Raw genomic sequence first — 70,169 nt, forward strand, 5'->3', positions numbered from 1 at the left:
AGACTGGAGGATGAAGAAGTAGGAGCCACCATACCAACCAACCAAAGGATCATAAATAAAAGTGAGATCAAGTATTGAACACAATTTTTCAAAAAATAAATTAATAAAACCTACAGCTACACCCAGAGGACCACTTATGGAGTGACAAAGTAATACCAGCCCCTTCAGGGCAGCAGACACCTGCATCTAGAATTCCTTAGACAGCCATTTACTCTAATTACTTTCCAGTTAAGCAATTAAAGACAGATGGACACTTCAATTGACATTACTGTTACTCTGCTAAAAATGTAATTTAATGTGTTAATGTGCAAACAATGCAATTACCACCAGAAAAAATACAGTAGTACCTTGGAACTCGAACGCCTCTTAACTCGACCATCTAGGACACTGAATGGGTCTGTTGAATTTTCTTCAATTTGTATCTCAACCGAAATCTTGGAACTCGACTGTTCCTGCTAAAACTTTTATGGGTCGAGACACATTCAAGTCGGTCGAGAAAAATCTACTCGCAACTCGACCAAAACTCCGAACGTGACAGAACAAAACTTGTAGAGATCAAGAGCCGTCACTGGTGGGCTGAAACAAAGGCAAACTGATCTGCTGGGATACTTATGCCTATGAATCTCTCTCAGTCTCGTGGTATCTCTCGACCGAGTTCGCCCTGTGTTCCTGTGCCCAGTGTGAATTTCTTTGTGCTTTATCTACACTTCATTTAATGATACACCAATCATGGCCACTAAGAACGTGAGCAGTGATACCAGCAAACCAAAGAGTAAAGTAATGAGAGTAACTGTACAACTTAAAAATGAAATTATAGTGAGACTTGAAGATGGTGCATGTGTTTCCGCTCTCACTTCGGAGGGTGGGATTGTCATTTATTTCATGTCTATTGCTTTTGCATGTGTGCTTTTTCATGTGTGTATTAGTTTTATATTGATCATTAATGCTTTTCATCATTAGGTAGGTAGTTAAGTTTAAATAGGCAATCATTTTGGTGTCTGGAATAGATTAAATTCGTTTACATTATTTCTTATGGTGAAATATGACCTGAACCTTGACCAAACTGCAACTCGACCAACCCTCTGGAATGAATTAATTTGTGTTCCAAGGTACCACTGTATAACGAAAGCTACAGCAACTAAATTATGTTTGGTAGGGTTAGTGTGTGTGTGTGTTTCTTTGTCTGTCTCTCTTTATGACTCTATATCTATGAACATCTCATCTTCAGATGAAGAGACTCTGATGAAGACTCCACACAGCACACTACCTGACCTTTCACAGTTAGTCTCTGAGGTGGGGGACACACACACTAACCTTTCAGACCAAATGGAGCAAGAGGCACCTGTCCTGGAGGTATCCTGGATCATAGGGGATGATGAGGTTGTTATTGTCGTTAACAGCAAGGAAATCTCAGTGATTCGGTGAAGAACCTGTACTGCATTGGTACAGAGGTTTCAGTCTTGCATTTTTTTTTCTTTACCAAAGTAACATTTGGAAGGCAAAACAGAGCACAAAAGGAGGCCAGATGCAGACTTGCTACTTTACTTTTTAAATAAGACATGGAAAGAATCCTGGAGCAGCATGACTGGCAAGACTGCAGGCTTCATAGCTCCCTGAGAGCTGAGCCCCCAGAGACCAGCACACCACCACTCCAACCTAAATGGATGCCTCACGTCCTCCTGACTGTGCGGAATGGCTGTAAACACCTTGGTCAGGGGGGGCTTTTTGTCATGCAGCACCTGAACTAAGGATATCCTGCAGTGGAATGTTTTTATTCTGCAGCTGAATAAGTTTTCTTTCTGGCTAGTCTAGGAAGACAATCAATAAAATCATTTCTGTACCAGCCTATATGTTTGATTGAGATTCTCTAGTGGATCCAATTTAAAAAAATGAGCAGGTATTTAATCATTTGAAAAACTGCTAAATGACAGAAGAGAAAAATAAAAGAAGCCATTCACGATGGTCAAAATAAATTCAGTGCTATAGCAACGTACAGACAATTTTGCTAAGAATCGTATGATCTCCAGTAAAATCAGTGTGTCAACAAGAAATGTATTAGTCTGGTCCGGTACCAAACTTCTCATTAGATGTGTGAAGTCATTCATTTATCTCACGAAAGATCAGAGAAAGCCGATACTTTCTACACTTTTACTAAGTTATTTTAACCAGCTTTGAGGTACCAGGGAAATTTTGAATCAGTACATGTAATATTAGTGTGATTCAAATACACATCCTCAACTTGCACTGCATCTCAAAAAAAGTACAATTCACTAAAGAGGACCGGAAGAAAGACTGGATTAAAGGAATCGAATCATGTGACCCCCCATCCTCCTTTAAAGGCTGCTGGCCACCAGCATTTCAAAGTGATGATGTATTTCCTTTACTGAAGATCAATGTAGGTTGGTTTTGAGGCTTAAATACAAAAGTTGGCTCAGCAGGTGTCATCTGGACTTCTCTTTACGAGTAGGTTTTGCAGCGATTTAGTACTTATGGCCCGAAAGTCCTTTATCTGGAATACAAATGAAGACTGTATGTAACTCTAAGAACAGAAAGGAAGCAGTCACTCAAAAATTCCAAGATGTTAGGCCCGAGCGAGCAACAGAGGAGGAAGACATGGTTCAGTGAAATCAGGGATTCAGAGAGTTTTGTGTCAGCTCCTTTTATGAAGCGCCCCACATGCAGAACATGGTGTGTGTGTGTGTGTGTATGTACACACACACATAAGTAAAATGTAAAATACCTTAAGTTCACTCAAAGAAATAATTAAAAAACTATATATATCATCAGACTTGGTGTACTTTCTTCATCTGCTTATTTCCCTGAGGAAGCAACAGACTTAAACCTGCTCCCCCCCCCACCCCAGTGGCTGGAGTAAGAAATACAACCAATAACCAACAATAACCAAACCAGGGGTTCTACATAGAACGTTTACACCCTGCAGAAGTGGCTTGTTTCTATCGATTGATGTGAGTCTACAGCTGGGTACGGAAGCAAACTGTCATCGGGGGTATAAATCGCTTCATAGCAGATGATCCATCATATTGTTTAATGGTAGGGTGCTCCTGTCACGATTATAATCCATAAAACTGTTTTGAAAAATCTATTTATAATACTGTTTGGAATCAGACACATATGCACAAAAGTTTAAGAGGAACCTGACCACCCTTAGGTGCGGTAAAGGGTTAAAACCACCCCCCTGAGAATTTAATGCTCTTGCAAACATTACTCCAGACCCACCTAGAACTTGAATTAAAACCTGATGATCAGAAGTCTTTTATCCGCTCATCTCTCTCGTGCCATTTCCCTACATACCTGCTCGGTTCATTTCCATAATCTTAATATTCTCAGATGAAACCATCCGCATGCTTGACCCGGTGTGAGGCTCTTTAAGAAGTCCCCCTTTGTGGATTTCATATACACTCACATTACCTCACTCCCAGATGTCTCTAGATATTTGTGAATACCTGGTTTTCATCTTGGGAAACACAGAATCTGTTCAACAGTCTGTTTTGTTCACCTTTCATGCCGCTATTTGGAACATCTCCTCCTATTTTAACCAGCTTTGAGGAGCCCGGGGAAATTTGAAGAGAGTTCTTGTTATCCTCTTGTCACCCACCTACGTTAAGAAGTAATAATGATGCAAGAAAAAAGATCAGGTCGCTCCTGTTCATTTCATATCTCACAACCTCTTAGGGTATAAGCTGGCAAAAGGTGTTTTTTTTTTTAATTAATAAAAAAACATCTGTTCATCTTTCCACCAATCTTCCAACTGCTTATTCAGTACAGGTTCAATGGAGAGGCCTGAAAACTATGGCACCATAGAGCACAAAGTAGGAGAACAAAAACACTAGATACAGTGGAACCTGCTTATAGTGATCATGGAAATAGTGATGAACCACTTATATGGTACAAAAAGCTTGGTACAGAATCATTCCATTCTTATAGTAATCAAGTAGCCTGCTTACAGTGTTGATTTAGTTTTTTTTTTAATACATGACAATATATGGAAAAAAACTACGGTAATTCTTTATCGATTATATAGATTATATACACTCAGTTAATTAGTCAAACATCTCACCATCTGGAATGTCTGTGGGCTGAAATATGTGATCATGTGATACATATATATATATTTGAATAAAACCAGTGTTTTCTTTTAAGTGGCAAGGTGCACAGACTTGTAAACTACTGGCATTACTGTGTATGCCTTTTGTAAAGGGACATGCCACAGATATAAAACGCAGGAACATGCTTACCTGCAAAGGTGGTACGGAACAATGTAAAGGAGGATCTTTATTTCATGATGAAATAAAAATGCCATCCATCTAGGCTATACTTCTCTCACATAACTTCCAACATATAGACCAGGCCCACGTCTGCCTGCTCTACAGAGAGCCACGCATTCTCACACTGATCCAATCAGCTGTGTTGCTTGTCAGCCAGTCACAGGATTTTTGGAAATTCTGGTTTGACTCCAGTCTTTCAGACCCTTGATATTGGATTCTCGATTGCCGCAAGCTCTTAGTGTGGCTGTAATAAGTGTCTGGGTGCTGCAGTTATAAATTCTAAGAGAATCTGATAAAGTGTTGAGAAGTGGAGGGTTTTATGTATATCTGTGTTCTATGTAAACCTCTATAAAAGGCACTCTTTGGCTAATACTAATTCAGGGGAGGATTCATGAAAATTCATTAAGGATTGATGTTGTGCTATTCAATATTAATTAAATTGTCCAGTTCAATCAACTTAAGTGATGCCGATTCATAAGAAACTCATTTAAAAAACCACATTTGACTCTTTTTGGAAGTCAAAAATTCCTTCCCTGAAAGCAGATACATTTCAGTTTTTTGCCTTCTGTCTTTTAAACGGCATGTTCCCAGCTGTTTGACAAATGATGATGGGCGTGGTGGAAGCTGCAGACTCGCACCTCTTCCTCACTGCGAGCAGATCTGTGGTCCCTGGGAGTCTCACTCGCCGCTTCTTTGGAGCCTTGAGATGAAAGGCCAGGACACACAGTCGCTCTCTACCAATGAATGATGAACAACACAGGCTAAGGATGTGGACGTGATGTGTCCATTTTTCCCCACACAGCTCGTTCAATAAATGTTGAAGCCATCAATGATCCACACAATGAGCCCGAGCAGAACAGCTCTCCATTAGTGAGTCTATCACAATAAAGCATTCAGCCCGAATTAGTGCGAAGGTAACAGGTACGAGATTACAGTCATATCCCCTATTTTTTTTTTATAATTCCAGGAAATGACAACTTTACCCTTATAACAGCATTAGCCATTTTGAGGAACATATTCAAAAATCATAAATGGCTTTCACTCTGCCCGTCCTCTGGTTCTGGTTCTGGTCTCGTACAGTTTGAATATTGGTCCTGACTTTTCTAGTGATTATGTGTATCCATTGGATAGGCTGGCCACTCTGTTCATGCACATTGTGCCCTGCACCACAAATTTCTGTATATATGCATGTATGGTTTGTAAAATTTAATTCAGACCTCAGGGTTTACTGTATGTATTTCTCTGAATCAAATCCCTCTGATTTGGAGGCATAACATGTGAAAAAGTTCTCTTTCCATTTCCATTGGAAAAAAAACCCTATTTTTTATCAATAAGCTCCAGTTTACAGAATATATTATAAAAGTAAAGAAAATCAGTTGTCAGAGCCTAGTCATTGGAATGGTCATATTGTCAGCTATTGGTTTCATTTTAGAGAGTCAGGGCAGGTCACCTTAGGTCAGGTTGGGGAGCATGAGCTGATGCAGCCGCATTGCCGCACCCACCACACAGCGAAACTCTTCGGGATTCCGGCCCGCGATCCCCCAGGCAGTCCCACCCAACAGAAATGGCCATCCATCTGCCGCAGCCAGGTGTTACGTGGGCGTCTCCTTGGCCTGGTCCAGCCACTTGGGTCCTCAACAATTCACTATTCACTATTGTGGACTTGAATAGCTGTTTTTGCATGCTAGTGTTTATTACCAAGACCATACTGCATTGTAGTTCATGCAGTGCTTTTCTCTCCAACTGGAAGTCGCGCAAATACAAATGCGATTGCATGTTGTGTTGCACTTGGGTACTGATACATCACTGCTGTTAGAGCAGATTCGTGATGAGATATCACACGAACTAGCAGGACTGCCTATATATTTTGGATATAATAAGGATTCACTATACACTTATATATCACCATTCACACTTAAAAGTGATGCATGAGAGCTATAACTAGAATGTGCCTGCCCTGCGACACCAACATTTCAAGGGAAACTGGCGAAACTGCAGTGGTGTTAATAGCTGCTGTTAAAACCAGACGAACAGAGATGTTGCAGTCTGAAGGGAGAAGGTGGTGATCGTTAATTTTCCCGGCTGCAGTTTCCGTGCCACGAACAAGAAAGTGAGGCCCTTAGGTTACGCGGCTTAGACGGGCGACTTGGAAACCGCAGAACAGTTGTCTTCAAGCCAAGTCCTGACCGTGGAACTACTAAATATTGAAGTGTGAATTTTGACAGAAAAATAAACTGACATAAAGATGTCAAAGGCCATTTGATTTTACATATGCATCAAATGTGAAGAAACTAAGAGTATATTTTACTATAAATTTCCTGGATATGTACATGCAGCCATAACTGTTGAGTAATTTAAGAAAAACATTTTCATTTTCTGCACTTGGTAGAAAAAAAGCCACTGCCCCCCCCCCCCCCCCCCATGCTCCCCCTGGAGAGCTGCCACTGCTTAGAAGTACTGAAAACATTGTAGAGAACATGCTCTGCAATTATACCCAGAAGCTCCCTCACTAGCTTTACAGATGTTGTCCAGTAAACAGCTAGATGATTCAACATTTAAATAATGTAGTGAGCTCACACGATGTCACAAGCATATTATTCAATATGATCAAAAGCAACAATACCAGGAGATGTATAGCAAACCTGGCAGAGGCTGTCAGCATAGCTTGGATTATCTGATTTTGAGCGTTGGGCTGTCAAAGAAATTCATGAAGCCATCACTTGAATATTATATGGGTGGTTGTTCATCATTTGTTGTGGGATTCCTGATTAATTCTACAAATTTATTGCATCATGAGGGACCAAGCTGTAGGAATTTTTTATTTCTTTTTTCACATGGCTGTCTTTCCAGATAGGATGAAATACCCTGATTTAGTAGAACACTGTATGAATTCAAGTTTTCCAGGGAAGCCTACTTGAATATATCACACAAAGGGTAACGACGCTGGACATTTTGTTACACAGGGTTAGAGGCCCCTGTGCTTTAACACACATCCGCAAAACAATTTAACGTTTCTGGAGTTGCACAATATCTATCGTGGACATGAAACTGGCATCAAATTTAGTCTGAAGTGCTGCCGGCTACATGTGTGTGTGTGTGTGTGTGTGTGTGTGTGTGTGTGTGTGTGTGTGTGTGTGTGTGTGTGTGTGTGTGTGTGTGTGTGTGTGTGTGTGTGTGTGTGTGTGTGTGTGGGTCCACACATGCGCCACACGCTTGGGACCCAAAGAGCCAAACCACACAAAGAAACAGGACGAAGGAAACGCCAGAACGCATGGAGCTCTTGTACTATTCGTCATAAATTGCGACACCGGAGGAGTACATTGTGGTGTATAAAAAGAAACACTTTATTACAATTAGGCTGAGAAAGAAAAAAAAAAAAAACTCCATGAAAACAACTACTTTACAAGTACAAATGTTTCATCTTACGTTCATGTTATTTACACGATCACAACTCAGGATAACTGAATGCAACTGATGAAAAACTAAACATTAAAAGATTTTTACAACATATTACATCTTTATGTTACAAACAAAAAGGACACCAGTGAACTGATTGCAGAAAAAAAGCTATTAAAAAGGAGACACAATTTGAGTACGACCACAGTGTTTTACTAGTAGTCTGCTTGCAACTGGTTTAGGTAAGGAGAGAGAACAGCCACAGAGCGTAACCACAGAGCGTAACCTCTGTGCATTTAACAGGGTAGCCGAGTAGTTTTTCAAATAAAAAGTTCCCACAAGTACCGCAAACGGCGAGGAGAGTCAAATCGAAACTGCACAGGGTGTGTGAATCTTCACATTCACATCTGCATTCCCGACAAACCGCACAAGATGCTCCTGTAATAGGTACTGCGCGTATATTAAACTGCAACTCACCGTTTACACGGTTTGTATGGGACAATGGATTTTTCCCTCCCTCTTTAAATGTACCATGATAAAGCTATTCACACTGACAGTGAAATGGAGACAGACGGAGGGAGAGAGACAAAAAGGGCAAACATCTGACAGGTTCAGGAGCAGAGGGGCCATATGGAAAGCATAGACACACTTATCTTTCAGGTTTCAGGCCTTTCCCCACAGTCTCCGCCCCTGACGCGCACCTGAAGGACTTCAGTTTGTGACCATTGTCAAATGGAGATTTATAAAATGATATCATGGAAAGGAGAATCTGTAGATTTCCTCTGTGGCAGGTAACAAATATACAGTAGGGGCTCTCAGTGGCTGCACTGCAACTTCCCAGCCACTGGGGGGTCCTGACCTCGTCCATGTTGGTTATTCTAGATACTGCTTTTATACAAACCGACTGAAAACGAGAGCTCGAGGGTGCCTACTTGAGGTGGTGGTCCGTACTGCACAGGCTAGGTGCTGCTGTTGGGTTTGGTGGGGGCCTTGACTCGCACGGTGGCCCCACCCCGAGCCTGGCTCTTGGGTTGCTGCTGAGCCGGTTGATCCGCGACGACAGAGCCGGCCGCGGGCTGAGGGGCGGGACTCTGTGGGGGCGGGGTCTGGACCTGCGGGGAGCCAGCCGCTGCGCTTGCTGCTGCCGTCACCACCTGCTGCTGCAGGAGTTTCTGCGGCACCACCTGAGACGTCGATGACAGCACCTGCACGGGGGGCTGGGGGGCGGGGGCAGGCTGGGACAGCGACACGGTCTGTGGCTGCGCCTGGATCTGCCCCGGGATGGAGCGAGGAGGAGATGTGGGTGGAGATTATGGTGAGGAGGAGGAGCAGGAGGAACGTGCCTGCTGAGGAAGGTCAGCGATTTTGGAGTCAATTCCAATTCCCCTTTTGAGGACGGCTGGAGCTCACCTGCTGTGGGGCTGGTACTATCTGCTGGATGTTGGCCACAGTGGACTGCTGCTGCACTATCTGTGGCAGTTTAGCAACCTACAAATTAAAATTCAGCTTTCACTATGTACTCGATAGCGGAAACAGAGCGGCAGTGTTGCCTGCCACTCCCGTGTGTGGAGGGGGCGCCGGCGTACCTGGATCTGCTGCGGCCCACCTGCCTTCTGCGCCTGGGTCATCGGTGCGGCGTAGAACTGCTGCTTGATGCCGGGCTGCAACTGGGCCGATGCATAGGTCACCTTCTGCTGCGCAGGCTGGGCTGGCTGCGAGGCCTGCACTGTGACCTGCTGCGTGGCCAGCTGGTCCGGGGAGGACAGCGGCGCGGCGGGCAGAGCTGAGGTTAGCATGCATGCAGCCGCGGGGGGGGGGGGGGTAAATGTGCATGAAGACGGACTACAAGGTAGACTGGTATGTGACGTGCATCTGACTGCACATACTGGTCCGCATCAGCATCTTTGTGCTCCCTTTGGGGCACCAATGGGGTCAGACGTGTCGTCGAGGGGAGGGGCGGCGCGTGGTGGCAGGCTCACCTTGGGCTGCGCAGACGCCTGTCCCGGCTGGGGCTGCACGGCCTTCTGCTGCGCCGCCTGCTGCTTCTTCATCTGCAGGAGCTGCTGTACTTGCATGGGCTGGAAGGGGTGAGTGGTGACGCCTGCAGAGGGGGACAGGGTTCAGTGGCTGGGGGGGGCAAAAAAAAACAAAAAACAGCAAGAGCTGTGGTGATGGCGAGGGAGCCACCTGGCTTCTGGGCCTGTCCGATGGCGACGCTGATGCCAGCCACCGTCACGCCGGCTGAGGACACCACGGGCACAGACACCACCGAGGGCTTCGTCAGGGTCACCTGGGCCGTCTGGGCCGCCTGGCCCGTGTTGGGCATCCGCGCCTCCAGCGAGAGCAACACACAGGTGAGACTCCTCATCTTGTGCGTTTACTTGCCCACCCGGAACGTTCGCCGCGATGAGACCAACTCACCAGCCGCGTCACCACCGTAGTGCCAGCCAGCACCGCCCCGGTCCTAGGAGCAGCCACGGTGGCCAGCTGCGTGCCGGGCTGTGCCGCCTGCGCAGATGCCTGCGTCTGCCCAGTCTGCTGGCTCTGCTGCTGCGCGGCCGCAGCTACGGCGGCTGCCGTCACCTGCTGTTGCTGCTGCTGTTGGACCATCTGAAGCTTGTGCTTCTGCGCCTTTAGCATCTCCTGGGTGGAGGCAAGGCGAAGCTTAGAGCAAGTACAGCTCCGGCCTGCTGCCATATGCCCAGACGTAAAACCCTGCATACCTACACTGATTTCCTAATGGCTGTAACACACTGAATCCTGAGGGCAGCACGGCTCACTGTCATGGTGTAACAGGCCTCATTTATTTTCCGGGGGAGGGGGTTACCTGCTGCTGTTGGGGCTTCGTCACAGACTTCATTTGGGGGGAGGTAGTGGTCTGTTGCAGCTGCTGCTGCTGCTGTTGCTGCTGCCGGAGAATCTGCAGGTGCTGCGTGGGCGTGATCTGCTTCCCCGGTGGCAGCTGCATGCCAGGACCTGCGATGGCATACACACACGCATGGGTAAGACGGTGACGGTGCCCGTCAGGGGAGGTGGTGATGGTCAGTGCCCGCGGGTCCTTACCCTGCGGCACCTGCGTGACCAGCGATCGGGTCGGCGTTGGCACCGGGCTCAGGCTGGTGGAAACGACGGCCGAGGCACTGACTGGGGTGACCGCCCGGATGGCAGAGCTGGTGGCGATGGTGACCACTTCAGCGGAGGCGGCGGGGGCCGACACTGCCCGCGGCTGGGCGTGCACCACCTGCGGTCCCGTGGTCCCGGCCGGCTGGGAAGACGCACGTGATTTGTTAGGGTTACGTTAACACACCACGGGGTGATGAAGTAAACTCTTCGGATTATACTAAATTTTTTTGTGGGGAGGAGTTAAAAAGTTGTACTTTTCAGACATGCTTTTTACAGTTTTATTGGATGGAGTTGCGTGTATGTGTATCTGGAACAGTCTGAAATAAAATAAACCGAACCGAAAGCCAAAGAACACCCCGACAGGTTGATTTATAGGGCAGTGCTTATGTGATCATCAGTTATACTCATTGCTATTAACTGCATGACTACTGGACAGCACAGTCATTAATACTGTAGTGTCACACCCCAGGGCTGATGGTTTGATTCCCAACCCCCTCCTTAGTATTTGATTCATCGTGTATGTGCATATGCCCTCATTCTAGGATTTACCCCCCACCCCCACCGAAGGTCATTATAAACAAACTCCTGGGCCATCACTGCTGTGTCCACGCTTACCACCATGGCGCCGGGGATGACGGGAGAGGCAAGCCGCTTGCCGGTCTGGTAGGAGCCAGACATGGTGTTCACAATCACATTCCCGCCTACAGTAGCTGCAGGACACAAAAACAAATACTGCGTGAGTGGTCTTCCGGAAAGCGGGCAGCATGGGCCTGCCTCGGGGGGGGGGGGGGGGGGGGGGGGGGGGGGGGGGGGGGCGGCCTACCTGTCTGTATGGTCGTCCCGGCTGTGGCAGCCTTTATGGCTCCCGCCTTAAAGAGAGAAGAGAGAAAGGAATATAAACGTCAGACGTGTTCCTGCTTTCACGGGTGTCTTCTCAAGTGCTACATTAACATGCCATTCTGGGTTAGGTGGTCCCTCTGACAAGAGAAGAGAATCTCTCCTGCCATGAGATGTCAGAAAAACAGAACTTGGTGCTTTTCATGTGGCCCTGCTGTACCTTCAGTAAAGCACAACACCCAACTGTTGTAGTATTAAAGATAATGGCGTATCACTGCAACACTGCTTGCTAAGGATTAAGTGCGCGCGCACGCACACACACACACACACACACACACACACACACACACACACACACAGAGCAAAGGCCTCACCAGGACCGCGGTGTTGGGGACGGTGGTGGTTCCAGCTGCAGCCTGGGCCTGGGCCACACCCTGGGGTGCAGGCTGACCGACGGTAGGGGTCTGGGGCTGGGCTACAGCAGCCTGGGCCTGGGGAGTTCCAGGCTGCTGCGGAGGCTGTGGAGGCTGTGACGGCTGCTGCTGTTGGGGCCAGCTGCTGGGCTCTGTGCTGCTCCGCCTGGGCCTGTGAGCCAGGCAAAGAGCAGGGCTCTCACGTCAGCCATTAGAGTCAGCAGCGGTTTCAGGGCAGCGGCGGCTTAGTGACGGGCGTGTCCGCATGCCAGCACACGGGGACTCACCTTCTTCTCTTTGGCTATTCTCTCGGCACGCTGGGAAGCCACTTGGATGGGGAGGGAGGGGCTTGTCGTAGCTGATCCCACTGTGGGGGACACAAAAGGAGAGGAGAGTTAGAACTGGGCCCATGGGTCGTTGGACGATCAATAAGGAAGGACGTGCCATATCCTCTTTGGGGGGGGCTCACCTCTCAGCCAGCACTGAGGCGTGCTTCGGGTTCTTCTGGAACGGGTTCATGCCCAACCTGCCAGATCATGCAGAGGAGAACCGGTGAAAATGGGGGTGTCCGCAGCCAACAGCAGCGGCACACTGGGCCGTGTGCAGAGCCCCCACATCAAACTAGCTTTGGAGCTGGGGAGGCCGGCCGGGGGGGGGACTTACAGGGGTTTAATGGGAGGGCTCCTCCTGCTGGCGATGAGCTTCATCAGCTCGAAGCGGCTGTTGTACAGCTGCACGTGGGGTGGCGTTGTCATCCTGCGTGTAGATCTGACACGTGCGGAGCGGGCGGCTATTCTTGGACTGAGGGGCGAGGAGACCGTTAGGTCGGCCATGTGCAAGTCAAAACAGACACAACGTCCCACAAAATGATTAGCGGAACCCACCTTGTAAATGCTCTTGGTTTTCTTCTTGGGATTCGCTTCATACACCAACTGCAAAGGTCACATATGGTTAAAAAGGTTTGTCCACCACAAAACAATACTGACCTTAAATTATCACGTGAATTAAATATCAACCAAAGAAGTGATTGTAGAACTTCAGCCTTGTGGGGCTCAGTCCCCAGTAGGACTGATACTTTCAATGAGGAAGCTGAGACATAAAAAATTGGAGGGTGCCTGTCAGCACACAGGAGACTGAAATCACATATTAAATGCAGGCTGCGGTCACCTTGCCCTCCTCCCGAGGGATTATGACATTCTCGTAGCGGATGCGGCACTGCTTGGGTGAGCGGTAGATGCGGCTGCATGAGTTGACGACGTCGCTGACCAGGTCCCAGTTGGGGGTGTGGGCAGGAGACATGATGGTGAGGTTCAGAGGAAGCTCAAGCAGCTGCTTGACAGCCTGGAGGGGGCGACAGGGTTCCATGGAATTTCAATTAACCTCAGTCTTTACTCTCCACTCTGTCCGCTGCGACATCAATATTAAGGCATCTGTATTATTAATAGTAGTAACAGCATTAAACCAGTAACACAATTTTATCATTGTGACCTCATAAAAAATAAAAAACCCAGAGGAATTTTCATGGGGAAAAAAAAAAAAATCTGTTCAAACTGCCGGCAGTTTATTACATGTAACAGGCGTAAAGTATACAGGCAGAACGCAACACATACAGCAACGTAAGAATAGGGTAAGTGACGCTTCACCATCTTCCATGTATGCCGTGTGCGCGTGGGTCTGCATGTGTGTGTGTGTGTGCGGAGCCGGGTGTGCGTGCCTGTAACAGGGCCCAGTCCTCGCTAATCAGCCACTCGGGGTTGTCCTGGCCGGCCTCCACGGCAGGTTTGCTCAGCGTGGGTAGCGGCTTGGCGAAGGGCGCCTGCTGCTTCAGCGAGAAGTTCTTCTTCTGCTCCTTGCTCTCGCGACGCACCTTCAGCATGCTGGGCTTGTCGAACAGCGAACGCGGCGGGATCACCGTCTCCCCGTGACCCTTCTTCTTCTTGCGACCCACCGCTGCACGCGCACAAGACATGAATGCATTTAGAAACAGACGTGCGTGTGACCACAAAACCTCCCTAAAGGCCTTGAATCAATAAAACCTTTCTTGCGAAAACTAAGATTTTCACTGAATCATTCACACGATTTGAAAAAAAAAAAAGTTACATTCATTTGTTGAGGATGGAATCCTGCAAATGACTATAAAACTAGAACAAAACCACAGTAAAGCCCATATGATCTTTCTATAATTCCAAGTTGCAGAAGAATTCATCTAGCTAGCTAATCTTTCAACCAGCTGTTACTCCATAATTACAGGCAATTAGATAAAATCCCAGCAGGATTTGCACTGTGCAGATTGTCCAATGAAAATCCCGATGATAGAGGTAGGTAGGACACAGGCGACCAGGAGGCAGCAGACAGACGAGGCCGCAGAGCTGTGGGCGACGTACCAGAGGGATCCATCTTCAGCCTCTTGTGCTCCTTACGGATGTAGACGGGAGGAAGCTGGGATTCCGGCATGGGCACAGTGTCGTACATCAGGCAGATCACCGAGTCAATGTAGATGTCATTATCATCCTGTGGGGGTGTAGGGGGTGTCCACAGCTGCATCATGGGAAGGGAACAAAGCGAAGGTCAGCGGGGTATTTCTGGAAGCGCGCCAGGCAAAGTGTGACGTACGAAAAGGACAGGCCGCGGGGAATGTGGAAGCTCACCGGCATGATCTCTGTCTGGCCGTCTTCACCATCGAAGACGTACTCCTGGCAAGCACAGCGTGGACAGTGCTGTTAACGTACAGCTCACGCACGGATGCCCGTGAAAACGCTAAATAAAATGTAGCCATATGGTCAACGAAATCCAAAAAGTACGTACCATGTTGTAGGCATCTTCTCTCGTGTAAGTGAAAAGATCCTCCTCTTCCTCAAGGACCATCAGCTCTTCTTCCTTATCCTTAAGCTTCTGCAAATGCTGAACCTCCCAGCCTTTCTTGACTGAACCCACTTGCTCCTGCAATTCATACACATTAAAAAAAGAAAAATAAAGTACATGGAAAAAAATGTATACAATGGCGGTCTGCCCTGCATACTGACACTCATGGAACCTTTAAACACAAGAAGTTTAAATGTTAAATATACCCAACTACTTTTGCAGACATCACCATTCCGATATAATGATGTTTGTCAAACTGAAGTGGGGGGGGGGCACTAATTCACAGAGTGGTACAATGGGTCAGCACTCAGAGCCGTTGACCTTCCTCCATTCTTACCATGGCGGCTCGCTCCTCATCCTCGCTGATGTGCAGGCACTCCAGGTACTGCAGAGCATATTTTTCAATCGGCGTCAGCTGTTGGGAGTGGAAGACAAAGGGCAGTAAACACCGAGCTCCGACTTTTCATAGCTACTGCTGAGACCAGTGATACTGCGGCCGGTTTAAGATCAGCAAAAACCACTCTGCTTATCTAGCTTTTTATTTTGTGGCCATATTTTTCTTGATGTTAATGTTATTTTCCCCCAGCTACTACTTAGCAGATCAGGGCATGCACTCTTATGGGATTGGTTAGTTAGAGCCAATTACTTGCTCCAGGACTGCCTCCAGCTCCTCAATCTGTGATGGTTCCTCCTGGATTTCGAGCTCCTCCTCCTCTCCTGGCTCATGGACCTGCTCTGTGGGCAGCTCCTCCGACACATCCTGGCCGATGCTGTTGAGGGCCTGGATGTAGGGTCGTGCCACACGGGGCGAGATGGCCTCCGAGGGAGACGGATCCTGATGAAGCACCACAAACTCCTCGACCTTTTCCCCGGTTCCTGACTCCACCTCAAACAGGTCCTGGATCGTCCGCTATAAAAGCAACAAGTAGAGTGGTTTGGCATGTTGGCACTCAACCAGAAAGACATGGCTTCCACATTCAAGCCAGGTAGTGACATTAATATAGAGCCGTGTTTCCCAATTCCGGTCCTCAGGGACCCACAGTCAGTCCATGTTTTTGCTTCCGCCATAGTCTGTGCCAGGCAGTACACAATATCGTTGCCTACCGGAAGCTGGGAAGGAGCAAAAATATGGATTGTATGTGGACCCCCGAGGACCGGATTGGGAAACACTGCTGTAGAGAAAGCCGTCAATAAATCTGCAGCTGTGGAAAGGTTTTAAATTTCTCTGTACAAAAATGTGAGAATAATAATAAAAATAATAATGCAAGCAAGAGCACAAGAACTCTCAATTCTGCTGGACCTACATTTTCCTTCTAGCGAGCCAGAGGGATTAACAGGTTACGTACAGATCTGCCCAAAGTACTTTGCTACAAGCCTTGAATGCTGTTGGCCACCCCCAAAGCCCTGCTGTCAGCTGTAGAGCTGAAGGGAGAGGAGGAGAAAGCCATTGCTGTATCCCCTGTCAATGCCAGGACACGACACTGGGCTCACGTCCTGGAGTAAGGGAGGGGAACTGGATGTGCCCTGGTAAATCCCTCTTCTCACAAGGACACTGGAGATCCTTACAAATCACAACATTAACATACCGTGTTCCGGCCCCCTCCTAAATCCACTACACATACCAGAAGCCAGACTTGTCAATTGAGCACTGTCAGTCAACTGTTCGTATGACAGCTATGAGGGCGTACCTGTGTCAGGAAGGCCAGGGTGTAGTCTGTGCCCTGCGCTGCTACCTCACGTATGAGGTCCTTAGTCCCGTTCTTCAGTAGCTTTTCCTCTATGGAGTTCCCGCTCTCTAGCCTGAGCAATGGGGGGGTAGGGGAGGGGTGTCATATCAGTGTAGCCCGAACTGTGGGATAACAAGCCTAGCAAAAGCAATCCACAGATAATCATAAGCCACTTATAACGCAGAGCTCTGTATTCCACAAAAGCGGGCCGACGTGACCCTTAGAGAGCGAAGCCACGAGGCTCAGAACCGGAATCTTATCAGCCAAATCAAAGCGACGTCATGCTGAAGTGATGCTAGTCTATGTGAATATTTCTGGATGCTCTAGCACTTCTGGACGCTGACAGACCTGTAGATGTGGATGTCCTTGGAGCGGCCGATCCGATCGCACCACTCCTGGGTGCGGGAGTCCATGCTGGGGTTGAGGTCCGTGTCGTAGAAGACGATGGTGTCTGCGTCAAAGACGTGGCCCACGGCAGAACCGCAGCGGTTGGTGAGAATGGCACAGAATACCTGCCTGGTCCTGTTGAAGCTCTTCATCTGTTCCTGGGGAGGTCAGGACAGGACAAAGTGGTGCGTCAGACACTGATGGAGAACACTGGCGTAACTGCCAGGTCTTCCGTGTTCTTTTGATAATGGACCATTAGCATCTGAAAAAGACAACTACGCAACACTGTTTTCAGTTACCATTCACTTGTGGAATAAAAATCTGGATTAAAAGCAGGGGAGGATAAAGAGCAAAAATTAAGATTAGCGATTAGGAAAGCATGCAATGCTTAGAAGATGAAAGATTGTGTTGGCTTCTCTTTAGGCCCCAGGAGGAACTAATCCAGCGGGGGGGAAGTGAGGCCACTGCTGTATCCCATCAGAAGGCCAGAAGCCCGCAGGGGTGCTGCAGGTCCTGGTGTCAGACAGGGAAGGCCTGGGCGGCACCAACACCCCAACCTCTACCTGGCGCTCCTCCGTCGGCAGGCTCTCGTCCAGCCGCACGTAGCTGAGATGGCGGTAGTTGAGGAAGACCTCTAGGATGTCCAGCATGCGCACCATCTGGGTGAAGATGAGGACGCGGCGATTCTCTGAGCGAAGCTTGTGGAGGAGGACAGCCAGGGCTTCCAGTTTGCCTGGGGTGGAGGAAGAGGTGGGCAGCAGATGGTAAGACGACGGGCTAAGGCTCGGGGGGGGGGTGCCGGTTGACCTTGGACCCCCAGAGATTTTCTCTTCTCCCTACTTTGGAGTTTTTGCTTCCTCTCCTCCATTGTCATCTGGCTTTCTCTCTCATTTCTCTGTATTTCCTACATTTTTGTATCATTCTGTCTTAATGATGTATCACAACACGCCCCTGTACAGTGCATTTGGGCAACGCTGTTGTGAAAGGCGTTATATCCATAGTTGAATTGAACTGAACAACAGCTTAAATCTACAAAACAATCAATCACTCAGCAGCTACACTCACAAAGAAAGGAGAAGGTCATTCAGGCCACTGGTTTTTGGAAATTTAATAACAGCTATGAGTTTTTGTGTAGTGTTGATTTGGATCGATTTTAAAATAATCACTACAGACCTATAAGAACTGAACCACATTGCCATAAACACACATTTTAGCACTTGGCTTTCTTCTGTATTTAATTAGAAATACCTAGAATATGGACTCTGATGGATAAACAATAATCATCAGCCATTATTACAATTATACTAAGATGTAAAGCGTTTCAATCAGCAAATACATCACTTCAGCCAGAATAGATAAAGACCCATTTTTCCTTTATTTTAGGGCAGGGACTGTAGCCCTTTTCTGTAATGCATTACTATGCAGCTTTTTCTCAACAATCACCTTCCGTCATTGATTTATATGGATCCCGTTCTGCATTTCCCCTTATTTTGGAATTCAGTGTGCCAACCTTCCACTTTATGTGGCCGTTGCAAGTTTGTAAAGCTTTCCAATGCACTTTAGAACATAGTAACTGTCATTAGTTTAACTGGTTCGGTCTCAACTCGGGCCCAACCTGAGTCCATTTGCAGGAGCTGCAGGTCGGGGAACTGGTGGAAGCGGGCGGAGGCTAGCCTGCGGATCTCCAGACAGTGAGGGGCGGCAGCCTCCTGCATTCGCCGGCGGATACGCTTCTGCTCCAGGGTGAACTGTGGCGCGGGGTTGGCCGCATACAGACATGGGGGCGGGGCCACGACCGCAGGAACCACACAGGAAAACCTGTGAATTTGACGAACAGGAAGAAAAGGACAGATTCCGTCAGGGGAAGAATGGCCTGGAGCTTCCTGAGACAATGGTATTCCCAGCTGTACAAACGTGCCGGATCAGAAACGTCCAGAAGAGGTGCTGAGCTCTGTACCTGTTGGCCAACTGCTGCCCAGCCTCCCACTGCTGCTGAGTGGAGAGCAGCGCCTCCTGCAGGTGGGTCGTGGCAGAGATGCAGGAGCGCTGAGCCCTCTGGCAGCTGTCCCGACCCGCCCACCTCCATCTGCGGGGCCCCGGAGCAGAAATGGAATAGAGGGGTGGAGCAAGCTGCTGGTCCTTCTGCGATATGCTGCAGGCCCCCAGTAGGTCGGCCCCGTACAGCACTGCCCGTGCGCACCGGCGCTCATTAGCGGTGAAGAGTCGGCTCAGGCGCTCCTTCACCTGACGGCTCCTCTCCTCGGAAGACTCCTGCAGAGAGACATGAGACCGCAGGCATCTCAGGGAGCTCCGGGCAGAACTGCCGCTACTGCAAAACCACTAGATGCTCCGTAAAAGAAAGACCAGATCACGCAGGGCACATTTTACTGAGGCTGCTCTGACTTAAGTCGATGACACACAAGCCCAGTGTTACAGTCTATTCTCCCTCCCCCTCTCCACATACCTGCAGCACAGCAGCCGCTGCGAGTGGGGGCTTGGCGCCAGCCGTCTGGTCCACGAAAAAGGCTGCTGTGACTGGGCTCTTGGCTGCAGCTGATGGAACTAGACACAGAGGAGTTTAGCATTGACAGTAGGGTAGGGAGGTGCATGGGCAGAGCTGGAGGTTCACGCTAGAAGGATGACACTGATAACTTGTATTGTTCTTTGGGCTACTTAGATGGAACGCTTCTCAGTAACAGGTTGGGTTAGCTGCAAGATACAAAGCATACTCTCATCTGGGTCTTTCAGTCAATCGCTAACCTATGGATGTTCAAGCGTATACAATTATTCATTCAAGATTCTGTAACAGTTAATGCTTCTAATGACATTGCAAACGAAAGGTTTCTAGCCGACTGCACAATTCATTCCTGAAGTGCCATGCGAAAGTGTTGAAACTTCCTTAATTGATCTGATGTGCTTGAAGTGATATAGACACATTCATGTTGCGAGTATCATTTATAAGTCAGGGTCATTTTAAGGGCCAATCGGGGCATTTTATGGAGGGTTCAGTAAACTTTGCAGATTCGCAGGAGTGAAATATTAGAAACATCTTAAATAACTAAGATCATGTAATGAAGCAGAGGCATTTCTTATGATCATTTTCACTTGCTCTTGTGTAGCCCCTAATCAAATGGCACCTTATGTCGCATATAGGGTGGGCCAGCCCTGCCGATAAAGACAGCATTGTGTGTTTCGAGCCCCCCCCAGAAGTGGCTGCAGCCCTTACCCTGGAGTGCAGCAGCGGACACCATAGTAGGGGTGGAAGCAGGCGGAGGTGTGGCAGTGGCTGGGGGGGTGGCCGCATTGGGGACTGCGAGGGGCTGGGGCGTCGCCTGCAGGCCCACGGAGCCCTGATTGCGCAATACCTGCTGCCCAGGAGCAGACACGATCTGGAGGATGTTGCCTGTGTCATAGGCCGGGGTGGGGAGGGGGACGACAAAGGGGCCAGGGTAAAGAGCTGCTAGGAACCAGCCGGCTGTTGTGTTTAGCTGAAGACCAAAATAGTCCAACAGCATCATTTTATAATGAGTTTGTCAAGACGTCTCTGCTAATCCATAAAGGTTAGAGGGTCCAAGACAGAGCCAATAGCAAGCAAAGGCCTCTGAAGGCATCAGAGAGGGAGAGAGGCAGATGACAGGCGAATACTTTACCGAGGGTACCTTGAAGCTGCAGGGGCTGCCCAGTGGTGAGTTGCCGCAGCTGGCTGGGGGACAGCGTGAACTTGTTTCCCTGGAACTGCAGGGTGACTGGGGTCTCTGGCTGCGATATGCGGCCCTGGGCCCCAGCGATGGAGGCCATCTGGGAGGTCTTTACTGCATCAGCACCTTTTAGAAGAGATGGGGGGGGGGACAAGTGCAGATCTGGTCAGTCTGTGCACCCCACAACCCATAAGGGAGACTAGACACAAAATACGGACCCAACACTGTTTCTGGTTAGTGAGAAGGATGAAAAAAGCTGGAAAATCTACTAGACATGCAGAAACGGCAGGGGGGTTAAACTGGGAGGCAGGGAAAACCCCCACAGCGGCAGAATCCGTCACCTGTCCCATTACCAGCTCTACGCCGATGTGGACTTGCAGTCTTCTGATGAATGAGAGATCCTCGAGGCTTCAGCTGAAATGTTGCGCTTTCCTTTAATTGCACGTTCAAAAGTGGTGCAGGCAGCTTGGGGATTTATCATCAAAATCAGTCATTTAATTATGATACCGGAGATTAGTACTTAGAGGGATCAGCTGGGAGTTGCAGTCATCTCGAGGCATGTCTTGCTTCCAAAAAATTCCTTTGGAGTTTATCAAAAGATTTCCCTCCGATTTTTTTTTTATTCTCTTTTTAAAAAAAGAAAAGTGATCTCAGGTCATGTATGAGGTCATAGCTTCAGGGTCAAACAAAAACATAAGACAGACAGTGTGACTTAAGGGGGCGGGGCAAAAAGGATGAGAAGACGGACCTTCTTGGTCTTGGCCTGACTTGGAACCAAGGGTTTAGAGATGCTCCCCAGAAGACAAAGTAGTGTGAGTAAATGGATAAACATAAGAATGAAGGTTAACGATAAAACCGGAGGCTGGTGATAGCCCAGAGTAGGGGGGGGGGGCAATGCCGGCATGCAGGATTGGGAAAGAGTTCAGAAAGAGACAGAGGGTGCTGGGAGAACCTGCTGAAGTGGCCTGTGGTTCTGAGCTTCCTGCTTTAGCTCCTATCATGGATTCGCTACACGCTCCCAATTTTATCATGTGTGTTTTGTAACGGCTGCTATTAAGCATGTCATGGCACCGAAACACTCAAAAAAAGTAACCATTTTGCGTAAAGACAGCACATCACTTACATTATTTAAGTTCCACAATTATTCCAACAGGTCTTTTTATATTATTCTTCATTACTGGTGAATACACATCCTCTTTTCATAAGGTTACATATAGATTGACTGAACATGGACTCGTAACTAGAGTTAGCAGTTCAGCTCCCTTCAAGAGTCCTTTGAGCATATCTGCACTAATTTAAGCAGAAGTAAATATTAAGTCGCACTGCGAGTTGTTCTGTTATTGTGCTCAATCAAATCATTCTCCCATGTTCATTGAACCTCTGCTCCCCTGCAATCAGATGCAACTCCCCTGCAGCTAGGCCATCTCAAATCTGCGAGGCACACCCAGAGGTAACATGACCACTAGTGGGTGTTCCAGTAAGCGCACTCACGTGTTAAGAACCCTTTCTTGTTAACAGAAAGCTTGACTTTGCTGGTGTGAATATGATCGATACACTTCCATAATTATTAAGCGCTGGTGGAAGCCTCAAGACTGCAGTGGCAAAACATTTAAACCATTAACAGCAGGCTAAATGTTACGGTACCACCTGACACTGCTGTTATTCGAACTATTCTAGACGCCAGTCTCCTAATTCAGAAGAGATGTCACAAGATCAGGGTGCTAGATTGTGCTCTTTCCAGAAAGTATTTATGCTTCCCTGTCTCTAGAGTAAAAACAAACTGCATCACTAAAATACTATTGCTGCTGTTGACTCTTCTCTTAAAACAACCCTTCAGCAGTACCTCCCAGACTGGCCCCCTTTAACCTGGTTGGTTTGCTTCATCGGTGGCGGGAGTGTGATGAGGAGCGGGAGGGAGGGTAGGCCACTTACTAGGCAAGCGTGCCTGGGCCTGGGAGGTGAGAATCAGCCTCTGGGCTGGCAGGCTCGGTGTGGTGGTCTGTGGCAACTTAGTCAATGGCCTGACCAAAGGGGGCTGGGCCAGCTGGGGCACGGCGCCCCCTGTTGGCAGACTCAATGCCTGTCCAGGGACACTGCGGGCCGGAACAGCCACGGAGGAGGAAGCAGTGTCGGTGGTGGCAGCAGTGGCGGCAGTCAGGCTCGTTGGCAAGGCAGTCCCGGTGACTGCAGAGGACAGTGGTTGGTGTAGGCTTGTGGTTAGGGGTGTTTCTGTCATAGCTTCTGCTCCTGTTTACTGGGAACTGTTCAGGTCTCGTTTAAAATGTCATCTAATGGTACCGGCGAGACAGACAGTCTCCCATTCAAGATGAACCAAGTACGAATCAGGCTGGATTAATTAGTTCACATTCATCCATAAGAAATCTGAAAGGAGGGCAGAGGAGCCGGACCTTCTCCTTGAATGAACATTAAAAATTACCTACATTAAAAACACAAACTAATTCAGAAGCACAACCACTCGGCAGACAAAACACGCACACACTTAAAGCCAAAAAATGTATTCAATCTATATGGAGCATGAGTAATGCGCTTAAGCTTAAAGCCATTCAGAAAAGTTTTTAAAAGATGATTTACTAAACATTTTTGAAATGCGAAAGTAGTACTGTTTAGTTTCATTGTGTAGAATTCTCCCTACTCCTTTATCTCACCTAAACATGATATACTGCCTGAAATGTAGCTGAACATCCCGCATATCAAGTGGTACACCACCATTATGCCTGCTCTGTCCAAAGCAGGATGCATGAAAACATTTTAGTTTCCATTGTATAAGACCAGAAACTTTGGTGCAGTGTCAACCTTCCCTTAAAAAATGAAAACTTTCATGGATATTGGGAGCAGAATATCTAGCAGGTTTTTTCAGCATCATAAGCCTCCAAACCAAAAATGCACCCAGCATTCTCCAGTTAATCCAGCACTAAGCTGTTACAATGGGAATAAAATACAGGCCTGTGAAAATAAGCAATATGTCCCCATGAGGCTCCCATCGCAGCCCCCCCGACTGAAATCGCATAATCTCCTTAATGCGACGCTGAAACATGAACAGATGTGCCTGAACCATGTTAAAATTCATGCCGAGTGCAGCGGATTATTGAAACGGTGTCAGTAAGCTTGAGTGATGCCCAAGCGCGCCTCTTCAGTGATATTTACTGCTTTGTGGTGGAGTGAGGTATTCATCCGGGAAATCTATCACAGTGATATCCACTAGTAAACAGAGCGCAGCCGATGCGCAGAAGGGTCACAACGATCAGGAAATCCGGCGCTGCGTCAATGTGAAGAGGCGCTCTTACCCTGAGCAGCAGTAACAGTGGCGTTAGCAGTGGTGCTTGTGTGGGTGATGGGGGTCTTGCCCTTGGCCAGGGCCGGTTGGGACGTGCTGGTTGTGGTGGGGGTGGCCACAGTGCTGGCTGGGGGCCTCTGAGCCCCATTGCCTGCCAAAGGTACAGTTCGGCCCTCCGGCTTGGTGCCATATTGGACGGGCTGGAACAACCTGCCAAAGTATAACCAGGCCATCCAATTGTGGTTCACCAAATAAACAAACACACTGTTAGTCTGGAACTAACGCAACAGCTAACCAACATGAACTGTAATTATAATATTGCCAGTCTCAGAATCACTGAATATAGAAGCTGATATCAGTTTTGTCAACGCAATGTAATGAGACCATTTTCTTGGAGACCTCTTTTTAATGGACAAAAGTAGCAATGGCTAAATGAAGCTTCATGAGCCACTTGCTGTATTTTCTGACCCCACTAGATGGAGCTCTCTGCTCATAAAAGGGCTCAGAGCACACCCACAAAGCAAACCAAGAACGCCATCTAGTGGGGTCCAAAAATACAGCACATGGTTCGTGAAGCTTCATTTAGCCATCACTAGATTAAAGGTCTAATTTTAGCTCATTCATCAGGTGCCTCTTGACAAGCCTAAAAAGACCAAGCGCTGTCTACAGACCTCATGGGTTTGATCTTGCAGGGCTTGGGCCGGGCTGGGGGGGGAGGGGCGGCATGGATCTCCTCGATGAGCTGCCTGGAGACCTTCAACCTGGGCAGCACCTCTTCGGTCTCATAGCGCGTCAGGTGGCACTCGTTACTGACCAGGTCGAAAATGGACAGATCCACGGTCTGGCAGTTTGGGAGTGGGGAGAAAATCAAAATTAAAGAGAGCTACACCTGAGACATCCCTTTTAAGATTACTCAGATTCTTACATTACAAGACCAGATTTGCAGATTTCAAATTTTGTGGCTTTCATCTGCCTCCTTAGCAGTGACACACCAATGTCACGCTAAAAAAAAATCTATGCTAAATTACCACCAAACTATGGTCACAAAATGACAGCGCGCACGTACACACACACACACACACACGCGCACACACGCGCACACACACACAGGGGGTGGATAAACGAAAACACCTCGCAATATTTCAGTATCAAACCTTTAGTCCACCTTGAAATTCTGCTAAGCTAGTCATGAACTGTGCACAGCGGGACTTTGAACCTTTCTTCAAGGAGAAAAAAAAAGTTCTTTGAGGGATAAAATCTACTTTGTACACTGAAGTCAAGAATTTCCCATAAAGGCTGATGTTTAGACCTGGCGACTGGGGAAGCCATGAAAGGCACTTGATTTCATCCTGGTGTTCAATAGCCACCTTTGAGTTAGTTTAACATTATCATTATCTGGGACATGAGAAAATCATGAGGGAACAGCGTTTGCACAGCAAGGATGCTGGTAAAAGATGACAGACCCCCCCCCCCCCTATTGTTCAGCACTCCAAGGGCCTCATTTACCAAACATTTCATTGTGAAAAAAATGCACGCACATAAAAAAAAAAAAAGAAAAAAAATTGAATTTATCAAAACTAGGAGTGTGTACATATGCATGCTAAATTAGAACTTTTGTAAATATGCATACATGCACAATACTGAGATTCTGCTGAGCTGCAACCCACCAAAAAGCATAAGTGGTCAATACTAATTAACTTCACGCTGAAAGAATATGCTATAATCGAGCCTCTCAATGCAAAGACCGATAATAGCAACCATAAAGAAGAGGAATTATCAACACTGCAACATTCCACTGGAATGGAACGACCCTAAAATAGTCATTTTTTTGTTTGTCTTTTTTGACTGTCCATGATTATGGTGGACGATTCACACGCTGACGTCACGCAACATGATAAAATGTTATATTTGGGGGCCTAACAACACTAACAACATCACAGCAGGAATGTGCAGGCATACATTTCACTACTCATTTAAAATCACACACATTACGAGTTTCACCTTTTTCCAGACTTCTCCAAAATGAGGTGTATGCCTCATAAATATGTATTCCCCCCCCCCATCAAATTGTGTTTGATAAATCTGGGATTTTGCATTTCAAAAGCTGCAAATGCACATTTCGTGTATCTTTTTGTATGCTGTGATGAACGCGGTTCCAGATTCCGTGCTCCCAGACTAAGGTTACGTGTCATAGTTCGTTGGCCTTAGGGATAAGAAGTTCCTGAACAGCAACACTCATATAATTTCAAGGTCTATGAAGCACACAAGAGGGTCTTTGGTACCAGACCACAGAGGTGCTGATTCAGCTCTGTGGTAATTTTTATCATGGTTTTTGAGACCGGTTCCCTTGACATTTTAGGTTTGCAATTTTTGTGACCAATGCTTCTGAAATTCAGGCACCACCTGGCCTCCTTGAAGCACACTGCTTTGAAAACGTATGTATCTAAGCATTAATCAGACTTCTTTATAGCTGACACATACTGCTAACTGGCATGCAATCTAATGACTCACCGTTGTAGTTAGATCTGCGATTATAATTTAGGTTAGTTGCCTTAAAATTCTTTCATGAGGTCTTTCTTTTACTTCCATCAGCCCCAGACACATGAAAATCCAAAAGATAACACTACCTTCCATGGGTCCGGTGCCAGTACTCCCAGCACCATGGAGGGAGCTCTGAACTCCAGTGCCGGGGAACCGTGGGCGGCAGCGGTCTCCCTGGGCTGCACCAGGTCAGGGTGGTTGCAGATGTGCTGCAGCTGCATCAGGACCCGCAGCACACTGACAAAGTGGCCTGTCTTCAGGGCTTCCTGAGCTCTGGAGGAGGTGGACAATGAAAGTTACATTTAAAAAAAAAACTTCCGCTGCTTTATGTAAGCCAAAAAAAGAGAGAGACATCATGATGTTTGTGAGAGAAGAGTCTGTTAAGTGACCAAGCTCAACTGCTAGAAACCCATAATCAGTGATGTACCACCTGAACGCTCCTCGCACGGTTTAAACTCAGAAAGTACGATACTCCCTAGAGAGTGTGGCCATATTGGCTAAAGAGGGGCTGGGGGGGGCTGTGAAGCACCAAATTAAGCTTGGGGAGGCCATCCTTATTCATAGGAGTTACTTCCTTGCCTTCAAAAGAGTATTGCGAGTGGGGAGTAGAGTACTGTGAGCAGGGAGTAGAGTATTGTGAGTAGAGTGGGGAAACGGCCACCTGTGATGCTCAACATATCAGGGCGGTGTATAAACTGTGATGGGGAGGTGCCCCCGCACACCCAGGGGCTGGGCACTCACCCAGGCTGCGTCATGACATCCTCGTACAGGCTCTTCTGTCGCCGTGACAACCGGCATTTCAAGATGTGCTCGTACTTCTTGGGCAGCTGCTTCTCCACGTCCCTCTTGGAGCGCCGCAGGATGAACGGCTGGATCATCTGCACAGGGGGCGACGTGGGGGAACCTTCAGCCATGTGGCTGCCTTTGGATACATGTCTATCCGAAATCGAGTTATGAGCGACTGGGGCCCAGAGCCCAAACACACTGCTAGTTACAGTGCCAACAGGTGCTCTTTTGTATCATTCAATAAGTTACACCATCAAAATCCCCAGAGAAGAAAGTCTAACTTTCTATTTAAATACATTCTTTAATTAAGCTAAATAAAGCAGCCAGACTACAAACAGATGGAAAGCTGCTGTAAATGTGTTTGACGCTGCTTGGAAGAATTAAGGTGAAAGCCTGGAGGAAGCTGGCACGGCTAATCCCACCCTGTGCAGACGGATGACCAGCTTGTGGCAGTAATCCTGGTTCTGGTCGGTGCCAGGCTTGACAGGGAAGTCCAGGTAGGAGCGTGTGATCCCTGGTAGAAGAAAGTGGATCATGGTCCACAGCTCCTTCAATGTGTTCTGCAGTGGGGTGTTGATAAGCAGGAGCCTCTGCTGGCTGGAGGAGGAAACACAGAATTGGGTAAATAAGACTCCCAGAATTCCAAGCAGCCCGGTGAAGCGCCAAAGGCTTCATCACTGCATGTAGGTTCACACATCCAACACCATCTGGTGCTCTTAGGGTCAAGGTGGCGAAGCTACGAGCACCACGGTCCCAGCGGCCAACCTCTTCAGGGAGAAGATGGTGTCCCACTGCTTCTCTGTCATGTTTTTGATGAGCTGCACTTCGTCCAACACCAGGTGGCTCCAGCGCTTCCTCAGGAAGTGTCCCTGGTCCTTCAGTAACAGTTTGTAGGACGTCACGCACACATGGAAGCTGTTGGGCTCCGACCACCACTAGGGGAAGTGACCAGGACCAGGTCAGATACACAGAGGAGGACACAGGGAGTAACAGAAGGTCAAATTACAGGAGGGCTGAAGTCTGCGGAGAATACTAACCGATCTTTTTAGCTTGCGCTCCTTCTTTCCTCCAAGGTACAGCAGGATCTTTAGACCTGGGCACCATCGCTTAAGCTCCATCTCCCAGCTCAAAAGCTTGCATGTGCGCACGACCGCTAGGTGAGGACCCCAGATTCCTGTTCGGGAGGAACACTTCACATGAATTCAAGTATCTTACTGCTGGCAAATGAAACAATTAAAATTTCACAGGGTCAACAGGACTGAGCTTCCCTTCCTATAAGGGCGATGAGACAGGAAGTACCTTGAGGCCGCAGATAACGCAACGGCAAGTGACCGGAAAAGTGCAACATGTCCCATTAACCTGAACTCCTACGGTAAACCACTCGGCAGTAAAAATGGATCCAAAATTAAAATTGCTTCAGAAAACAATCAGCTGAGCAACTGAATAATAAAATATAAAAGGAAGAGATAATGCAGCAGAGGGGAATGAAGAAAGGCTACTGACCCTCATAACAAGCAAGGTGAGCCAGGAAGGCCACTGTCTGTACAGTCTTCCCAAGGCCTGTCTCATCCGCCAGGATGCCATTCAGGTGTCGCCTGTGGAGGCTGGCCAGCCAGTCCACGCCGATTTGCTGATATTCCCGCAGAGTGCCGTGCAGCAGGAAGGGGGCAGTACCGTGCACCTGGGAAAAAAATCACTTTCATATTAAGGCGATTGTCGGGAAAAAAAAATCATCATCCCAAAAAATACTTTTCCTAGCCAAGTGACGTTTGTCAAAGAGAACAGTGACCTCCCTTTACTCAAGGGTGAGCAGGAACATGGCTGTAGAGAGGAGGGCATGACTCACCGGAGAGACAGTCCGCGCCATGCCTTTGGGAAGCAGATGCTCCGCGGCGGTCGCCACCTCCGCGATGTCCCGCTGGGGCTGCCCGTTGGCTCCTGTAGACACGGACTTCTCCGAGGGCCGGTACTGCTCCATGCTGAGTAGCGAGTCTATGAGCACAGCCTCAGGAGGGTCGCTTGGTGGAACAGCTTCCATCTCTGTAGATCACCCACAAACGCAAGGTCAAGCCAATATCGGCGCCCCACCGTGTCACGTGATTAGAACAATTCTCACACGTGTCATTCTCACACATGGTCACAAGACACACAATGGCATGTTTGTACATTGTCTCAGTTTAACCAATGTATGTACGTTTCAGTTACAAGTTTCCATCAGAATAGTAAGGGAAGAGGAGCACGCAGGAGGTTATATGCAAGTTACCAAGTTTGACATAAAAGTCATTCAAATCATATGCTCTGAAAATGTAAATGAACAAAACCGGCCTCTTACCTTCACCTTCGTCGTCCTCCTCACTATGGGGTCCTGGCTCAGCACCAGCACTGGGCAAATCCTGAGGTCCAGGCTGGGGCCAGTCAAAGTCCTCAGAATAAGCACCCGCATATTGCTTCACCAGGATGTCCAGGGGCATCTCGGCTGGTGAGGGATGAGGAGAGACACGGTACCGCGTGAATGACAGTCACTTCCGTAGCAATCATGTCAGGCGAACGTTAAACACAAGTGTAAGCATCTGCTAAGACCACATGTATCAGAATATAACGTGAGAGAAATAAAAGCACACGACCGCACAGTGATTCTGGGTGGAAGTTAGATTGAACAAAAAAACAGCTGCACATTGCTACCTGTACTCTACTGGTATGTGACATACCCTCTTTAGCAAGGTCAGCCAACTCAGCCTGGTGGTCCACAGCCACTTCTGTGGTCTCCTGCTCTTCTATGGTGCTCTCCTCATCTTCCATTATAAAACACAGGGCAGCCATATTTGTTACAGGCTAAAGGTATACACTAGGGGGCACCCCAACCCCAACAGCAGACCTACAGTACTTACACAAAAAGGACTAAACAGGATGTTTTTCCAAAACATGCAAGTTATATTTTCAAAAAAAGAAACATTTTACTCAGACGATGTCAAGTGATTATATGTATGTTTGTGTGTGTGTGTGTGTGTGTGTGTGTGTGTGTGTGTGTGTATATAAAAACCCCCAAAAACACACACACACCTTCATCAAGCCCTGATGTATCGGCCTTTCTCTTTCTACGGGAACATGACAACTCCTGGGTGGAATAAAGGAAAAAAAAAAACAGAAAAGGTAATAATGACATAATGATGCAGGATTCCACGTCGCAAGAATTCATATGCTGAAGATTTCAGAATATAAAGCAGGACAGGAGATTCTTACAGGTCCAGCTTCCTCTGCGGCTGCAGTGGTTCCTCTCATAGTCTGACCTACAAAATCCAATAAGCAGCACATTACTTTTTTTTTTCTTTAAAGCACCAATTCCTCATCTACCCAGCCCACCCATAAGAGTAACACACAGCCCAGGAAGGGCCTCCACATAGCTAAATATCTTGCACAAACTCCCATGAGAATAAAAGAGAGAAGCCCTTACTTTTACTGGACGTCCTCTGCAGGCAAAGTGCTTTGCGTCTCTTCTCGTAGATCTCACACCGCAACTTAATCTCAACGACCTGAAGGAGGTAAATTCAATGCATTTTAGCAGCTCAGCGTACCCAATACCGCCTCCTGGTGGCACCCCCACCATTACACCAAATACGCACACTGCGTGTCCTAGCAGCAGCACAAGACGGGCACAGTTGCCAAGTCAGCAATTTTGCTGCAGGATTTAGCAATTTTTCAGACACGGAAACTGTTTTCCATAAAGCAACTAGCAACAAATTTAGCTACTTTTTAAAAATTATCTTGCAACATTCGGGAACTTTCGAAAAGGTCACTTAAATGATAAAACGCACGCAAAAACAATTACTTCTAAAAATTTAAATGTCATAGTACAATCTAACAAATTCCTAATCATATTTTTTCACCAATGCGGCCAAATCAATGTGGGTAGCGTCACTGAATAATCAATGTAACAATGCAGTTTTGTGTCACTGCATAATGACCCCATCCAGCTCAGCCAGCTCAAGGGAGCCTTTGGGGGGAGGAGCTCACCTGCTCAATGTTGGACCAGAAAAATTCAATCTCTCGGGCGATGGTGCCTGCGATCTGCCGCAGGTGCATCTCCTGCTCCTTCTCGGCCTGCTCCTGGCCTTGCTTCTGTTGGTCATGGTAACGTGCACAAGTGCGCACCAGCTGGGAGGGGGGCAACAACAGCAGCTGCATGAGTGGCAAAGCCCCTGACCAACAGCCCCTTCTGCGCAGCAGTGACAGACCAGCTAAAAGTTATTGTCAATGAGAAAAAAAATGTGGGATTGGGGGCAATGGTGGGGTTTCTGAAGCTATGGCCAGAACAAGTAATTCTGAGGCAAGGAATCCCAATTGCACCTTTTTGGCAGCTGCCATCTTCCAGCGCCTCTCCTGAGCAAAGTCGGCTGCCATCCACTGCATCTCCTGCAGCAGGTAGTCCCAGTGCGCCTTGGGCCGCGGCGTCTCCAGCAGCTTGGGCAGCCGGCTGGCCGTCCACTGGCCCTCCTTACGCAGCTCTGAGATACGCTGGTGCACTTGGCTCTCCTGGCAGGAGCGAAACTGTTACCAATCTGACAAAGCACATCCTACTTTCTCGTACACACGCACACAGACTCACCAGTTTGGCCTGCTCAGCCTGCTTGTCCTGGGAGCTCTCCTGAGTTGGCTGCCCACTTGAGGATTGCCCAGGAACAGATGCCTGGAGCGCAGAAATGGGGCTCAGGCCGGCCATCTTGGATTGGGCAGCGGGGGCAGAGGGGCGGCCTGGGCCGGCAGTTAGGGGGGATGTGTGTGAAACTGGGACGGTCAGCGGGGTGGGGGCTGCGGTCGAGGACGGGAGGGCGTTGGCCACCAGCCTCTGGCAAGGCTGGGAGGCTTCAGTTCCAGGACGTACCAAAGCCACAGTCTGACATCAGGAAAAGCACAGAAGAAAAGGAGAGGAAAAAAAAAGCTTAACCAGGTTAGTTGTATTTGGATTTAGAATCTGCTTTAGAAAGAGACCAGGCCAACACAGGTAATTAAAAAATGGTTTCAGATACAACAGAACACATGCTATAAAGGTAAATCGAAACAATATCTTACTGAGATGAAAGAACCATATTGAGACGTTTTAAAGTACAATAAAAAACTAAATTTAAGGGTCATGACACTTAACTTTTTTTTGCCAACCAACCGTTTGATAAAATCTCTCTCCTAACAGAAATAATAAGTTTGGAAAATTCTGCATTTGGAACATGCATCAGATGACAAAGCTGAACATGAACATTTTCTATTTACTCAAAAACCTTAAGTGTAGCTGAAATGCAATACCAAAGTGTCACTGAACCCACCACTCCACCAACCCAACCACTCCACCAACCCAACCACTGAATCCAACCCAACCACTGAATCCAACCCAAACTGATTTCACTTCAGATAAAAGGCTTTCTGACTGGCGGGCCGGAAATCCAATGATAAATGACAAACCAACCGCTGCATCACCAGAAGAGTGACTGTTTTCAGGGCTCTTGAGGACACTATGGGAGACCGTATCAATAACTTCAGATGAATCAATAAAATGAGCCAAACAATGTTTCATATTACCCAGCGCTCCCGTGATGTTTACAATTCTAATGGCAGCAGTAACAGTGATGTATTTTTTTTCTGAACCGACCATGTGTGAGACATTGACCAATGTCTAAGTTTTTTTTTTTTAATCGATTTGAAATTTAGTCAGACATATGTGCTTGCGTAGGGCTTGGTTATATTGTGCATTGGTGGCAGTGTGTGGCTGCCACGTCTGACGAGAAGGTCGCTGGTTCAAATCCCAGAGCCGGCAGGGTCATTTCGCCGTTGGGCCTCTGAGCAACACCCTCAATTTCTCCATGGAGGGAGACCCTGCTTTCTACCAGAAACATTCCTTGCTTTGGATAAAGGAATCTAAACGGATCAAATGTAATCTGGTATAGTGAATGCTGCTAAGAAGCACAAATTTTAAAAATGGCCCATTTAGTTAAGGACTCGGCTTTAAAACCGCTAAAATGGATTTAGGTATATTGGGCATTTCTAATGAGTAAGGAATGTACGGGCATCCTGAAGAGGAATGTCTGCGTCCATGGGGCACATTTAAAACTGCTTAACGCTCATCTCAGCATGTTTAACTCGGCTGCGCAGTTTAACGCAGACTCACCGCCTGGCTGGGCTGCAGCAGAGGCTGGGCCTGGATCTGGATGTGGAGACCCGGCTGCACTTGCTGCTGGAGTTGAGTTTGCAGCTGAGTGTGTGGGTTGCCCTGGGCCAGGAGCGGGCCACTGGCGGCCGCCTTCACAGGGGGCTGGAGCCCCACGGTGGGCGGGGCCTGCGGCTCGGCCAATGGGGGCTGGGCCAATGCCAGCGGGAGGCTTGCCATAGGCAGGGTGCTGGGAGGCAGGCGGCCGGGCAGCTGTGGTGGCGGAGTGTGCAGGCTGGCTGCGTTCTGCACGGGCGGGCCCTTAGACGGGTCATACTGTTGCTGACTCTGGTTTGGCCCAGCCATCTGGACTGCCTGTGGAGTAGGGGGCATGCCACCTAGGAAAGAGGGAACCGGGAACGACAGAAAAAAATGGGGGAGAAAGAGGCAATGAAATCATACTGCACATGACTATCGTTTTGCCCATTTAGCGGAGATGCGTGGTTCCTCTTCTGGACCCGAAGTCTGTTTAAACAAAAGGTTGCAGGGTGCACACTCTGCCTCTTACCCAGTCAGTCAGACGACGAACAAACATGGGGGAGAGAGAAGCAGGAACAGCACCAGGGGGTGGAGGGTATGCTAAGGCACTGTTAGTCAATGCCATCCTCCTACTAAACACTTTCTGTGTTCTCATTGGCTCTCACTGTATGCTACCATGAGCTAAAATACAATAGCTGAATGGTTAAATAAAGTATCCGGGACAGAATTGTCGAAAAGGGAAATTTATGAATATTATGCATATACAAGCACATTATCTCAGACTAAGTGCTGTGCCTTACTATTAAAATAACACTACTGCACATAGTGAAGTTTCATGGACATTGTCTTTTAGGAAATGACTGTTATATAAGGAATGACATGAATGAACTACAATAAACTACAGTCTATGCCAACTAAATTAAAAGGATAATCATGAAAAAAAAAAACAAGAACAAAAGCAATTTTCAAAAGTTAATAGGCAGTTAAGGCTAAGTAATCATGCACAAGTAATTTAATTAGCTGGACAAAACATAAATCTTACAGAAAAAGACAAAAAGGAAAGAGGACAGTCAGCACAGGAAAAAATGTTTAGCATGCATGTAGTACTACCGTTCTGGCAGGGAAAATGCATTTCAATCTGTCGTTTTGTGGGAACACAAAAACAGATTTTGCAAAGCAAATGATGGACAAGCAGACATGGGCTCTATTGGACAGGCCTGTGCAGAGCAGTGGATAGTCAGAAGCCCCGCCCCCTCACACACTGATTGGATGCTCTGTCCGCCAATATGGAAGCTTTCCTCCAGGCCTGAACAGTACAAAGAGCATGGGAGTAATGCCGACAGACCGAACCGCCCTACCCTCCCGCCCACAACATGGCCGAGGAAGGAGAAACCAAGTCAGAACGGAAGGCGATGGGAACACGAGGATGGTGACAACCAACTGAAAGATGAACACGGCACAGGGGAACGACACGAGCCGCTAGATGACAAAGGACTCGGGCGTGCCAAGAATCCCAGACGACACGATGAGTTGGATGGGGACAAGCGGATATGGAGGGTAGCTGTGGGGTCAAGGTGCAGGCGAAACATGAGGACATACATAACAAACCCACAAAGTGGCCAAATGTGTCTCATTTCAAAGATATTTTTGCTGGCCAGTCTTTTCCACTCCACTGTGAATTTGCAGGAAGTCCATCCAAACAAGAGGAACATGAGCAACCATGTAAAATAAAAACACAAAAAGGAAGGAAGAGCCAATGGAGTGAATGGTCGGTATGACACAAACGGAGACAGAACATGACATCTTCACTGGTGAAGGGGGAGAGGGGGTGCTATCCCTTGTCTTCTGACTTGACTGTCTTCTTTTTATTTGTTTTTTGCTCTTGCCAGGACAGAGGTGGACTAGCACTGTGTCAGAGACCATGGGGTCTGAAGCTCTGCACTTCCTCCGAGTAGCAGAGGGGGCGATGTTCCGGCTGCCCCAGCATGGCGTGCTGAGATGCGCCATATCGCCATGGGTTGCATTCTGTATGCCTGATTTGTTTGGAGGGTTGAGCTACTTCCAGCTGCACCGAACTGAACACAGACCTGGCTGTTAGCAGCACTCCTACCTTGGGCTGTCGGCATTAGCTGTTGTAGCGGAACCCCGGGTGATCCTAAAGGAGCTACGCCATGGTGCTGGAATATGATCCCATGGCGACCAACGTCAATCCGGGGCCTCTTAGCCTGGTCTGGGATTTAAAACACACAATACCCTCATAACGCAAAGCAGTCGGCACGCAGCGACGACTCGGAGTCTATGCGGAGCTCCCTTCTGGCGACGCTGAGACAAAGCGCGGGAAGACATTGCTGGGCTTTTAAAAGCAGAAGCGGTTCAGAGAAACACAAAAAAGGGGGGAAACAGACAAGGAAGCCAGAAAAAGAAACATTAAAAAAAAAACAACAAAAAACATTAAAATACACCAACATTCCCGTATCGCCCTACCTGCATGGGCTAAAGCCTGCTGTCTTTTGAAAGCTTCAATGTCAACCGGGTTTGCAATGCCAGTGGCCGTCGCTCCCTGATGCACCTGAAAGCATGAGACACGCAGCGTCACCCTGAGACACCTGCACTCAGTCCTGGTACCTGCAAGCCGTTGCTATTCAGCCATGATGGCAGCAGTCTAGAGCAGTCAAATGCTGATTTACATGCACACTCTGATGGCAGAGACTGCGAGTTAAAAGTCTGTCCTATTAAAGTAGCGGCTAGGCGTGGGACGGCACTGCGTCCTCACCTGGAACTGCTGCTGCTGCTGAGCCGAGAACGCTGCCGACACGTTGGGAGGGAGCTGTGTCGCTATGGCAACCGGAGTGTTCGTCTGGCCATCTTTTCCCGTCACCACTTTCACCTGGGGGGTGGCGAGAAAGCGGCCCAATCACGCTTAACACGATCCCACTGGGAGCAAATTTGCAAGAAGGAACTCAAAGCTGCCAACGGTGAAGGCGACTTAAAACCTAGCTACCTCGTCATTGATAACCTCAGACTGCTCCTCTTCCTCCTCCTCATCCTCCAGGTCCAGGTCATTCTGCCGCAGGTAGGTGAAGAGTGGCACGCAGGGTTTCTTCTTAAAGGCCAGATAGTCCATCATGTTTCCCTGGAGGTGCTGCAGGAAGAAGAGCTCTATGAGGTACTCCTTGAAGACCTCTCGTAGGGCTTCCATCTTCTTGCTGTGGTGTTCTAGACACTGCTTCCTCAGCTGGGCCACCTCTGGGGTGGCCGGTGCGATCTCCTCCAGTTTCCGGGGTTGCTTCTTCACCGAACCTATGACCACCCCAGCAGGGGTGAGGGGTGGGTTTGGGACCCCCTCAGAAGGATTGGAGCGGGACGGGCTGGAGGGCGGCACAGTGGATGTTAGACCGAAGGTGGACGTCGCAGCTGTCCCTGCCGTGACTGGCCCCATGCCAGCCAGCATACCCTGGGTAGGCTTCTCAAACAAAACAGGGCGTGCCAACTGGCCTTGAATAATGCTGCTGATATGAGGCGGCAGACTGGAGGTGGTGATGTGACCGGGGCTGCCCAAGGTAGGCAGGGAGGCCCCACTGGCCACTGGGCTTTGAGGACCCAGATGGTGGATGGTGCCGCCAGTATGGGAGTGCGGCTGGGAGAGCCGGCGCTCACGCACCGTGCCGGTGGCAGAGGGCGAGGCCATGGTCACCTGGCTAGGCGTAGCAGGGGCCAGCTGGGCCAATCCGCTGCCATCCTGATATAGGAAGTGCCCAGCAGCACCACCAGAGGGACTGCTCAGACCGATCTGGCGCACCAGCACACCAGCCTCCACAAAACGTGTGGGGCTCTGGCCACGCACAGCCAGTCCTGTGGTGGCGGCCGCCCCGGGCCGCTGGACACCCTGCAGGGCTGCGGGGCTGTGTTGGGTAGGGCTCTGTGGCTGCACAGGCTGCGGCAAGGGCGAGGCCACTGGGATGTAGGAAGAGGATGGGGGATCAATACGTGGGAAGTGCTGGAATACTGGGGAGGCGGGACTCTGCAGGGGCAGTGGGGTGAGGGTGATCTGCTGGCCCACGTTCTGCAGCGTGATGTTCACGTTCTGGCCTGTCACGGGGCTCCGACTCATGATGATCTGGTAGTTGGGTGACTGAGGTGCTGAGGGGCTGGCGGCAGCAGCAAATGACGCTGCCGGCGACTGGGGCAGATTGGCTGGGCCGGGCTGTGCAGGTGGCGCTATCGGGGCAGGCTGCTCCTCTGCCTCAGCGCCCGTGAATGATTTCGAACGCTGGAGCTGCCGCTGCACGTTCTGAGTCCCACTCCCATGGTGCATTGCGGAATGAGAAAAATGTCAGACAGTAACCTGTGGGCAAGAAGAAGGTGCGTCACAATCCATACAAGTCAATACAGAGCACCTGCTGACACATACAAAAATGCCCAAGTAGAAGTTTATTCAGACCCATGGAGAAATAAGGTAGGTTTCCATTATATTATCTTCCTTCTTGATAGATACAGACACACGTATATATACACATGCGATTTTGTGGGTTAACATGCACAGCCAGCCAGAATTAGTACCCCTGGGGCAGCTGCAGTTACAGCCTTTGTACATGGAAGATATGATTCCTCAGCTGCCTGCGGTATGTGAACCCACGACATTCCAAATCCACAGTCCCGTAGCCTACTAGTTTTTCATTAACCACCAGACTAATGAATTAGTGATACCGCTTTCCCATTCGCCAATTTACCATCAACTGCTGATCCAATATTAACTACTAAAACCACAATGCAACCCATTACCCATCCAACCCCCGATCAGCATCATCCATCCATCCACCCATCACAGTAAATCTGGAGCTTATCTCGGTAAGCATGAGGCTGGGAAACGCATGGACAGAGCATCAGTCCATCAGCAGCCAGTTGTGCATACATGACAGGACATTTAGACAACACAATTCACTAGAACTACATATTTATATTGAATTTATCATTCAGAATAAAGAGCATTTCAGGACTCCAATCCTTCTTCATGTTTATAATAATACTGTTCAAGGTCCTGGCTGTTTCACTTAAAGTTAATTACATTTGTAAACCATAAGACATTTTACCAATCATTCAGGTTAAATGCTCTCCTTTTTGAGACTGAAACGTACAACCTTCAGGACTTAAATACAATTCTCCATAGGAGCAATGGAGAACGATTCTCAAATTATAAAATAATGAGAATACTTTAACAATTGCAGATGCGTTTTTAATGTTATCTAACCATCAGGAAACAACGGAAAATTACTATTAATCGACTACGTGCGGTGAAATTGCATCTCTTTACAGGTATCCATCATATTTCAATGTGATGACACTCGTTTTAACACGACTAAACGTAAGTTGACGATCAAGTGTCAGTAATCGTGGAAATTCATTCATCAACATGTCAACCGAGGCAAATAAGTAGCTGGATGAGAATAAAAGCCAGTATATATTACGGATAAGCTCGTTTAATGGATTAACTGCAAATTCGTCCCAGAGCTGAAACCGCGGCATAACCAAGAAATATCAGGCAAAACAAAAACAGACCGGCATGGAAACAGCGCATCATTTGCTACCCCGGTTTTCCAATAGTTCTCCGGACTGATACTGCTCCCTTAAAGTTGGCATGCCACTTAAAGTTACTTTACAGAAAAGGCCATTGATACGCTTTAAATATTTTTGACGGGGCGTTGCGAATCACTCAGCATCCAAGACTTGATTTTAAAACCGACAGCTTTTCATTCACCAACTTCTTAAAGAACATAACCGCTAGTTTGATAAGGAATTCCATATACTACGAATCCACCAGTAATATTATAAAGGCGCGTGTCATCCTGTTCTCATATTTCGACACCACAATAAATGTGACACAAGCAGTTCGGACCGCTCCTGTCACGGCTAACTCGGCTAATTGGGTAGCTAAATCGCTAACTGGCCACCTAACACGGCTAACGACACGTTCTTGGGAACCGGCGCGGGGTAGGCCTCGCCTACCGTAACACACCCACCACGCTCTCCAAAGACACCTAAAGCCACATAGGTAAACAGAGCTTCTTCAGAACCGTAAGAGCAATTTGCATCGTCTCCTAAATTATGAAGTCTCGACCGTTCTTCCACCACGTCACAAAAATAAACCATAAAACCAGCGGGCACGATGGTGCATCCATTACCGATGGCGAAAGATCGTAGCATCAGGTTTACTCTTACCTACAACAAATGAAGCTGCTGCCACGGTTGCATGCACCAACAAGGCTTCTTTAAACCTCCAGTAACAAATTATAATAAGCTGTGACACAATTACAACGACAAGAAACGTGGTAATTCGTTATCTACAGACAATGCACGAGAGGCACTCCATTTGAAAACATGGCGGCGCCTCCGCTTTTTTTTGTCCGCTGCTCTTTGAAAACCGGAAGTAATTCAACCCGACTTCCTTCCGACAAAATGGACTTAAATGACGACCAATCATATTAAGTAATCCTTTGAGTTCTTCCAATGGCAGTGAAGTATGCGAGCGAAATACCTTCCATGGGGTTTGTTTCCGCAGTTTATACACAGGTAACTGGCGTAGAATACTTAATATATGCATAATATAACACATGACAAACTATGCGTATATAGCACAATGGATAACATTGTAAAAGCAATATTTGATACATTAAAACACTAATCTACAACGTATCCATAATTATATCTTTTAGAATATGCAGCATATTTGGTTCTTGTGGAAACACTTCCCACGACTATCAGTGAATCGGTTCATTCAGATGTAAAACGCAACAATAAACGAATACGCTTGCAACAATCAAAAAATTTTAGAGGATGTTGTTCCATTACGTGTATTCACCCAGCAAGCCTTAAATCATATCCAATTTCGTACACATTTGGTGCGGAAGGACAAAGGAATGAAATGTACACATATTCAATTTACTGAGCATTAAAATGCTGGGCTTAGTGACCATTTATTTTATACGTATGTACTGCCACGGCATAACCAAACTCCATACATCATGTTTAAGGAATAATGGCATGTATATTTAATATGGTAAACAAACCCCGATGTATATTTGGAAAAAAAAAAACTGTAATGGGCATTTGGTTTCCTTACAAATTTTATACCCATAGCATCCTGAGGTTTAAATGCTACATACCCACTATGTGCCCACTGTATATCTTACATAAAAAAAATTACAATTAAAAACAAGTTCACAAATGTATTATAAAAACTAAAAGTTCAACAAACTGTTCATTCAAACGGAAAGCAAAGTGGTGCAAATATACTCCAACAAAAACAAACCGAAGTGCTTAGAATAATTCAGTACGGAAAAAAAAGTACTTATGATACCAATGTATTTTAAATGAAAAATAATTATCACTAACTGTGGGTATTTCTTTTTTAAATTATATGCATGTGTATAAATATAGTCATCTATATACACACATTTCTATTATGAGTCCAACATACTTTAAAAATATTTCAGCAAGGTACAAAGAAATTATATATCTTCATAAAATATCGCAGTGGTATTCACTGTTAGTTTTCAGTGATATGTAATCTATTGAACGGCCAAAGCACTTCAGAAGTATAGCCATGTTTTACTTAAATGCAAAACAAAAGGCACAGATTATTATTTTTTTAAGAGAGAAAAATACTGGCACTCAATGCTTCCAGAGACCAACAGTTTCTTAAGATTCAGGGCCCTTGATGTCAACGAAGTTAATCAGATCCATGCCCATCGTCGTCATCATCCTCCTCCTCCTTGAAGAAGAAATTACAAGAGAATCCATTTTGAAGATTTCACTTACGCTTATACCAATAAGAAACCTAGCCAATATAATTTACATATTCTAATTAATACATATCTTTAAAATATAGGGACTTATTACTCTTTCTGCCCAATTATTAAAACATCACTTACCACCGTCCTGCCTTTGTGCTCCTGTGACCCTGTGGCAGTTGCCTCAAAGTCATGGATGGGTAGTGTCTTCATCCAGTTCAGCATGGACTTCTCCTCCAACTCAGTCTGTACAATAGTGGGGTAAATATGCTCTTCTTTGAAAGCAGCAATCTTATCTGCCTCCTGAGTCCAGTCCAGTGGCTCGTGGACGCCATCGCCCCCAAAACGCTTATCATACTTCTCAAAATGCACCTTCTCCAGAACCAGGCCCAGCCCGGGAGCCTTGGGGATGTCCACCTTCTCTTCACCCCAGCTCCTGTCCTGGATATCGACAGTGGCGTAGCCCTTAACTACGGCGATCACCAGCCCGATCATCTTGCGAATCTGGTGCATCATGAAGCTTTGACCTTTGACCTGGATGACAGCGAATTGTAGGCCCTGACACACAAAGGGCTTCCCGCACTCCATCTCCATGATGTACCGGCGGGCACTGGGGTCCCGTGGTCCCTTCTGGGAAGTGTAGTTGTGGAAATTGTGCGTGCCCTTGAAGCGGCACAGTAGACGGTTCACCATCTGCAGGGTCCCCTCATCCATGCAGAAGCTGTTATCCAGAACATCAAACTCCTTGGGAGCAAAGGCTATGGTCGGCAGCATGTAGGAGTATGTTCTGGCATCACACTTATTTTTGGAATTAAAACCTCCAGTTACACGCTTTAAGCCTTCAAATGAAAAAGCAAAAAGATTTATGTAGTTGACAGGTTCATAACCATAACAAAATGACGCAAAAACAAACATATATGCATACTACAAATATGCATATTTCACAATATTTTTCCTGCATGCATACGGCTTCCCTGAACCACAGGATACATCTACACTACTGCATAAAACACTGCTAAATCTATACAGTTTAATGTTAATTAATGTTTAACATCTGTAGTTTTCACAAGAGTAGACAACACATTTACAGGAATAATGAACAGAAGATGTCGCTCACCCAGAATTTTCATTTGAGATGGCAAGTGACTGTTGATCTTGTCCAGGATGTCATCTATCAGCCACAGCTTCAGAGACACAATCTGCCCCGCAGCAGAAACACCCTGACCAGACAATGTGCAAAATGAACTTTTTTTTTATTAAAGGATGCAAGTTACTTAAAGGGGCAGTTCACCCCAAAAGTGAAAAAAAGATAGTCCTATACATCCATCTAGGTTTGGAGCTGCCTAGTTTTGAAGATACCAGCCATAGAAATGTTCTCTCGGGACTGAACGGCTTTCTTTCTGTGGTGATTAAAGAAAATACATTTGAAAAAAATCAACTGCAAGATTTCTTACCAGAAATAATGACCCAGTTATTGAAGGTAATCCTCAGACTTTGTAGTGAGGAGTTTAATATATTTTCTTCTACCAAAGTCCACACACCAGTCGTATCACTGCACAGATATCGCTGGGGTGCTTATGCTGCGTCTTCTGTGCAGTGATACAGTGTGAACTGTCCCTTTAATTTATTTAAGGAAATAAAGCAGACATTACATAATGTGATCTGGAGGTACCTTGTCCGTCCTCGCACACCGCTGAAATGACATTTTCTTCATGTCTGCCCCGTGGTTCTCTGGGATGCATCCTGACTTGACTAGCGCTGTGACCAGCTCATCTTCAATCGTCTTAAACTGGGAGGACCCAACGTTTCTCTAGAGTAGAACATGATGAACCACAACAAGAAATTGAGTTCGGATGACATTAAGCGAGAGGGAATGGCCAAATGAGAGGTGTGTTGTGAGGAGGAGATAGAGGTACCTGCATCCCATGATAGCCTTTGCCTGAATATGCCATTAGCAGAACCACTTTTCTCTTTGGGAATTTCTTCACATCAGCAAGGGACTCTTTGGACGGACTTTGCTTCAGCCGTTTGTCGAGGTGTCCATCTTCACCCAAGTCGCCATTCCCCTCAGCGGGTCTCTTCAGGGACTCTTCCTGCCCCCTCTGGAGCTCCTTCGACAGCTCCTCCGCACTCATCTCTTCAGGCAGCTGGAAGCCACAAAGTCGTCTCCCTGCACCTTTTGGCTCAGCCTAAAATAAAAACGTGAGACGGACAGAGGAATAAACGCGAGGGTCATATAGGAAATTTTGCAAGTTAAGAAAACAAACAAAAGGTTGCAATGTTCACCGAAGACCTGCACTACGCCAAGACGATTGCATCATAGGAAAAAAAGTCCACCATTTATGACTGCAAAACAAAAGTACAGGTTATGCTTGTGCATGCAAAAGTGAGAAAAGGAGAGCATTTTATAAGGTAGAGAGTATGCTGGACGTGGACACAGCTATTATCTCAACACCTGTTTGCAGGTCTAGTGAAGGAGAAGCACAGACAACCCATCTTTCCCAGCACCATCTCCAGAGACACATGCTTGCATATGTGGAAAGATCGTGGTAGACTTCAAAAATAAACCCTTAGTTTTAGCTCTTGAGACAGTTTTAACTAATCCTGGTCTCCCATATATATTTTATCTATAAGATAAACCTGCTTCAGAGTCACAAAGAACGGCAGCAGGTTTGAATCTAACGGGGTTAAACAGTTACTATTAGCCACACTCCCACACCTGGGGGGCCAGACCTCGTGACCTTACTGGATTTTGCTGTCTCCTTTTCCTTCGTACACCAATTACCATCTCATGTCATTTTCGAGGTCTTGACTAGTAACAAAAACCAAATGACCGAGTTGACCGACCAAATATTAAGGCGATAAACACATTAATAATAGCATCGCTAGGGTTTAAAGAAAACAAAAGCATACCCAGTATACGGAAGATTTCTGTTAAGGCTTAAATATTCGAAAACAGGCGTGCATTTGTATAGTTAATGTACCTTTTATGCTTACCTAACTCGTGCGAAAAATGTTCAATTTAAGCGTAAATTCAACATCAGTCCTGATTGCTACAAATCAAACATACTTTTCTTACAAATATACCGATTGTGGGCATATTCTGTTTTATCTGTAAACCAGCAAACCAGATTAAACAGTGGACATTTACGCGAAAGTTTAACAGCACGAAAGGATCAAGGAGCATTAATAGTTAAATACGTTTATTATACCCAGAAGCATTGTAGCCACGCTTTAATAAGTGTGTAACGCGCTTTATATAACCACGTTAGAGCTTAAAAGCATTAAATGACCATTACATTTACCACTTGGGAGAAAATCCTCCGCCCTGCTCTTCCTGCTGCTCTCCGCACCCACGTGGAAAACATCTCGCTGACCCCTAATCTGTGATTTTCGAGTTATCGCGAGAATACGGCAAGGGGGCGCTTTCTGTAACTCAGTAGTCAGAGTCGGAAATATATGTCATAAAAATAAACAAAAATAAGCGAGATATTTAAAGAACATAGGCCCGTATCGGAGGTGTTTTCTGCAAAAGATAAAATGAAAATAATACAATGAAAATACAATGTCCACTTTGCCATTCAGTTTTCAAAGTCTATGCGCAGAAATCCTGCCAAAATTAAAATTAAACGAAACAGCACTATTTGCATTTTAATTTTCTACGTTTGTATGAGTCAGATGTGAAAAATAAAAAAATAAAATTGACCGTTTAGTCCTTTCATTTTCCAGTTTGACTTTTCATTTCCTACTTTGCTTTTTCAAGTTCACAACATGCAAATATATGTTAATTGGAGCGGGCAGTGGGCAGAGCTATGGGTCACTGCTGCGCTTTCTCTGCGTTTGCCGATTCCGGTGTCCTATTGCTTCTTATGCGTGGTCACCCATGTCGTCCGAACTAATGGCAAAGTCACACGTGGCTTAAGTTAGCTACTTATTCTATACATATTTGTAGAGAGAACACTTTTTTTTCTTTGCAGTGCAAGTACAGTTAAACATTAAGAATTAATGTTGCAAAGAAATAGCCACATACCCACATAACCTACGGCTCCCCACACCATGATGCCAGTAACGCTGGTGTGTCTATACACAACACTGGCAGGATTGGTCGTCTCCGATCGGCACTGCCATACGTGCACATGGTCATCCGTGGTAATGCAGAAGCAAGACTCATCGCTGGACGTGGTATGACACCACACATTATCAGTCCATGCCTCCCAGTTACAGCACCAGTCCAAATGCAACCATCTCTGTGTTTGTGTTAACGGCAGCCTACACATGGAACAGTGAACCCGTAGTCCAGCTAATGCCAGTCATCGAGACTTGGTGCGGGATGACATGGAATGTTGTAGAGAGTCCAATACCTGTGTCCGGATGGCAGGCACAGATGTCATGGGGTTCTGTAATTCCTGCTACATGATATGACAATCCTTGGTGTGGTCTGTCTTTGGTAACTTCCCGGCCTCATGCAAACCCACGATATGACCCCTATGGAACTCCATCAAGTGCTGGTGATGCTGTCGACAATGTGTCGACAACACACCCGTCAAAATTTTCATCGTCAAAATAGTGAAATGGATTTGGACACACCCATAAATGTTAGTCGCGTTTTGCTGGATCGTCAAAACGGAGCCCTTTGATAAAGAAGCTAGAAGAGATGTTGAGAGCAAAACCAATGGAAAGGCCACAAGTGCAAGAAGAACTCAACTGTGCAAAAGGTTTCTCTGAACACACAACTTATTTACCTGCAAAATAGTCTTGGAGGCAAAAGAGGGCCCAACCCCATATAAGTAGTTGTATTAAATACAACTCACAGAGCACATGTGTGTATACATACGATATGGAAAAACTAGTTCCTAGTGTATTATCGGAGAATATTTCATTGCAACATTAATTCTTAATGTTTAACTGTACTTGCATTACAATGACAAAAAAGTACATATTACATTACAGATAACCTATTGCAACTGCATCACCCAGAGATTTGCTGCTGTTCATGTGTCTCATACTCTAGCATATGTATTTAGTCTGTGTGTAAGAACATAAATGCTTGTAAGTACAAATACTATTATTTTAGGGGAACACAACAATACACTTCAAACAACCTTTTATTTCTGTGGCATGTTCAAACCAGAATTACATCACACAGTTATTCATTTCGTTTTGTTTTTAATTGTTATAGACTGTCAGGAATATGCTACAATCCAGCAATAGCAAAAGTATAGCTTGCAGAACATCTAGGGAAGTGTCTTGGGGTGGAGGATAATCTGCCTAAAGCAATCTAAATACTTAATAAACCAATAAATACTAAATATACAGACTTTATTTACAAGCTGTACTGAAGGATTATGATAAAAATATACATTGAACAAACAACCACAAAATAAAATGATTTATATTTATAAGCGATCGATAGCAAATTGTTCAAGTATCATGAAATTATTTCGACACTGGTTTTGGTGATGTGTAAACCATCCGCAGAGAAGGGTATGCATGTGGGTGTCCACCGATTACATTCATTTACATAAATCCCGGGTGGGGTGGTAAGGATGTCACGACCCCCGGACATCCAAAAGTCAGACAGTGGTTTTGTCCATTGGCAGCCCCAGTGAACGCGACCAAAGAACAGTGGCCAGGTTTAATGGTTCTCGCTGGAGATCCTAAGACACACCTGCTTCTCTCTCTTCTGCAAAACATCAGTAAAAAAACAGTGCAGGTCCTCCTTGCGTTATTTTTGGGATCCGACCCCTTGTTGTTTTCTGATGCCGTTCAGACGCTGTTGCACCACACATCCATCTGTCACGCAAAGGCCCGAGCTACACCAGCGCAGAGTTAAGCTCCAAGTTTATAATTACAATAAAAATGCACTGTCAATTTTATTTGAATCACTCATCATACAAAAATTCTTAATTTTACACAACCACCCACCCCCTGCTGAATTCTCCAGTGGAGGGGGCGAAGAAAGACAAACACACTCAAAGTAAAAATACATTTTATAAAACCTAGCTTTTTAACAGTGTACAAATTAACTCTGAGGACTTTCAAAAGGTGCTCCAGCTAGTTCCTTTCTCATAGCTTATAAACTTCCTCCCACACGAACAAACAAATACAGACCAATGCAAACCACTACTGACAAAAAACAGCATCCAACCAAAGCACAAATACACCTTCCAAAAAAAAAAAAAAAACAATAAAAAGCTAAAATTGATATTTCTTGAACTACACATTAAAGGAGAATGGCACATGGGACCTCCCAGTGTCTTAGCATACTGGTTACATGAATTTATCCATATACAGTACTTGGTTCATTCATCCATTACCTAGTTGTTTTGCAATGTCTGAAACAAGGTGCACATGCTGTGATTAAATCAGAGCCTCGGATCCAGGTATTTCATGGGTCAGCTGGTACAGTCCAGATCAGGCCCAGCCCCACAATGTGTCCACATGGCTTCAGGTGATTTGAGAGTCCGCCTTTTTGTTTTTTTTTGTTTTTTTTAAATCATCATTTTTCCGTTTTTTTTGTAGTGTCAACATGGTTACGATTCCAGGACGAGTGGCTGTAGCTCCCACTGCTATCTCCAGCGGACGCTTCCTGAGTTAGCATGAGTCAGAGTAGGACGATATCAATCCCTTGTCCAAATTAACCAACCCCACAACCTCTCCCCCCCCACCCCACCCCACACCTCGCTACTACTGTCAACTGCTCTTTGAATTCAGGCTCCAAACATTTTCCTCCAATAAATACATTTTTTTTGGGAAAATAAAATATTAAATTTCACGATTGTAGGCTGCATAGGATTGTCCACGGGGCCACGTTCCTCAGCCTTGTTTGAATCTTGACCATGTACCCAGTCTGCTCCACACCACGCTTGAACAGCCGAGCAAACCAGCATAGTTTCCACACGGTCTCACCTTACGAAACAGTAAAAATGAAACATCCCCACACATTTAGCATGGCCAGCAGCCATATCACTTTAGAAGAGTAGAAAAAAAGTTTTTAAATGTGCCAAAGAAAGAGGATTAAATATAGTCCGAACTTAAGTACTCTATACACGTGCATGCACACACACTGGTCCACATACACACAGACACCATTGTAGGTTTTACATACAGAATTAAAGTGCTCCTCTGTTCCATTTTCCTACATTTGGAGTAAGAAAAAAACAAAAAAAAGACACTAAAAGGCTTTCATGACATGTGGGGGGGGGGGGGGGTTTGCCTCAGATTGCTTTGCTACATTTCTATAAAGGTACATACATTCAAGCCAGGAAACACTACAAAACGCATTAAACACATCAGCGTCAACAGCTGAGTCCAAGACTAAGTTGAAACAGTGCAATGGGATTCCTAACATGTCATGGGTCATGGCAAACACAGGCATCTTATGGAAACGATCCTCAACGCCAACGATGACAAACTGGAGGCACCCCCACTTCATCTAGCAAACAAAGTGAACTGGCAAAGTGACTTGTGACTTTGTGAACGAGCGACTGGTTTAATTCCGGTGTGTTGTATCGTGATGTGCTTCTTGCTTAAAGAGTAGGTCAGCTGCTACAACAGTGAGAGGAGAGAGCAGGCACCAACGCACACACCTTGCTCCCCCCGATCTGATAGCTGCAGCTGTCTTTCCAGCATCATGACAGCGGCGCTGTAATACTTTGGTCTAAAAACACCCCCCGCCCCACTAACCCCCAGTCCTTCCTATACAGGCTCTACTAACGATCGATGCTGGATGTTAATTAAGTGAAATCTGACTTACGTGATGTAGTGCAAAGAGAGGTGCCCTCTCTTACTTTAAGGGCTTCAATTCACTGAAACTGTAAAAAGTAAGAAAGGAAGCGCAATTCCACAAAAAGTCACTGAAAGCCATTTAGTTTGATTCAGCAGAGAGACGTCAATCATCTCTGCAAAGGCGACCAAGCTGTCAGGCAAAGATGTCAGCCATCCACCTCCCCTGGGTCACACTCAGGACAGATGCGTCTTTCCTCCGGAGGTCCGGTCCGGTTCATCTCACACCTCTCCTGAAACCAGTGATGCTGAATGAGCGTATGGATCAATGGCAGATGGGGGGGTCCAAGCTGTGAAAGGGTGGATGGGGAGGGTGGCTGTTTTTGGGTGCCTCCAGGCCACCACAACAGGCCTAGAAGACCCTCCTCTGCCTTTAGCCTTTGGTGATGGTTTGGCACCAAGGTGCTTGGGGGAAGGAGGTGGGGTCACAGGCAGGAGGGAGAGAGGGCGGGGGCACAGTTGCGGCCCTCATGAGCACAACCCGGACTGCAGAGCCGACAGCCGACGCTCGATGCACAGCTTACCTGTTAGTGGGATGAAAACGTATTTATTTTTTAACTAAAACACTGCACACATGCACGCTCAAACTCTGTTATAATGTACCGAGTTCAGTATCACCCAAGACACTATTACAAATTTTTCAGCAGACAACTTTGCATTCTGATGATCTTTATCCATTTAATCAACTTCTAGAGCAATCTGGCTCAAGTACCTTTAAGAGAATTACTTATTCTTATCCCAATTAATATTTTGCAAATTCACTGTAACCCGACAGAACACCAGCAATCTTATAAAAAAGATTAGCTGCAGCACACAGGCACCACGCGCATGTACGCTCGCTTACATTTGCCGAGGTTGCGTACATCCTCTTGCTCGGTCACCATGTGGGACAGGCCCTCCATGAGAAGCAGGGCTTTGTGGTACCGGCCCATAGAAGGGGCTCCGTGGTGGAACATCTCATCCAGTGCCGCTGACTGCACCTGGTAGAGCACAAAGAGGGTGCTTAAGCGGCACTGCTATCGCACTGCCCAGTGCCCTACGTATGCAGAGATACTCACCCCAGTTGCTTACCTAGTTATCAACTAGTAGCTTAGCTGCTTTACTTTAACGAAAAACACTTCTATAAGGGCAATACCTTTGACCATTTATGCAGGTTTTTTTGGTACCTTTTTGATATTTGAACCAACATTCTTTCACCAATAGGATATATGTTTACTCAAGATGCACACAGCAATTTTTACCAAAGCAGTTAAATACTAATTTCATGATGGGAGCAACAGCAATGTCCTCTCCCATACCAGGGCACTGAGACTTTGGGTCACATGCCCACTTCTGCCTGTATTCCGGCCTGATTCAGGAACACGCTGAAGTCGCTCATGCATTAGGCACTGGCATAATGAGCCGGAAGGCAGTGTGTGTGTGTGTGTGTGTGTGTGTGTGTGTGTGTGTGTGTGTGTGTGTGTGTTGAGGAGGGGGGGTCACCATGTGCACAGCATGGCTGTAGATGAGTTTCTCCGCTGCGATGCTGTTGATGCGATCCATCAGCCGCTGCTTGTGCACGAAGAACGGCTGCAGACGCATGCTGAGGCAGCGGCAGGACGACACGCTGGACTTGTACAGTTCGTTCAGCTTCTTCACCACTGCGCGGGTGACAACGAAACAGCAGGGGGCGCCGTGGTTACCACAATCTTAACAACACAAAAAATGTTTGTTTAAAAAAAATAATAATAATAAATGCTTAATTGAGGTGCTCAGCCACGGTGAACAAAAGGGAGAGTAGAACAGGCACAAAGTCACACTGTGTCACACTGTAGCACGAAAACAGATCACATGCTTGTGCTATGCTCAGTATTGGGGGGGGGGGGGGGGCAGCGTGACCAGTGCTATGGGGGAGTCTACGACTCCTGTGGCGCGGTTCTGTGGTGCGGGTGTGTACACAAGCCCCCCCAGACTCTCACCTTGTTTGACGGCAGACGAGGGGAAGAGCTTGTTGAGCTGGACTCCCTCCATGGCGGCATGCAGCCCTGATGCCAGCAGCTCTGCAGCCTTCATGTACAGCACCAGCTGCTCTGCATAACTGGAACACGCGAGCATGTGAGCACACACGCGCGCAAACACACGCACGTTCAGCACACCGCGGCACTGCAGCAATGGCACTGTCTAGATATGAAGGATAGCTTTGGGTTAGGGTTAGGTTAGGGTTGGGTTAGGTTAGGGTTTCCAGAAGAGTAAAAAACTAAAAATAATAACAGCAAATAAAATAGAGAAACATAATAGAGGAGCCTGAGGAGGTCAACCGGAGGCTGGAGATGTCATTTGAGGACCGAATGGTGTCTGTGTGTGTACAAGTGTGTGTGTGTGTGTGTGTGTCATGTATATGTTACATTGTTGGGGACATTACCGAAAAAGGGGGGGGGGGGGGGGGAACAAGGGGGAACTCAATTTCATATAAGCATGCTGTTTACGTAAAAAAAAACTAAAAATGCTAGAAGTCTAGTAAAATCCCGTTATAATGGACTCGCTCATAACGGAATATCGTCTATAACGGACGAGGTCCGCTGGTCCTGGCGTCTTTATGAACATGCAGAAAAAGCATTGGATATAGTGCACTGGCATATAACGGAATTTTGCTTATAACGGATAAACAATTTGGCCCGCAGGGCCGCTTTTAGCTGTAGTTTTGTTCGCTATAACGGACATGCAGGCTCCGCCTACAAGGCGCGTGGCGTGCCGGTGATATCTAGTGCAGATACGTAGTTGGGATTATTAATAGTCACATATCTGGTCAGTTAAAGTAGGGTTATTACATGTACAGTACAGTTACTACATGTACAGGGGTGTGGCATGAGTAAATGGTGTCCTGTAGTTGTGTTCTGGGCACACAGCAACTCTGGATATAACGGACTTTGGATATAACAGACTGTTTTGCCAGGTCCCTTGAAGTCCTTTATAATGGGATTTTATTGTATTTTGTTTAGTTAGTTACTAATGGTTAAGATTAAGATTATCATTGTTGGGATAAGGGTTTTTCCCCATAAAAATGAATGAAGAGTCCCCACAAAGACATGAAATACGTGTGTGTGTGTGTGTGCGCATACATGTACGAGTACATGCTTATACTTGCATCCTTGAAGTATAGCAATATACTTTCAGCATATAACTGTAAATTACACATTTTGTTAGCTTCTCAAAGAAAATGGAGAAACCCTGTGAGGCCTGGAATCTGAGCAAACGGCTGCCGGTCAGTTCTGCCCGCAGGCCTACCTCCACTCGCGGCTCAGCAGGCTGATCTGATCGGCCACCAGGCTCTGCTGCTGCAGGAAGGAGGCGTCCAGGCCCTCGGTGCTCTCCAAGCTGCTACCCTTGGTGCTGGCGATCTCCATGACGCAGTGGGCAAAGGCCAGCGTGAAGCGCAGCCCGCGGAGCGTCTCCGTGTGCTCCTGCTGCAGTGTGGGGAGAAGGCATCGTCAGGAAGGGCCACGAGACGAGCAGAGGGAGGGGGATACTGAGGAAGAGGAAGGAGGAGAAGAAGAGGGAATAGGGAAGATGTGAATAGAGGGAGCAGGGTATGGCAAAGCTGAAGGAGAAGGAGAAATGAGGAGGACAAGGAACAGAGGAAAAGAATTTGAAGGCAGAGAAGAATCAGAAAGAGAAGATAAGACTGAGAAAGAAGGAGAACAATGAGGAAGATGATGATTTATATAGCTGGATGAGTGTGTCCTCCTTCTGGGATGAGTGAGGGCAAGCCCACCTCCATAAGCGTCTCCTCGGGGAGCTCGGGGGCCTCGAAGGTGACGGCACCCTCCAGGTTGGCTGCCACGGGGTCAGTGAAGCCAAATCGGGGGCTGGACGGACCCTCGCCGCCTTCCACGAAGGTGCCTGTGGGGGCCTGCCGGCTGCTGAAGGACCCAGCGGAACTGATGGAACTGGACGAGCCCACTGCAGGAAGATGGGGGTGCCGTCTCAGCACATTCCTCAGCAGAGGCTGAACACCGAAAGCAGACCAACCGAATAGCTTGTGATTTTAAGCACGCTTATGTCCCACCTGAGAACATCCTGGTGCGCTGAGTCTGCGGAGGAGTGCTTCCACTGGGTGGAGACCCTACCGTGAACACCACTGGGCCCGGGCTCCCTGAGACAGCTGCAGTACCACCTCCACCTACAGGGGGAGCCAGGGGAACAGACACTTGCTGAGAAGGTTGGATTTTGGGTTTGATCGACAAACTTAAGAAACTCAGTTCACTTTCATTTTTATAGCTACACCAATATGCGATGTCCTACATAATACCAAGACACAAAAAACATCTTTTGAATAAATAAAGCACTAATGGCAATTTACTTGTTTATCTAAAGTTGGCATTACACCCATTGACTAAACTGAATATTTAGTGATGCTATCTAGGTCAAGCAGATTGCTCAGGGCATACAATAACACGAACTTTAAATTGAAACAAACTTCTGAAGAATCAGTGCAGGAAGACACCCATCTGCATTCAGAAACACACAAGTCACTTGGGGTAAACACGCCAATTAAAAAAAAGCAACCCATGTGACGAAATGCCCTAAAGCCTACCACCTTACACTAATTATGAGTCTAGACTACTTGCAGTGTTAAATAATGGATAGATGTCTCCGTTTACTGGTTTCACAATTTATCGAAAACAAAAGGAGATGGGGGGGGGGGGGCGGCATGGTGGTGCAGTGGTTAGCACTGTTGCCTCACACGTCTGGGACCCGGGTTCAAGTCTCCGCCAGGGTCACATGTGTGTGGAGTTTGCATGTTCTCCCCATGTCGTCGTGGGGTTTCCCCCCACAGTCCAAAAACATACTGAGGCTAATTGGAGTTCCTAAATTGCCCGTAGGTGTGCATGTGTGAGTGAATGGTGTGTGAGTGTGCCCTGCGATAGGCTGGCCACGCATCCTGGGTTGTTCCCTGCCTCGTGCCCATTGCTTCCGGGATAGGCTCCGGACCCCCCGCGACCCAGGAGGATAAGCGGTTTGGAAAATGGATGGATGGAAAAAGAAACGGCGAACACGGGTAGACAAGCGTTGAAAGGCCGGACGTTGGCTGTGCCCCATACCGGCCGTCTCCATGGGCTTCTCTCCACTCAGGCTCTCGCTGCTTCCTCCTTCCAGCAGCTGTGTGCCGAAGGCAGCCTTTAGGAGCATGTCGGACAGCCGGCCAGTGCTCAGAGACCTGCCAAGGATGGAGCACAGGGAGATCATGGGGAGGGTCCGTCAGAGACAGGGCTCAGCACGACATCCAGGCTCAGCCCTTTCCATGCGGTTGGAAGGACAGAACTTACACCTCCATCACAGACCAAATAAGGTCAACATACAGCTCCAGGAAGAACTTCTCAGCTGTGTTTCTGGCGAAATTTCTTAAAACTCACTTTTAAAAAACCCACTTACAATCTATTAGCGGAAGACTTTAATTCTGATAAACCAAACCACTCTTGGAAACTAATCGTAAACAAAAGGATTACATATTTGTAAATGTTTGTGTTAATGATTGTGTTTTGTAGCTCTTGCGCAATTAGCTAAATTATTCCTTTTTATTCATTTTTTTGTGAAAAGAACAGAGTATTTCATTAAGTTTTTCTCTTTGGTGAAGACAATCGACACTTACAGCGAGCACTCAAGCAACTTATTCAGATCATTTAAACCAAGAAGACACAAGTGTGTCAGGAAGAGCCGGGTTTATCAATGCAGTCCAAATATCAGTAATCTATATTTCAGTCCTTTCACAGTGCACCAGCTTTACAAATGACAATCCTGAGGCGGTCCTCCGACAGGGGTCCAGTCACAGATTTTGAAGGCAAATTTTTAATTATCACCTACCCTGTTTTGTTTAATTATCGGCCATCACCACCTGCATCTCACTCTCAACAATTTAGTTTCCTTTGTCTTATACTCAAATGTATCGTCTTCCTTTTGCAACACAATACCGGTACAACATGGAACATTTTTACAAAGCCGTTTCATGTAGTTGAAAAGCTAGTCCAGATTCCAAACTTCCAAATAAAATTTTGGCAGTTTTTTGACGTTTTATCTGTTTTTTAGGTTTTTAAACACTCATCTCAGCCAAGACTATAAGAAAGCAGACATGACAGTAAGCTTAATGTTTTTATTCCAATTTTATATTTAAATAGCTAGCCTGTAGAAGATGCTCATGCTGAATATATACATGGTTATTCAGAATAATGGCCGTTAATCCGTTGCCTCAGAATGATGAGTGACGACTTATTCAAGTCCTTTAATTAATGTTATTATTTTCATACTGGAAACCAGCCAGCTTAGGTCATCCCTTACACAATGTCTCTCTCCTACCTTCCAAATGAGCCGAGAACCCCCTCTGGCGCTCGGGGGACAAGGCCAGGCTGGACACCAGGTCCCAGGCCCATGTCCTTCAGGTCTGGAACAGTCCGGTTGCGGGTCGGGGTCAGGACCAGCGCCTGCTGCCCCAGCAATGTAACCAGGTTCTGAGAGCTTGGAGGCTTGGGGAACTCAAAGGGAGGCATGGTCTAGATGTGGAAGGACAGGGACAGTGAATAAACTGCAGCTGGCAAAATTAGAGAGCGCCCCCTAAGGGAGGGGCGAACCTGGGTGCCAACCCACCCTGGTGGGGGAGCCCAGAATGGTGGGTAGGGGGCTGCGCTGGATGAGGTCACTCAGCTTGGGTGAGGCGTGCTGGAGCAGGCTGCAGGATCGTGGGACCAGTGGGTCCGAGTGCTGCTTGCGAATCTTCTGCCTGCCACCATCGGCAGCCTCCAGCAAACAGGGGGCGCTGTGGAGCCGAGATCCAAGGCCTTGTTGCTGAGGGAAGAACTCGTGGCCCAATACAGCTAAAGCCCACAAAAAAAAAAAAAAAAAAAGATCAGTCTGAGATCAAACTTTAACAAAAGAACCGAACATTATTCATTATTACCACTACAGTTTGGTGCTAGTAACATCTATAAAAGCGTCAGCAAGTATTTAAAAGCAAAGAACATGAATTAAAGGATCTCAGTGTTGACCTATCTAGATATTCCCAACCCCCTGGGGCAATAGGAGGAGAAAAGAAAATGAGAACAGCACATTACCAGTGATCCCCTTACTGCTCAGAATGGCCTCACTTTGAGGCAAGACAAAAAAAATTTATAAAAAAAATCTAATGGCAGAGCACCTTCCCCATCCCGAAAACCAGGGGACACCCAACACGTTAGCAAGCGGCTCACCGGTCCCGTGCGAGGTCCGGCCCGGCTCTGCTGCCATACGAAGGGTCTGCCCCGGCATCTCCGGGATGGTGCCCACTAAGAAGCAGAGCAAAGTGTCAGTAAACCTCCTAGGGGACCATTGAAGAGTCAGCCATTGCTAGAGTTACACATCCGGGGAACATCATATGACCGGCCCACTCATCCACTACACCTGTTTAGTGATCAGGGATAAGCAACAAAACTTGCGTTTTGATAACACTTTCTATGAATGCCATGTCTATAAGAATCCATATACACATTCATAACATATTATAATGCATTCATAAAACATTATAAACATGGCTATACATATTTATAAAAAGGCATAACACATTATAGCCATGTTTACTATGCATTATAAAGTGCTTTTTGAACCTCTCATCCATAATGCACTACAGACACCTTAATAATACAGTACAAAGCATCTTTAATTCTTATACTGATCATCAATATGCATTATGAAGGCATGTAAAGTGCATTATAGATGACAGATTCATTGAAGTTTATTAAGTATTATAATCAATGCTATAATGCCTTGACTGTCAACAGAAGAACATGTAATGCTTTATTAATTCTTATACTGACCATTATAATGCATTATGAAGGCATTTGTTTCTTTTGTTTTTTCTCCCTAATTAAATAGATCGGCAGAGAGAATCTGAAACCCAAACCTACCTGTAGCCCTTCTTTCCATAATCCAGTCTCCAGCAGCATCCATAATTAAGTCCCCGTTCCTCCATCCCATTCCCGTTATCTAGCTCCGCCCGCCATCTCCCCCCCGAGCGAGGCCAACAGTGTATTAAGTGGCGGATACCTTGGGGGGAAGGCTGGTAAGGTCTGGAGCCACCCCAGGACAACCTGCGGGAGTTGAAGACAGGCCCTGGGTCTCCTGGGTATGGGGGAGATGTTCCGGTCTTCCCGAAACCTAGGCAACCGCCACTGGAGCACCGGCGAGGGGACGGAGCTGCCGCCCTGCTCAACAGAGGCCGTGTGAGACTCTTGGTCAGGCTACTGATACATTATACATCACTGCTTGTGTAATAAACTGTTGCAAGTATAACCATACATATATACCAAAGCACTGTCAATTACATTGAAACTTCTCAGCAGTCATGCCTCTTTAGTATACTAACTGATGAAGAAAGTTGTACGTTAAAGTAGATCAGTGTTTGCCAACCCAGTTCTTGGGGACCCCCAGTCCATGTTTTTGCCTGGTGGGAGCTGGAAGGCAGCAAAAACATGGACTGTCTGGGGGTCTCTGAGGACCGGGTTGGGAAATTCTGATGTAGATAGTTAAAAGAACAATAAAGGAATAGTCTGTAGTAATTACACTCACTCCCCTCCAAATGAATGGAACCAGACAATGTGCAATATAAATGGAGGTACAAAGCCACGGACCCAGGAGTGGAGCGAAGAGGTGGAGTGCGAATATGAGGGTGTAACTGACCTGGGAGAGCCCTGATGGCTGGGTTCGAGAAGGTTCTGTTCCAAGCGCTGGTAGTTATGAACCTGGGTGGGTACTGGAATGGGCACTGACTGGCCATAGGTGCTGGAGAACTCTACTGGTCTGCTGCTGGCCAGGCGACAGATGGAGGGAAGTGGCGAGAAACAGATGGAAAGTGGAAGAAGTCATCCCTTCTGGCTTATAATAGCTTTACCGCAAAACAAATTCATGCATGCGTTGGTGAAAAGGGCTACGCTGTAACTGGAGCAGAGGTAGCTATGTGTTGGTGCTGCGGTCATGAGTGTGTTACGAAGAACAGGGAATCTGCGCGGTTTAGTCCGACGGAAAGTACTCTGCACTGAAAAGGCGAGTCCTGCTTCGTTCACAGGGCTGCCGTAGCATTACATGTTCACACAATCTGAGACACGCATGGAGAAATATCTGGCCAGCTTTGCGCCTACTCTGGTGGAGACTGTCTGCATGTTACACTTGACATGTGATGAGCCACAACAATTGTCTCAAAGTTGTGTGTACCAACTTATAACTGAGTATATAAAATTTATATAGAATAGAAAGGTCTCAAGAGAAATCAAAACACTGCCCATCAGCGATCCTCCCAAAGAAACATTAGGGCCTAAAATTCAACTAGGTAAACATCTGAAAAGTAATTACAGATAGAAGCTGGTCCATTTTAAGGGTTTACAGCAGGGTTCTCCTATCTTGGTCCTGGAGGGCCCAGTCCACACCAGTTTGCAGATTTACACACTTTATTCAGCTCAACAGCTAATTGCTAGGTTTAGTTTGTATGTTTGAGCAGGGAAATCTGCAAACTGCGGTGCAGACTGGCCGTCCAGGAATGAGGGAACCTTGGTTTACACCCTTAATCTGTGACTTATTTCACAAGAACCTTATTTCATATGATATTTATATTGATCTGAAGAAGCTGTTTTTTTTGTTTTGCTTTATACTACAAAAGCATGTTAATTTTTGTGCCAATGCATGATGTATGCAAACTTAAAACTTTGCTTAAATGTAACATTTTCCCCTCCCCTATTAAATATATCCCATCCGAAATAATGAATCGATTCTTTTTCATCTTTAATGTCATGAAAAACATCAATATTGCTTAGCTCATATATTAACTTTCTCCCTCGCTTGCATTTCATAGAACCATACAACACAAACCTTACCCAATATTAAACCTCACCCACTAAACCTTCCCAATATACTGACCCTTTTCTCAGATTTATGAAAAAAGTTACTTACAAGACAGGGAAGGGTTAAAATTTCTGTGTTCTCCCAGGAACTTGAACCTATGACCTCTGTGTTGTTAACTCAATGCTCTATTTGTTGAGCTACCAGAGCTATTAAATTTTTGGCAATAACACTTAACCTCTCTTATAAAAAGCAACCATTTATTTTAGAGGACCGGCTTGGAGCATATAAACCCAACTTTAAATTGTTTCTTTCAGAAAAACAAGCTCAGGCCATTCAAAATTATGTTTTCTATGTGCTACTAAAGATCCTGAGTGCTGTAAACACTCATTTTTATATTATGCAAGTACAACAACAGCAGGCCAAAGACGGTCAATGGGCCTCACCTAAGAAGGCCGGGAGACCCACTGAAGGATGGTGATGGTGACCGGGTCCTGACTTGTGCCACACGGCCACCAGTAGAGGCCAGTAGCGAGCTCCTATTCATGAGAGCAAAACAGTGACGAGTCAGCCTGACATGGTCAATGGTCCACAATGCTCAGGCTGATGCAATCAAAGCCCCGCCCTCTGAACGCCATACTTATGTAGCCATGCATAAATTCCCTCAACACACAGATGATAAAGTCTGATGAATTGTTGAAGGCTCCCGGAGCCTACCAAATGTTTTGATCACCAGTGCAATTGGGGATGGTTCCTTGATTACTCACCCACTGTACATCAGGCTATCTTGCACAGTTTTGCCACCTATCCCCTCACAGGTCATCTCACCTTCAGAGGAGAGAGAAATCAACCCAATCAAAATCCAGTAAAAAAAAAAAAAAAAAAAAAAAAAAAAAAAAAAAAAAAAAAACAGCATTTAACGTCAGCCATTAGAGACTGACATCCCCTCCGTTAATCTCGGCCGCTGAGATTCCATTTTACATCCGCGTAATACTCCAAATTTGAAAAGGGCGTCTGAAGATCTGGCAAGCTAATCCAGATTCCGTGACGTCTGCCCATTTTGCCTTTTGCTTCTCAGCGAATTTCCACCATGGACGCATGTTATCTGCCGCTGCCCCGTCTCCCTTAAAGGTGGAAAGGGCTTACTGGGCAGCTGGGCCGGCACCATGACAAAGTCATCCATGTCGCAGGAGGAATTCTTGCTGCTGCTGTTGCCGGCAGAGTCCTTAAGCAGGAAACCCGGTGCATCTTGGGTAGGGGACGCCAGGGTCTTCTGCTGCAGCTGCTGCATCTCAGCCACAGACTGCTGCCGACATGCGGGGAGGGAAGGAAGAGCACCGAAGCCTTGACGTGCTTTTCCATATATTCACAGGTATGGCTTTTAGCACTCAGAGATGCTGCAGCTCTATGACATGCAAAGTAAGCACCTCTGTAGCGACCCCATTAAAACAAAAGGAGCGCAAGCTGCTTGTATCGACTATGACCCCTGTGCAGAACTTTTACTCCATTGAGTTATGAGTCAGTTAACGGTACGTTGGACCGCACCACTCTACGCAAGTTTTTGGGCATTTCTTGAGGAGTCCAAGCAGGAAGATCTAACATTTCTGGCTGCACACAACCATAAGTTCAAGGAAATATCCTGGGCTTCGATGCCTCTCAATGAATGGACCCCCTTTTTTCATCAGCATTTAATTGTAAATACCAATCCACAACCCCAAGGGCATGAAAGCAGCATTGTTTAAGTTCCAGAGGCGGATGGACGGGGGGGGGGGGGGGGGGGTCTTACGGGAGGGGAGGCCAGGTGGGAGGTGGAGGAGCTGCTGCAGGAGCTGGCAGAACCGGAGCTAGGGTACGAAGGCATGGGCACAGGGGCAGCTGTCAAAGACACAACAGCGGTCACTGGCCCTGTCACGCACTCCAGGCATGTGAGTTTACAGAACACCACGGTTCATATTAGAGCCTCATCAACATAATTATTTATAAATAACACAGAACATTAGCCACAGGCCTCATCACTAAAACAGTATTACAATCAGGAAACTCAGACAGAATCCATCATTAATGGTACATGCATAAGTCACTTCCCCGAATCACTCACATTTCTTCATCGATGAACTTGCTTCTAGAAAAGGGTGCCTGAAGAATTCATCTGCAGAGAAAAAAAGGCGTGAAACATGCACAGTGCCCGTGAGGAAGACCTGCTGGTTGTCCTAAATGTTCAGCTTTCAGGCGCATGATGTTCTTTTTCTGGCTTAAACAAAACGCAACCTCAATCATGGGTTTTAGCCCAACATTTAAAGGCTCGAACCAGTGACCTTCCGATCACCGGCACAGAGGCTCAGCCACACACTCCCCCAAAAACGCGTGAATGCTTAGAAAAAAAATATACTGACAGTTTTCATCCAGAGACACACCTCATTCAGACACAGTCTGTGCTTATGAACATTTCATCCATATAGCTGCTAAAGTACTTCACACAAGGGTACAACAGCTGAGACCTGAACCAAGAACCCCCTGGTCACACAGCATTTAATCCCCACTCCCACGTGAAAAACCAAGAAGGGATGTAAAGGTCACGGACCAAAGTCCATACGGTCCTTGTGGTTCCGCTGTAGCAGTCCCTGAAGCAGGTGTCTAAGATAAGCAGATGTCTCCCGGGGGATGCTGGGGGGGGGGGGGGGGGGGGGAGAGAGAGAAAAAATAAGTCATTATTCTTCACACATGCACTAACTGTTTAAAACATGCCGGCAGAAAATCCAAACTCAACATTATAGTTTACATATTTAATTTATGTAACTCTAAATCTGAGTGTAATTATATATACTTTACACTTAAATTCATATCAAAATACAAAATCTTACACACAGATAGACAGAAAATTTGATGTAGAATCATGCAGGCCCTTAGTTAAGTGTAGGAATGACACCCGAGGCTTTTAAATTCCAGGCATGTGAATGGATAAATAAATCGGTAGGTTTTGACTGAGAATTGAGACATTCATACTAGTCAGACTGAGCTATGTGGGCAGACCAGAAAACGTCAGTCACAGGGTAGGCTTCTGGCAGGGTGTGTGTGTGTAGTAGGAACTGTGTGTGTGCGTGCGCACGTTTAGGGATTAATAAAGTACCTCGTAGTGCGTACAGACAAAGGCCCTACATACGCAAACAACGGCCACTTTGTGCGCAAGAAGCCTGACAGGGCCGAGGTTGATGATGCCTGGCTTTTAAGGTCACTTTACATCTCTGAACCTCAGAAATGCCAAGAGATCGCTGCGATCTCCATGGCTGGTCATGCCCTGCTTTTCTGATGCAACGTACAGGCGGTATTTCTCGCTGCTTTGCCCCTCAGGCATTCTGGTCTGACTCACGTGTTTTATGACGGCTGTCAAGAGGCCAGAGTCACAACAGGGTTATAGCCCAACGTGCACCCAAGTCTGAGCACCAATGGGGGGCGAGAAAGGAGGCCGGGCAAAGGCAACCGCAGGAACACCCACCCGGCAGGATGTGGACAAATAAGGGGTACGTTTCCCAAAAGGTCCTGCTATCGACTTACATAGTTGGAACTGTTGATTGGCATGGATCCAACTAAGTAAGTTACAAATATTATTAGTAACTATGCTTTTGGGAAATAGTAGGCGGAACTTACTTGGGGCTGAGGTTCTTGTTCTTCTCATAGAAGAGCCGGAGATCTTGTGGACTGCTTGCCTGGGAGAAGACAACACGGACGTGGCATCACATTAGCGAGGTCAGGCAGACCCGCAGAGGTAACTCCCGAGGGGTTACTCCCGAGGGGTTACTCCCGAGAGGTTACTCCCGAGAGGTTACTCCCGAGGGGTTACTCCCGAGAGGTTACTCCCGAGAGGTTACTCCCGAGAGGTTACTCCCGAGGGGTTACTCCCGAGGGGTTACTCCCGAGGGGTTACTCCCGAGAGGTTACTCCCGAGAGGTTACTCCCGAGAGGTGACTCCCGAGGGGTTGCCTCCGAGCACGGCTCCGCCGCCTGCACAAAATGCTCATCCTCACTCAACCTTCTCTCAATTAACACAATCCTGATAAAACCGGGTGCCTTACATCAGGATCCATTACAGAGACTGAACACGTCCTGAAACCAGTGACCTAACTGACACAATGGCATTGGAGAGAGTTTGATATTGGGGGAGGGGGGCACTTAACTTAAACAGAAAGGTCTATTTATTGGATTCCTATTACCAGACCAGTTCCTACAGTAGGAGTAAAAATTCTGGGCACACACACTGAAACTCATTTGTACTTTAACAAGATAATGACCCTAAACCATATCTTGAGGTTATGCAAGTACCATGTTATCTTGTGAACAAGAAAAAAGATCGAGTGCCGAATCAAATGATCTTCCCCCCACAATCCCCCCACCTAAACCCCACTGAGCTGCTTTGGGATGAGTTGGGTCAAACAACAAGAGCAAATCAACCAGCTTGTCCCAGGAATTGGCAGAAAATTGAGATTCTGAACTGTTCTCTTAGTCTTTCAAGGTGAATAATATAGCTAAGGGATAACTATATTAAAATCAGGTGTGTCCAGAGTTGACTGCTACTGTACGCCCCTGAACTAGCAGCACTCATTGACCTTACAGCTGGTCAATTGTAAATCATTGTCCGGGAAACTCCGGATTTTAACTCAAAATCCTTCAATTCCAAAAGACTACAACGTATGTTAGTGTTTTTGTTTTGGTCAGTAACACAGAGAGGGCCGAAGAGAGCGCCACTTGTGCCTACTCTGCTGCGGAGAGCTTAAACACCTACAATAAGCCATCAATAAAACAACAAAATCCAAACCTCACACACCAGTCCCAAACATAGAAAACTGTAACACTGTTGCCACTGCGACCATCCTTCCAGTGCCATTACAACTGGAAGAGCAAGAAGCAAGCCTATTTTAAACAGCTTCTTAATTTATTATTATTTTTTTTTTACCTAGACAAGCAGGATCTATATAAAAACATTTGCAATACACGAAGGAGATAGGTGAAAGGCATCATGGGATAAGATGATACATTACTGACTGACACACTGACAGCAGCTGCATTTAACACTATTTTCAACAGGGCTGTCTGTCGTATAATGAGAACGCATTGCCAAACGCTGTTTACAGTCAGAGAACATCCGAGGGCTAGTCAGTTCCTCAGGCAAGGACGTTTAAAAATAAAAAAACAGACAGAACTCCATGGCAAATGGAGACAGCAAGCACTCTCCTATTACAAAAATAAGGAGGACAATGACCAAAGCTGGCACTAAACCTATTTCTGGTAGCAAGAGGTAGAAATGTCCAATGTCCACAAAACAGCTTATTATGATAGGGTTTCACAATAAGGAGCCCACTGACTCATTCTGATTAATTAGTCCATCCTCATAGATGGCAAGCTGTCATTCCCTCCCCCGAAAAAGTGGCGACTGACCAAAACAGCTGACAGTTGCAGAAACAAAACCCAGGGTCTGTCGGAAAATCTGTTACGCAAAAGAATTAGTCTTCCAGATCCTAATTATATCATAGAAATTACACTAGCTCAACTACTTAGAAGGTAAGGCAGGAGGCAGAATGTCGTTCAGGGGTGTGGAACACAGCATCTGGACTCTTGTGAAAGGTCCTTAGAACGCTCGATTAACAGTTTTTACAAACAGGTCCGTGAGCACAAATATTTAGTGGGTGTAAGGTAAGTCTATAATCGCACATCAGCAGTCTGACCCGATGACTGATTCCAGCCAGATTTATGGGTGTGTCTATCTTGCAGAGGGGACAGACAGCTTATGGCTGGATGAATAAAATGAAAAACAGTGGCTCACATGTGCAACTTTTAATTCTGTTATGGCTACATATTCCAAATATCTAGTAGGGGAATATGGCAGGTGAAGTGACTCACAACTATGCCGAGGACAGAAATTAACTCTGTATAACGGGTCCGACAACCGTGTAATATCCACAACAACAGATGCTGCTCCCCCCCCTGCCTCCACCCCACACTCCCCCCACCCCCATTCACATCTGAACAATAATTACACACTTGAGACGAGCATTTCAGGAGCAGCACTACATCGAACACCACTGTGAATAGGGGACACCTCCACAATTCAGCACGTTGTAATTCCTAAGTGAGCTACTCCGAAATGATCTGAGCGGTCTCAGAGAGAGAGAAAGAAAGAAAAAAAATAAAGACATGCATTAAAATGAATGAAGAAAATACATGTAGTGCTATACAACACCACCATTACAACATCGCAAATACATCAACATTATGCATTAACATATATGCCTCCCTTGCATGTCACTGTGGACAGAAGAATTTGCTGAGTAAGTCAATGTAAATGTAGACTTCCAACAATGTGGTGACAGCTGAAGCACTGAGAGCCTCTAGAGGTCCAGGCCCAGCTGGCTGCTGAACCCCCAGCCCTCAACGCACCAATAACTCATATCTCCTGAAAAGCATGCATGGACGCACCTGAAAGGGAGCCTTCCCGGTCAGACACTGGTACACTATAGTCCCTATGCTCCAAAGGTCCGCTTTGGCATCGTAGTTCTGGGACATGATCACCTCAGGGGCCTGTCAGGAGCAACACAGATTAAATAATCGCATCTGCTCTGTATTTGCCACCCCCCCCCCCCCCCCGCCCCCATATGGATGAAAAAGGGAGATCTCAGATTAATGTGTCTTCACTGGTTTCTAGCTGGATGCCGTTGTTAATGCTTGCTGTAGTAATATTAGCCAATGGTTAATTGCAAAGACTGCACATGCAACACCCACAAGAACAGCAGCAGCAAACCCCGAACAGCAGTAAACTAACCATATACATGGGAGATCCACACAGTGTGGCCGCCATCATATTGTTCTGCAGGTACCGTGCAAATCCAAAGTCGGCTGTGGAGAGATAGAAAATGTAAGACGAGGGCAAAGGCCACGTGGCTGAACACGGATGGGATACTTGAATTTTCGATATTAATATTTAAGAACCATACTAAGGGTGCCAGCATCTTTAGTTCAGATTAATTACATACAACTGGGGGACAAATAGCCATCTTAGCCATGACATACTTCCTGCTCACTGTGGAAATACAGAGGATCGTTAGCTGACAGAGGTGAATAGCAGGTGGGGTGCAAGGTTCCCCCACACCATTTGGAGACCAACAGTACACCGCAAACTATAAAAATAGACTTGAAAACAAACAGACCCCTCCCCCGTCCTACAAAATCAGCTGAAACAACACTGGCACACACTGACACAGCCACTTCCCACGGCGCGGTCCTCGGCATGGGGTTAGTGCCGCACGGCCATTACATAACACTGACTGAATATGTGGGGGTGGGAACGCTGTCGGCTAGTCTCATTCCCTGGCCTAACCCTTCCACCCCTGCCCTTCTGACATCCAGGCTCCCATCTGGGAGGGGGGCACCACCCAGAAGAAGCCAAACTTACAGTCCAAAGACAACTAGTGTCATGCACTCCAGAGATCTCGTATATCAAATGAGTATTCAGGCACTAGAAGGGCCAAATCCTTTCTGGATATACACACTGAATTCATTTTAAATACGTACGATTTATTTTAAAGGAAACTTTAGGTTTTAGCCTATTATATACCAATTACTCTGCTTAAGTAGAAAATAAGAAAAAAAAACTACACATCAATTGAAAAATTACGGTTTCTGCACTGTATGTGCCTGGGGTGTTGGGTCACACGCCCAGGCGAGGCAAACGCACCGATCTTGATGCGGGTGTTGTTGGGGTTTGACCGGCGCCCCCCTGAGTAGGACAGCAGGATGTTCTGGGGCTTGAGGTCCCGGTGGATGATGCCCTTGGCCTGGAGGACCCTCATAGCGCCCGCAATCTGCTGGAGGAAGACCCGGATGGTGTCCTCACTCAGGGTGCCCTTGGCTGTCAGATTGGCGGGGGGGGGGGGGGGGGGGGTCATGTTAGTTTCTTCCACAGACCATTCAATTGAAAAATACACTTGTTTTACCAGTAACATGGGCTACGAGAACAAACACAGAAAAAATGACCTTTTTCATGTCTGTATCTTAACATTTTACAGTCAGTTTACATGAACTGAACCAATACAGAGTTTATGGGACCTTCATTAAATTTAGAGGTGATTCATAGTTTAGAGAAATTTGATAATTATTTCTAATGATTGTTTCTTGATTGAAATCTAGTTAACTAGGATGAGGGAGATGGGGGGAATCTTAAGATTTGATGTGCAAAACATGTCCAGCAGACTTTTACCTTTATATGGCTGGTATCCCATTAGACAAATATAAAAATTAAATATTCACGAATGACATTCCCAAGCCCAGTATGATTTATAGGTTTCAAACAAAGATTCCACTCCCCCAAGGGCAGTAGCTCTAGTCATTCACTGATGCCTGCATTGTAACATTGTGTTAATTACAGGGATATCTGAGCCAACTCTCATAACTGCCTGGACCCACTCTGTGTGACTCTGAGGGACGGTACCCGATTAAAAAAAAAGAAAGAAAAAGATTAAGGGTGACATGGCAAATGTGCATTTTCCTCACCATCATACACAAACTCACTGTCTTATCAAGAGTCCTTTCAAGATGAAGACACAAAGGCTCAATTTGTCTGTGCACACCGCTCAACAAACCTAAGTTCTGGAAGTTCAGCAATTAATGGCAAAGAACACAGATGGGGGGGAGGTTAGGACAAACGAGGAGATTACAGGCCACCAAAGGGCTGGCTGACCCTGGGGTGATCAGCGGGTGATCAGCGGGTGATCAGCGGGTGATAAGAATCACTCACAGGCTCCTCACCAGTCTGAGTCCTGTTTCGCTCTGTTGGGGGCACTGGGAAGCGAGAGCTTCACTCAATCCTGAAGTCAGGTTTCCAGTAACTCCTTATGCGCCTATACCACCCCCCCTCCATCCTTCAGAAGCCATGGTCTGTTTCTTTACATGGAAACTGTCACTTTTCCAAGAAAAACGCCAAGTCCATACATTTCCTGTTCGGCACCTGGAAGCACCACCTAGGCGGCTTCCAATTATAGCACTTAAACCTGCTCTATTTTAAGGAGAAAAGTCAAACCTAAGAAGGACCAAAGTTATTAATAGTGAGCAAAACACCTAAAAAAAAAAAAAAAAACAACCCACACACACAAATACAAGGAGCATGATGAATTAAAAATGGACCAAGCCACAGGTTCACATACTGGGTCTCAGGCAGCTATGACTCCCCTGAGAAACCAACCTGACCAGCAACATCTGGGCAAACATCTGGAGGCTAGGTAAGCTACTTTAAATAGAGCTGCTAGAAAGTGTTTTTTTAAACAAGTTCCATCTCTCGTTGTGTCTTTGCTTGGCATCCTTTGATTGAAATGCTCAGCAGGGCTGTACAATTCTGAGGATAAATCAGGCTATAATACAGTTCCAGTCAATAGCACCAGTCATCTTCCCATATAAAGGTCTATTTAAACTATTCTCTACATTTTACAATAATAGGATGCAAAACCCCCAACTGCTCCAGTGATTGGCTGACCCTACTTTCTCCCCTATACAAGTTTCATGAGATGGCCTGTTCTGAAAAAGATCCCACATATGCTGAGCACTCATTGGCCACATTTTCTTTACTCTCGGGTCAAACTTCTACTGTGTTTAGATCAGGTGGCCGGGTCATGTAATGCAACACTATCACTCTCCTTCGTAGGTGACTCGGCGTCTCCAAACTTTTGACTGGCACTGGACCTCTCCCTAGGTTTTCATGGTGTGGTCCAACGTAGGACTCGACCCAACACTCCAACTTCCACATGCTGCCATCCCAAGAGCTGAAACCTCTTTTCACAACACACTATTCAGCCTATGAAAAAGTGTCAATGGGATCAAACCATTGTTTGAGAACTAATTAGAGGCACGGATGACTATCCCCAGCACTACTACGTCACAGGCTTGCATACTGATGCATTACACAGCCAATAATGGTGTCAAACCCAGTTACAGGCTATTCATTAATACTCGGCTCAGTGACTAACCCAGGTGACATTTCATAAGCCTGTTCAAATGAGATTACGGCAGGCACCAAAGAACGCACAAGGAACACTTTTAGAAAGTGACTGCTTGCAACACTACAGATTTGGAACTTTATCATAGGCCTTTAACACTGCTGCATGGGATGTGGTGGGAGGGGGCTTTAATAATTCATGTATATTTTTAGAAGCTGTGTTTTTCCACAATACCAGAGCCCAAGAGAGAGTTGAAGCAATACTGGGACAGATGATGAGCGGATAGAAGAGGGGGATGATATCAGAGCCACTGGGCACTTAGAGTGACACTGCTGAGGTGGCCGGGGCAGAGGTCTCCAAGATAAATAAGCACGAGGCAGGGACCACTGCCCATTTACATCACCGCTGACTCTCCCCGGCGCTTTAAATAAATCTGTCAACTCCATCCACATAAATTTAGCCAGCAATAGGTCTTGCTCCACATCCCTCCACTGCCACTAGACAGACACACAGCTCCTCAGTCCAGCTAACCAAAGATATTTTCAGATAATCTGACATCAAGTGCAGCATCTCCACACATGAATCCCATCTTGCAGATGTTACTCCAGACAATACACTTATTATTTGGACCAAATCAGGACCCCCTTTAATTGCTGGATTCATTTTCCCAAATTAATTAATTTTCCGTCAGCTGTTCCAGACACGAAGTGGTGGAATAAACAGCCGGGCTGCTGTCATGGAAACCGTACTTCGAGGAGTCGCCATGGTGAATAATAGGGCCGTATCCGCCCCCCCCCCCCCCCCCAACCCCGCACCCCACCCCCCACTCCCAAGCATCAGTAAGGACAATGTTGCAGATGAGTGCCATATTACAACAGCGACCCAGCACTGTGACATTAACCCTCCTAGAATTACCAGGCAACACCCCAATAAATTAACAGGTGGAAGGTCCAATACACGCCAACACTACCACGGCAATTGAACACATCACGTCTGCATACAGCGTATACGGCCCTGCATTACAATGCTGTGTGGCAAAGTACCAGTACTTTAAAGCCTGTTAGATTATGACAGTTCCTGAGAACGGAAGGAACACATCTAGTCGGTGGTCTTCACCAAAACAAAAAGGACACACTTACAGTGGAGATAGTCTGCCAGGTCTCCTCCATTGCAGTACTTAAGGAGAGGTGAGAGGGGAACAAGAAGGACATATAAGTGATACCATCTTTACAGGAGCCATCTGTGCAGTCAGCTTCTTTAATCACG

At 46.6% G+C, this 70,169-nt stretch overlaps 3 protein-coding genes and 2 non-coding genes across 11 annotated transcripts in view; all 5 read right to left on the reverse strand.

Annotated features, from left to right (window-relative positions):
* Positions 1 to 7,591: 7,591 nt before the first annotated feature.
* Positions 7,592 to 39,939, reverse strand: ep400 (E1A binding protein p400). The gene is given in 57 exon segments (XM_049003887.1): positions 7,592 to 8,953; positions 9,093 to 9,170; positions 9,269 to 9,430; positions 9,662 to 9,783; positions 9,870 to 10,014; positions 10,104 to 10,325; positions 10,510 to 10,658; positions 10,746 to 10,947; positions 11,421 to 11,515; positions 11,629 to 11,674; positions 12,017 to 12,190; positions 12,192 to 12,227; positions 12,343 to 12,393; positions 12,395 to 12,422; positions 12,525 to 12,581; positions 12,719 to 12,795; positions 12,797 to 12,856; positions 12,940 to 12,987; positions 13,223 to 13,396; positions 13,770 to 14,005; positions 14,440 to 14,593; positions 14,704 to 14,748; positions 14,861 to 14,995; positions 15,255 to 15,332; positions 15,564 to 15,827; positions 16,606 to 16,717; positions 16,993 to 17,189; positions 17,595 to 17,764; positions 18,647 to 18,849; positions 18,989 to 19,302; positions 19,496 to 19,593; positions 20,258 to 20,434; positions 20,691 to 20,855; positions 22,662 to 22,913; positions 24,035 to 24,234; positions 24,696 to 24,865; positions 26,652 to 26,838; positions 27,307 to 27,443; positions 27,774 to 27,948; positions 28,117 to 28,286; positions 28,389 to 28,525; positions 28,855 to 29,032; positions 29,198 to 29,391; positions 29,684 to 29,827; positions 30,060 to 30,143; positions 30,412 to 30,466; positions 30,592 to 30,638; positions 30,803 to 30,881; positions 31,363 to 31,503; positions 31,696 to 31,881; positions 31,955 to 32,242; positions 33,506 to 33,882; positions 35,634 to 35,753; positions 36,008 to 36,092; positions 36,297 to 36,410; positions 36,525 to 37,868; positions 39,740 to 39,939. Coding segments are annotated over 56 exon segments (9,420 nt in total). The 5' UTR covers positions 37,839 to 37,868; positions 39,740 to 39,939; the 3' UTR covers positions 7,592 to 8,641.
* Positions 16,300 to 16,431, reverse strand: LOC125732348 (small nucleolar RNA SNORA49). The gene has a single exon (XR_007391729.1). It is a non-coding gene; the product is annotated as a small nucleolar RNA SNORA49 (small nucleolar RNA).
* LOC125732349 (small nucleolar RNA SNORA49) lies at positions 17,436 to 17,563 on the reverse strand. Its single transcript, XR_007391730.1, has one exon. It is a non-coding gene; the product is annotated as a small nucleolar RNA SNORA49 (small nucleolar RNA).
* Positions 39,940 to 40,475: 536 nt separating the features above from the next.
* pus1 (pseudouridine synthase 1) lies at positions 40,476 to 44,749 on the reverse strand. Of its 2 annotated transcripts, none has more exons than XM_049003971.1 (6): positions 44,616 to 44,749; positions 43,227 to 43,499; positions 42,983 to 43,120; positions 42,428 to 42,530; positions 41,452 to 42,149; positions 40,476 to 41,291 (listed from the first exon to the last, which is right to left on the reverse strand). In XM_049003971.1, the coding sequence occupies exons 1-6, from the start codon at positions 44,676 to 44,678 to the stop codon at positions 41,250 to 41,252; spliced, it is 1,317 nt and encodes a 438-aa protein (XP_048859928.1). In that variant the 5' UTR covers positions 44,679 to 44,749; the 3' UTR covers positions 40,476 to 41,249. The 2 variants fall into 2 exon arrangements, with proteins under 2 accessions (XP_048859928.1, XP_048859927.1); XM_049003970.1 differs by having other exon boundaries at positions 44,610 to 44,741.
* A 1,648-nt stretch (positions 44,750 to 46,397) lies between these two features.
* LOC125727183 (serine/threonine-protein kinase ULK1-like) overlaps positions 46,398 to 70,169 on the reverse strand; it is a 29,963-nt gene continuing 6,191 nt past the window's right edge. The window contains exons 5-28 of one of the 6 annotated variants that reach the window (XM_049003909.1): positions 70,043 to 70,079; positions 66,653 to 66,826; positions 65,741 to 65,814; positions 65,398 to 65,499; positions 62,575 to 62,633; positions 61,511 to 61,593; positions 61,028 to 61,078; positions 60,716 to 60,804; positions 60,076 to 60,232; positions 59,697 to 59,757; positions 59,376 to 59,468; positions 57,778 to 57,903; positions 57,145 to 57,302; positions 56,313 to 56,387; positions 55,714 to 55,940; positions 55,426 to 55,619; positions 54,177 to 54,292; positions 53,141 to 53,254; positions 52,847 to 53,034; positions 52,360 to 52,538; positions 51,054 to 51,172; positions 50,578 to 50,783; positions 49,940 to 50,075; positions 46,398 to 49,619 (exon numbers count right to left, since the gene is read on the reverse strand). In XM_049003909.1, coding sequence (XP_048859866.1) covers positions 49,564 to 49,619; positions 49,940 to 50,075; positions 50,578 to 50,783; positions 51,054 to 51,172; positions 52,360 to 52,538; positions 52,847 to 53,034; positions 53,141 to 53,254; positions 54,177 to 54,292; positions 55,426 to 55,619; positions 55,714 to 55,940; positions 56,313 to 56,387; positions 57,145 to 57,302; positions 57,778 to 57,903; positions 59,376 to 59,468; positions 59,697 to 59,757; positions 60,076 to 60,232; positions 60,716 to 60,804; positions 61,028 to 61,078; positions 61,511 to 61,593; positions 62,575 to 62,633; positions 65,398 to 65,499; positions 65,741 to 65,814; positions 66,653 to 66,826; positions 70,043 to 70,079 — 2,874 coding nt within the window. In that variant the 3' untranslated portion in view covers positions 46,398 to 49,563. Of the gene's footprint in view, positions 49,620 to 49,939; positions 50,076 to 50,577; positions 50,784 to 51,053; positions 51,173 to 52,359; positions 52,539 to 52,846; positions 53,035 to 53,140; positions 53,255 to 54,176; positions 54,293 to 55,425; positions 55,620 to 55,713; positions 55,941 to 56,312; positions 56,388 to 57,144; positions 57,303 to 57,777; positions 57,904 to 59,375; positions 59,469 to 59,696; positions 59,758 to 60,075; positions 60,236 to 60,715; positions 60,805 to 61,027; positions 61,079 to 61,510; positions 61,594 to 62,574; positions 62,634 to 65,397; positions 65,500 to 65,740; positions 65,815 to 66,652; positions 66,827 to 70,042; positions 70,080 to 70,169 lie in introns of all 6 variants that reach the window. The other 5 variants (XM_049003894.1, XM_049003902.1, XM_049003934.1 and 2 more) reach the window with 5 other exon arrangements.

Source organism: Brienomyrus brachyistius, chromosome 2, assembly GCF_023856365.1.
Source record: "Brienomyrus brachyistius isolate T26 chromosome 2, BBRACH_0.4, whole genome shotgun sequence".
Lineage (NCBI taxonomy): Eukaryota > Metazoa > Chordata > Actinopteri > Osteoglossiformes > Mormyridae > Brienomyrus > Brienomyrus brachyistius.

Excerpts from the sequence above, each read along its gene's own strand:
- pus1 (XM_049003970.1), bottom strand. The coding sequence starts at position 44,678 with ATGTTTTCCACGTGGGTGCGGAGAGCAGCAGGAAGAGCAGGGCGGAGG. Across the intron at positions 42,531-42,982 it reads GGTGTGCGAGGACGGACAAG|GGTGTTTCTGCTGCGGGGCA; the intron begins GTACCTCCAGAT and ends TTGTCTGGTCAG. Across the intron at positions 42,150-42,427 it reads ATCTCAAATGAAAATTCTGG|GCTTAAAGCGTGTAACTGGA; the intron begins GTGAGCGACATC and ends TTTCATTTGAAG.